This window comes from Arachis ipaensis, chromosome B7 (genome assembly GCF_059453495.1).
Source record: "Arachis ipaensis isolate K30076 ecotype BB chromosome B7, ASM5945349v1, whole genome shotgun sequence".
NCBI lineage: Eukaryota > Viridiplantae > Streptophyta > Magnoliopsida > Fabales > Fabaceae > Arachis > Arachis ipaensis.
This window is the reverse complement of record NC_142442.1, coordinates 50319707-50391795: the sequence shown is the minus strand read 5'-3', so window position 1 is coordinate 50391795 and position 72089 is coordinate 50319707. Positions and strand designations below refer to the sequence as shown.

The window sequence follows — 72089 nt, the reverse complement described above, 5'->3', positions numbered from 1 at the left end:
TTGCTATCTCTTTGTATTTTGATTATTTGTTGTAGTACTTTCTCTCACCCTTTTTATGTTAGACTTTATGGCCTTAGAGGCTTGATTTGAAAGATAAGTTGTATAAGCTGTTTTAAACTTCCAAAAATTCTTTTGTATTTTAGTTTTACTAGCCGGCCTAAACTCCACAGGTTGTAACTAGTCCTCTTTTTGGTATATCATACTTATATATATATATTGTTAATTTAATTATTACCTTGTGTATCAGGGAGATATCTACAAGGTTTTATATATATTATATTTTGTTCTGTCTGTGCCTACGCGTTTAGTTACCGTGTGTGAACGTTTCACGCTTTGTAATTCCGTTTTATGTGACCTTGAGCTTTTACTCCTTCATTGGGCTCCTATTATTATTATTCCTTTCTATATATATAAATATATTAGTGTATAAGCCTTAGAACTGTCATGACGCTTTGTTATCCTTCGCTTTACAGCTAGAAGTAAGGCTTAGAATAACGGTATGTTACAAAGTAAAACCCATTGGTTGTTGTTGGATGTACAAAATTAAACGTTGGTCGAATGGATCAATCGAGCTTTACAAGGCCCGTTTAGTTTCCAAAGGTTTCACTCAGAAAAAAAGAGTGGATTTTTTGGAAACATTCTCCCCCGCTGTCAAGCCTATGACTATCCACATCGTTCTCTGATGAATCCACATTTCATGGTATTTATTTGCTTCAATTGACTGGATTTTATTGACTTTTCTCATATTTATCCATCGAAATAGCATAGTTTCATGATTTCTTCCTAAATTGTGCTTGAAAGTAAAACATGCTTTTTAGGTCTTATAATTGCTAAATTTTATTCACTTTAATTCTATTTGATGTCTTGATGTATTTGTTGAGTTATTTGAGGTTTTCAAGGCAAGTATGGATTGAAGAAATGAGGAAAAAGCATGCAAAAGAGAAGAAATCATGAAGAAATGGAGTTTGGAAGTCTTCAGCATCCATCCATATGCATAGTGATGCGTGTGTACACACGTTTTGAAGTTGTGCAACCGTGCATTACGCGCGGTTGCATGCATGCATATGCATGGATGTAACTCTTCGCAACCATGCGTACGCATGGTAGGTCATGCGTACGTACGAGTGCAGGCACGTGACCTCATTAAATGCAATGGGGCAAATTCTAGGCTTCCAGAGCCCAATCCAACTCATTTCTGAAGCTATTTGAGGCCAAATTCAAGAAGGAACAAGGGAAGAGCAATTAGGTTTAGTTTTAGAACATATTTTAGATCATTTCTAGAGAGAGAAGCTCTCTGTTCTCTCTAGAATTTTGGATAGATTAGTTAAATTTCTCTTAAATGATGCTTTGATACTTGTGTTGATTTAGATTTCATTACTATTTCTTGTTCTAGCATCTTACTTCTTTTAGTTTTACTTGTTATTTCTTTTATTTGGATATTTTATTATTGATGAACTCTTGTTAATTTTAATTTTTATTAATGCAATTTGATAATTTTATGTTTATTGTTATTTAATTGAGTTGTTATTATTATTTTCTTACATTTGGTAGCTTTACATTTTGTTATTATTGCAATTTAATAAGCTTTTTATTTTCATGCACACCAATTATTTGATAAAATGCTTGGCTTAGTTTTAGTATAGTTTTTCACACTCTTGGCTTGGAATTTAGGACTTAGGAACCTTGAGTCATTGATGTCCATTCTTGATTGATATATTAGGGTAGTTAGTTGATTTGGTTTCCACTAACGCTAGTCTTTCACTAAGCTAATTAGTGAGTTAGTTAGGACTTGTGGATTGAGATCAACTATGCCTATTTGACATATCCTCGATGTTAGGGTTAACTAAGTAGGATTAAATCTTTATAATCATCTATGTTTATAGTCAATGGCTAGGATAGGTAACCTTTACTCTCATTCTTTGCCAAAAGGTTTCTAGCATCTGAATTTTCCTTTCTCTTGATTAATTGCCTTGAGTTTAATTACTTTTGATATTTAGTTATTATTTGTTTCTTTAATTTTTCTTGCTATTTACATTTCTTGCCTCTTGCAATCAAACCCTCCATTCCCTCAAAGCCAATAATGAGACACTTCATTGCAATTCCTAGGGAGAACGACCCAAGATTTAAAATCTTGGTTATTTTGTGTTGATTATTGTGACATCTTTGAATTAAACTTTGATTGAGAGTGAATTGTTAGTTTGGACTATACTTGCAACGAAGAAATTCTATTTTGTGAAATTCTAAACCTACCTATTGGCCTTCATCATTCTCAGTCTAGCTTCCATTCGGTGGTTGCCTATATAGCAGCTGGACGTGAACAACGTCTTTTTGCACGGCAATTTGTCTAAAGTTGTATATATGGAACTCCCTCCTGATCCCTCCTTTGGCTGATCTAATTAGTGCTTCTGGCTTCTCAAGTCTTTGTATGGTTTACGGCAATCAAGCCGTATGTGGTATGAGAAGCTTTATGTTCTACTTATTTCTTGTGGCTATCAACAAACCGTTTTTTACTATAGTTTGTTCATTAATGTTAAGGGCAGTGAAGTTTGCATCTTGTTGATTTATGTTGATGATATTGTAATTACTGGTAGTTCAGTTTCTGAAATGGCAGCAATGAAGAAAATTCTGAATGATTATTGTAAAATTAAGGATTTGGGTATTTTGAAATATTTTTTGGATATTGAAGTGGCTCACTCCAGTTCAGGAATTTTCTTGTCACAATGTAAATACTGTTTAAATATGTTATATGATTGTAGACTTTTAGGAGCCAAGCCTATTGGGATTCCTACGGACAGTACTACTAAGCTTTCACAAGATGATAGTTCCTTGTTGCAAGATCTTTTTATTTATCGACATTTGGTTGGGCGACTCATCTACTTAACCACCGGCCAGATATTACTTACACTACCCAACAATTAAGTCAGTTCATGGCTACCCCAACTCAGAATCATTATAAGTCAGCCATCTGTGCTCTTCAATATCTCAAGAACAGCTCGGGGAGGGGGCTTTTCTTTTTTAGGAGTTCAACAGTTCAGATTTCTGGTTTTAGCGATTCCGATTGGGTTGGGTGTCCAGATATGCGTCGTTCTTTAACTGGCTTCTGCTTTTTTTCTCGGAGAGTCCCTTATTTCCTAGAAAACAAAGAAACAGGCCACTGTTGTACGTTCATCAACTGAAGCATAGTAACGTGCTCATGCTAATACCACTTACGAACTCTTATGGATATTGAATTTGCTGGGTTTTCTTCATGTTTCTTGTGATAGACCTCCTATTTTGTTTTGCGATCATTAGAGTGCTCTTCATATAGATGCCAATCCAATTTTTCACGAGCACACAAAATATTTGGAGGTTGATTGTCATCTGGTGCGTCAAAAATCTCAGGCTAGGGTAATGAAGTTGTTGCCTGTCCCTTCTTCTGGTTAACTTGCAGATATCTTTGCCAAGCCACTTCCAACTAAACCTTTCTACGCCAACTTATCCAAACTAGGGATTCTCAACGTATACCATCTTCTAGCTTGTGAGGGCATATTAAACCAACCACCATCAACCCAACATAGCAATAACACACAAGAGAATCAGGCCCAAATACAAAATTCAGAATAAGCAACTTTTTTCTCTATTATTTTTCTTTTACTCATGCTTTTTCTCTTTTGTTCTAGAATATGGTGACTCGCTTTTTTTGTTAGGATAAAATTATTTTAATTTTTAGATTTGATAGTTGTTATATAGATTCGCTAAGTTGTATGTTTTTCTTCTTGTATATATGCAACTTCTGCAATTATTGATCAATAATAAAATAGTAATACACATTTTATTCATCTTTATGCTTCTCTGCCTAATTCTTGTCAATAATTATATGTCAAAAATGATAAACATTAGTCGTATAAAGTTATAGAGAAGTTCAAATAATTATATTAGAATAGCATGTGATAAAAGTGATAGCATACATATTGTAAGACCCCGAATTTTTAAAAATTAAATAAGTTATTTATGATTTATGATATTTAATTAGGATTATATTTTCAGAGATTTTTATATTAATTGGGTATTTTCTTATTTATGATTTAAAACTTTAGTAATTGAATAATAATAAAGAATTTATATGATTGAATTTGAATAATTAGATTTTGAACATTATTTTATGATTTAAAAGAAAAGGTGATTTGATTATCTCTAATTCTTGAATTAGAGTATTTATTTAAAAATAATTTGTAAGTTTATGAATAAATAGTACTTTCTTTAAAGATAATTACTGTAAAGCCCTGAATGTCTACTTTCCAACGCAATTAAGAGCGCGTCATTTAGACTTCTGTAGCTCCAGAAAATCTACTTTGAGTGCAGGGAGGTCAGAATCCAACAGCATCTGCAGTCCTTCTTCAACCTCTGAATCTGATTTTTGCTCATGTCCCTCAATTTCAGCCAGAAAATACCTGAAATCATAGAAAAACACACAAACTCATAGTAAAGTATAGAAATGTGATTTTTATTTAAAAACTAATAAAAATATACTAAAAACTAACTAAATCATACTAAAAACTATGTAAAAACAATGCCAAAAAGCGTATAAATTATCCGCTCATCACAACACCAAACTTAAATTGTTGCTTGTACCCAAGCAACTGAAAATCAAATAGGATAAAAAGAAGAGAATATACTATAAATTCCAAAATATCAATGAAACTTAGCTCCAATCAAATGAGCGGGACTAGTAGCTTTTTGCCTCTTGAATAGTTTTGGCATCTCACTTTATCCATTGAAATTCAGAATGATTGGCATCTATAGGAACTTAGAATTTAGATAGTGTTATTGACTCTCCTAGTTCAGTGTGTTGATTCTTGAACACAACTACTTTATGAGTCTTGGTCGTGGCCCTAAGCACTCTGTTTTCCAGTATTTCCACCGGATACATACATGCCACAGACACATAACTGGGTGAACCTTTTCAGATTGTGACTTAGCTTTGCTAAAGTCCCCAATTAGAGGTGCCCAGGGTTCTTAAGCACACTCTTTTTTTGCTTTGGACCTTGACTTTAACCGCTCAGTCTCAAGTTTTCACTTGACACCTTCACGCCACAAGCACATGATTAGGGACAGCTTGGTTTAGCCGCTTAGGCCAGGATTTTATTCCTTTAGGGCCCTCCTATCCACTGATGCTCAAAGTATTGGATCCTTTATTACCCTTGCCTTTTGGTTTAAAGGGCTATTGGCTTTTTGCTCTTGCCTTTTGGTTTAAAGAGCTTTTGGCTTTTTTTGCTTGCTTTTTCTTTTTCTTTCTCTCTTTTTTTTTTGCAAGCTTTGTATTCACTGCTTTTTCTTGCTTCAAGAATTAATTTTATGATTTTTCAGATTATCAATAACATTTCTCCTTTTTCATCATTCTTTCAAGAGCCAACATATTTAACATTCATAAACCACAATATCAAAAGACATATGCACTGTTCAAGCATTCATTCAGAAAACAAAAAGTTTGTCACCACATCAAAATAATTAAACTAGTTTCAAGGATGAATTCGAAACCATGTACTTCTTGTTCTTTTGTAATTAAAGAATTTTTCATTTAAGAGAGGTGATGGATTCATAGGACATTCATAGCCTTAAGACATAGACACTTAAATACTAATGATCATGTAATAAAGACACAAACATAAATAAAATATAAGGCTCAAAAACCGAAAAACAGGAAAATAAGAACAAGGAGATTAAGGAACGGGTCCACCTTAGTAAGGGTGGTGTCTTCCTCTTCTTGAAGAACCAATGGTGCTCTTGAGCTCCTCTATGTCTCTTCCTTGCCTTTGTTGCTTCATCCCTAGTGATTTTGGTGCTCCTATCCTTAGTTGTCCATGTTGGAACTTAATTCTCCTAGGGAGGTGTTAATTTGCTCCCAATAGTTTTGTGGAGAAAAGTGCATCCCTTGAGGTATCTCAGGGATTTCATGATGAGGAATTTTCTCATGCTCTTGTTGAGGTCCATAAGTGGGCTCTCTTGTTTGCTCCATCCTTTTCTTAGCGATGAGCTTTTGAGATGAATCTTTCCATCTCCCATGACTCAGAGGTGGAAGCTTTTGCCTTCCCTTTCCTCTTTCTAGAGGTTTCTCTAACCTTAAGTGTCATAAATGGTTATGGAAAAACAAAAAGCCATGCTTTTACCACACCAAACTTAGAAGGTTTGTTCGTCCTCGAGAAAAAGAAGAAAGAAGTGAGTAAAAGAAGAAGAAAATAGAGGAGATGAAGGTATGTGAATGGTTCAGCCAAGGGGGTTTTAGGTGGTTATGATGTGTGAAAAGGAAGGAGTGATGGTTTGAATTTGAGTGGGTGGGTGTAGGTGGGTTGTATGATGATTTTGGAGGAGTAATGGAGGTAATTGGTGGAGGTTATTTGGGGAAGAAAGTTATGAAAGGGTGTGAAGAGTAGAGAAGAAAAGGTGGGGATCCTGTGGAGTCCACAGATCCTGAGGTGTCAAGGATTTCCCATCCCTGCACCATTTAGGCGTGCAAAACACCCTCTGTATGCATGTCTGGTGTTAAACGCCAGCTTGCTACTTGTTTCTGGCATTTAACGCCACTTCCATGCTCTGTTCTGGCGTTAAACGCCAGTCTGGTGCTTGTTTCTGGCGTTTAACGCCACTTCCATGCTCTGTTCTGGTGTTAAACGCCAGTTTGATGCCTCTTACTGGCATTTAAACGCCAGTAAGTTCCTCCTCCAGGGTGAGCTATCTTTAATGCTGTTTTTCATTCTGTTTTTGATTTTTCAGTAGTTTTTGTGACTCCACATAATCATCAACCTAAAAAAACATAAAATAATAATAGAAAATAAATAGATATAATTAAATAACATTGGGTTGCCTCCCAACAAGCGCTTCTTTAATGTCAATAGATTGAGAGTGAGCTCTTATGGAGCCTCACAGATGTTCAGAGCATTGTTGGGACCTCCCAACACCAAACTTAGAGTTTGAATGTGGGGGTTCAATACCAAACTTAGAGTTTGGTTGTGGCCTCCCAACACCAAACTTAGAGTTTGACTGTGGGGGCTTTGGTTGACTCTGCAGTGAGAGAAGCTTTTCATGCTTCCTCTCCATGGTTACAGAAGGAGAACCTTGAGTCTTAAATACAAGGTAGTCCTCATTCAGTTGAAGGACCAACTCTCCTCTGTCTACATCAATCACAGCTCTTGCTGTGGCTAGGAAGGGTCTTCTAAGGATGATGGATTCATCCTCATCCTTCCCAGTGTCTAGGATTATGAAATCAGCAGGGATGTAAAGGCCTTCAACCTTTACTAACACGTCCTCTACTAATCCATAAGCTTGTTTTCTTGAGTTATCTGCCATCTCTAATGAGATTCTGGCAGCTTGCACCTCAAAGATCCCAAGTTTCTCCATTACAGAGAGTGGCATAAAGTTAATGCCTGACCCCAGGTCACACAGAGCCTTCTCAAGGTCATGGTGCCTATGTTACAGGGTATTAAGAATTTACCAGGATCCTGTTTCTTTTGAGGTAGAGTTTGCTGAACCAAGGCATTTAGTTCCTTGATGAGCAATTGAGGTTCATCCTCCCAAGTCTCATTACCAAATAATTTGTCATTTAGCTTCATGATTGCTTCTAAATATTGAGCAACTTGCTCTTCAGCAATGTCTTCATCTTCTTCAGAAGATGAATAGTCATCAGAGCTCATCAATGGTAAAAGGAGGTTCAATGGAATCTCTATGGTCTCTAGATGAGTCTCAGATTCCTTTGGTTTCTCAAAGGGAAACTCCTTATTGGTCACTGAGCGTTCCAGGAGGTCTTCCTCACTAGGATTCACGTCCTCCCCTTCCTCTCTGGGTTCGGCCACACCAAGTAAGGTAATGGCCTTGCACTCTCTTTTTGGATTCTCTTCTGTATTGCTTGGGAGAGTACTAGGAGGAGTTTCAGTGACTCTTTTACTCAGCTGGCCCACTTGTGCCTCCAAATTTCTAATGGAGGACCTTGTTTTATTCATGAAACTTAAAGTGGCCTTAGATAGATCAGAGACTATATTTTCTAAGCTAGATGGATTCTGCTCAGAATTCTCTGTCTGTTGCTGAGTGGATGATGGAAAAGGCTTGCTATTGCTAAACCTGTTTCTTCCACCATTATTAAAGCCTTGTTGAGGCTTTTGTTGATCCTTCCATGAGAAATTTGGATGATTTCTCCATGAGGAATTATAGGTATTTCCATAGGGTTCACCCATGTAATTCACCTCTGCTATTGCAGGGTTCTTAGGATCATAAGCTTCTTCTTCAGAAGATGCCTCTTGAGTACTATTGGAAGCAGCTTGCAATCCATTCAGACTCTGAGAAATCATATTGACTTGCTGAGTCAATATTTTATTCTGAGCCAGTATGGCATTCATAGTATCAATTTCAAGAACTCCCTTCCTCTAAGGCGTCCCATTACTCACAGGATTCCTTTCAGAAGTGTACATGAACTGGTTATTTGCAACCATGTCAATGAGTTCCTGAGCTTCTACAGGTGTTTTCTTTAGGTGAATGGATCCACCTGCAGGATGGTCCAATGACATCTTTGATAACTCAAACAGACCATCATAGAATATATCCAGGATGGTCTATTCTGAAAGCAAGTCAGAGGGACACTTTTTGGTCAGTTCCTTGTATCTCTCCCAAGCTTCATAGAGGGATTCACCTTCTTTCTGTTTGAAAGTTTGAACATCCACTCTAAGCTTGCTAAGCTTTTGAGGAGGAAAGAACTTGGCTAAGAAAGCCACTATCTTTAGGTTGAGAGTCCAATCATATTCTAGCTCTGTCTCTTACAGCAAACGGGAAAAGAATAAGCTTGTAGACCTCAGGATCAACCCCATTGGTCTTAACAGTATCGCAGATTTGTAAGAATTCAGTTAAGAACTGAAAAGGATCTTCTGATGGAAGTCCATGAAACTTGCAATTCTGTTGCATCAGAGAAACTAATTGAGGTTTTAGCTCAAAATTGTTTGCTCCAATGGCAGGGATTGAGATGCTTCTTCCATGTAAGTTGGAATTTGGTACAGTAAAGTCACCAAGCATCTTCCTTGCATTGTTATTATTTTCGGCCATGTCTCCTTCTTTTTCGAAATTTTCTGTCAGATTTTCTCCAGAGAGTTGTGCTTTAGCTTCCCTTAGCTTCCTTTTCAAAGTCCTTTCAGGTTCAGGATCAGCTTCAACAAGAATGTTCTTGTCCTTATTCCTGCTCATATGAAAAAGAAGAGAACAGAAAATAATAGGGATCCTCTTTGCTACAATAAAGAGGTTCCTTTATGTGAGTAGAAGAGAAGAAAAAGAATTTGAACACAGAAAGAGGGAGAGGGTTTGAATTTTTAAGAATAAGAGAAGTATTAGTAGATAAATAAAATAATTAGAAAGAGATGAGGGAGAGAGAATTTTGAAAATTAAAAGAAGAAAAAAAGAGAAATATTTTTGTTTTTATTTTATTTATTAATTAGTATTCAAAAAAGTTAGAAGAAGCAATTAATTAATTAAAAAGATTTTTGAAAAAGAGGGAGGTGATTTTCGAAAATTAGAGAGAGAAAATTAGTTAGGTAGTTTTTGAAAAAGATATGATTGAAATAGTAAACTTTTAAAATTAAACAAAAAGTCAAGTAGTTAATTGAAAAAGATTTGAAAATCAATTTTTGAAAAGATAAGAGGTTAGAAAAGATTTTGAAATTGATTTTGAAAAGATGTGATTGAAATTTATTTTGAAAAAGATTTGAAAAAGAAATTTAAAAAGATTTGATTTTGAAAATTAAAGTTGATTACTTGACCAACAAGAAACTAAAAAGATATGATTCTAGAGTTTAAAGATTGAACCTTTCTTAATAGGCAAGTAACAAACTTTAAAATTTTTTAATCAATCACATTAATTGTTAATAAAGTATTTGAAATTATGAAATAAAATAAGAAAAAAATTTTTGAAAGTCAATTTGAATTTTCGAAAATATGAAAGAAAAATGAAAAAGATTTGATTTTTGAAAAAGATTTGAAAAAGATAGAATTTTTTAAATTGAAAATTTGATTTGACTCATAAGAAACAACTAGATTTTAAAAATTTTTGAAAAAGTCAACTCAAATTTTCGAATTTTATGAGTGAAAAAGGGAAAAGATATTTTTTTATTTTTGAATTTTAATGATGAGAGAGAAAAACATCAAAAAGACTCAATGCATGAAAATGTTGGATCAAAATAAATGATGCATGCAAGAACACTATGAATGTCAAGATGAACACCAAGAACACTTTGAATGTCAAGATGAACACCAAGAACTTATTTTTGAAAATTTTTTAAGAAAAAAAAAACATGCAAGACACCAAACTTAGAAATTTTTAATTTGTTTGACACTATGAATGCAAGAATGCATATGAAAAACAAGATGCAACACACAACAAGAAAATATGAAGATCAAATAAGAGGATTCATCAAGAACAACTTGAAGATCATGAAGAATGCAATGCCTGAATTTTCGAAAAATGCAAGAAAGATATAAACATGCAATTGACACCAAACTTATGACTTGACACTAGACTCAAACAAGAAACATCAAATTATTTTTGGTTTTTTGGTTTTATAATTTTTTTTTTTGGTTTTTCAAAAATTAATTGGAAAAAGAAAAATAGGGATTTCAAAATTTTTAATGAGAATTCCAGGAATCATGCAATGTTAGTATAAAGCTCCGGTCCAGGAATTAGACATGGCTCACTAGCCAGCCAAGCTTTCAGTGAAAGCTCCGGTCCAAAACACTAGACATGGCCAATGGCCAACCAAGCTTCAGCAGATACAAATCAGGCATATAGCAGCTGATTAGATGAGAGTCCAAGGGCTCTTGCCATGATAAGTGGAAGCCTCAGTCCAAAAATTTAGACATGGCTTGACAGCCAGCCAGGCTTCAACAGATAATGAAGAAACCCTAGAATTCATTCTTAAAAATTCTGAAGAACATAATAAAATTTCTTTTTTTTTCGAAAATAAGAATAATAAAAACAAAAAGATTAAAATTAAAATAAAATTACCTAATCTGAGCAACAAGATGAACCGTCAGTTGTCCAAACTCGAATAATCCCCGGCAACGGTGCCAAAAACTTGGTGCGCAGAAATCGTGATCGTTCATTCCTTGGTAACGCCGTCAAAAACTTTATACGCACGTTCATAATTTTAGTTCTTTGTCACAACTTCGCACAACTAACCAGCAAGTGCACTGAGTCGTCCAAGTAATAAACCTTACGTGAGTAAGGGTCGATCCCACGGAGATTGTCGGCTTGAAGCAAGCTATGGTCACCTTGCAAATCTCAGTCAGGCGGATTCAAATGGTTATGGTGAATTGATAGTTAAAATATAATTAAAATATAAAATGGGATAGAGATACTTATGTAATTCATTAGTGAGAATTTCAGATAAGCGAATGGAGATGCTTTTGTCCCTTCTGATCCTCTGCTTTCCTATTGTCTTCATCCAACCCCTCATACTCCTTTCCATGGCAAGCTTATGTTGGGCATCACCGTTGTCAATGGCTACATCCCGTCCTCTCAGTGAAAATGGTCCAAAATGCGCTGTCACCGCATGGCTAATCATCTGTCGGTTCTCGATCATACTGGAATAGGATTCAGTAATCTTTTTGCGTCTGTCACTACGCCCAGCACTCGCGAGTTTGAAGCTCGTCACAGCCATCCCTTCCCAGATCCTACTCGGAATACCACAGACAAGGTTTAGACTTTCCGGATCTCAATAATGGCCGCCAATAATTCTAGCCTATACCACGAAGACTCTGGTCTCATGGAATGGAAGGCTCGGTTGTCAGGCGAGGCAACCATGCGTCATGAACCAGAAGGCTAAGAGATACGCACTCAAGCTATTGCAAGTAGAACGGAAGTGGTTTTCAGGCACGCATTCATAGGTGAGAATGATGATGAGTGTCACGGATCATCACATTCGTCAGGTTGAAGAACGAGTGTATATCTTAGAGAAGAAATAGGCTTGAGTTGAATAGAAAAACAATAGTACTTTGCATTAATTCATGAGGAACAGCAGAGCTCCACACCTTAATCTATGGTGTGTAGAAACTCTACCGTTGAAAATACATAAGTGATGAAAGTCCAGGCATGGCCGAATGGCCAGCCCCCATAAAGGTCTAAGATAGCATAAAACTAATCAAAGATCAGCCGTTTAACATGATAGTAAAAAGTTCTATTTATACTAAACTAGTTACTAGGGTTACAGAAATGAGTAAATGATGTAGAAATCCACTTCCAGGCCCACTTGGTGTGTGCTTAGGCTAAGCATTGAAGCTTTCATGTGTAGAGGTCTTCCTTGGAGTTAAAACACCAGTTTGTAACTTGTTTCTAGCGTTTAACTCTGCTTTGCAACCTGTTTCTGGCGTTTAACTTCAGAATAGGGCAGAGAGCTGGCGTTGAATGCCAGTTTACGTCATCTAAAATCGGGCAAAGTATGGACTATTATATATTGCTGGAAAGCCCTGGATGTCTACTTTCCAACGCAATTGAGAGCGCGTCATTTGGACTTCTGTAGCTCCAGAAAATCCACTTTGAGTGCAGGGAGGTCAGAATCCAATAGCATCTGCAGTCCTTCTTCAACCTCTGAATCTGATTTTTGCTCAAGTCCCTCAATTTCAGTCAGAAAATACCTGAAATCACAGAAAAATATACAAACTCATAGTAAAGTCCAGAAATGTGATTTTTATTTAAAAACTAATAAAAATATACTAAAAATTAACTAAATCATACTAAAAACTATGTAAAAACAATGCCAAAAAGCGTATAAATTATCCGCTCATCAGATTGATTTAAGAAAATAATTATGTTTTGGGTCCTTGGGGGAAAAGCTTTGAAAGTTTTTAGTAGTTTTCGAAAGCAATTGAATTCAAATGTTGAAACTTAAGATGGATTATTGAAGTTAATTTGAGACTTTCGATTTGGTTAATTTGAGAAATGGGTTCATGATTTACTTATTTAGTTTTGAGTAACAACAAAAAGAGATTCATTTGTTTGGTTAAAGATTCAAAAAGTTAATTAATTATTAATCAAAGGGTTTTGAGAATAGGCAAGTTGAGATTGAGGATTCTCTCTTTTGCTGCAATAGACAAGTTGAGGTTGAGGATTTCCTCTCTTATCGCATCCCGGAGTTGGATAGAAGGTTGAGAATTCCCTTTGATTCAATTCTGTATTAGTAATTCAATTTTTGGTTATGATTAAGATTATATTTGATTGAAATATGATTATAAAGAATTGTGGTCATGATTATGATCTAGGTAATGTTTGATTATGTTTGATGGAACTATGATTTGGATTGATGTGGTGAGGATGGTGGCTTTGTCCGCTCACAAATAGGCAAGTTGAGATTGAGGATTCTCTCTCTTACTGCGATAGACAAGTTGAAGTTGAGGATTTCCTATCTTGTTGCGGTGGGCAAGCGGGGTTGAGGATTTCCTCTCTTGTTACATCGAGGAATTGAATGGAGAAGGTTGAGGATTCTCTTTGATTCAATTTCTGGCTGTGGTATGAACGAGTTAGGTTGAGGATTCTCTATTGTTACGTCACAGTCTCTCTCTGATTGGAAGGTTGAGGATTCCCTTCGTGTTGAGAGATGATATTCGGGTTAGCTACCGGATGTGTCTGGTTTTGGCAATATAACCGACACGTGAGCTCACTGCTAGTAGGACAGGCATGCATCATACTGCATTTGTTTGCTATTGTTTAGGCGTGCTTAAGTGTTTTGATTTTTCTATTTGATAAATTCTGTCTAACTGTTAATAGTGGTACTTGGTGTAACTCTTCTCTGATTATGTTTGCCTTGTATTGTTTATGCCTGTGATTGATTCTGTTTTGAGACCGAGTGGTGATTTGTTTATATTTTGGGTTGGAGGTTGTGACTTGATTTTGTATTGGATCGGAGACCGTACTTGATTATGTTGAGATATTTTTTGAGTTTTCAAATTCTTATAATTAAAGAAGAGAACTTTGAATTTTGGATAATTAATTGTTGTCGTTTGAAAAGGTTCATAAAACGAATGATGATCTTTGCTTTTAAAATTCATTCTACTTTTTATTAGTATTCTCTTATGACAATTCTTAAACCCTCTACTGAAAATCTGCGAGGACGATGTTTTCAACCCCCTACAGACTTCTCTTCTCAAGACAGACGAGGAAGCTATGTGAAGTTTTGCTGATTTCATTGTGCTATTTTGTTTGGATATATTGGTCATAGTTTCTCCCCTCACTTTTATCATGATATTTTTGTAAGAGGGATAATATTTATATGAATTGTATGTATATAATATTTGTAAGTTACTTGTGTAAGAAATTTTGTATATATGTATATTCATGTTTGTCTAAAGTAAAAGAGAACTTTCGGTTTTTAAAAGAAAACAGCTATACAATTTCAAGTTAAAGGCTTCTATTTTATTGTTAACTATATAGAAATTATCATAATATCTTCGCGATCAAAATGACGCAGTCGAAAGTGTGACATTTTGATAGTAAAGATGTTACACATATGGCGCAAAATTCTAAGAGATTGGAATGAATGGAATTCTCTTCCATTCTTTGAAATTGATTTTTCTTCAACATTGCTTGGGGATAACGGTGTTCTCTCACTAAATGTACATCAATTAATAAGGTTTTGCATACAAAATACAAAATAAAGAGAATGATAAGTCAAAAATTGAAATTCAGGTTGTGTCTTTTGGGAGGAAGCAAAAAGATCACATGGCCCTACATTTCTACAATTTGAGTTTGGTAATGTCGATCTTTGGAGGAGCATATGTATATGCCTCGTAGTTGATTTGTTGGCCCAATGTACTCAATTTTGTGAAAGTGGTAATCAGATCAACCTGAAAAATTACAGGAAAAAAATTAAGTAGCAGGTAATTTTTCAAATTAAACAGCACCTTAGAAAGAATCCAAAAGATAAAAAGGAGTCAGGAATGCGTATTGAATTGTTGATCATAATTTGGTCACCATACCAATATGATTGTCACAACTCATAAAGGCTAATACTTCAATTAAGGATGGCAATATTCCTCATTGCGCCAAGTTCTCCGCGGGAAAGCTCTGAATGGGGCCTCCAAGATGGTGATTAATATCCGGGGAGGGGAGGGAAGGGGGCAAAGTTTCTTGAGGCAAGTTTGGTAATCCGAGCAGGGATTTCCACCCCGCTCTCCAAGATTTTTGAAATATATAAAATATCAGATCTATTAAACATCTAAATATTATTGCCATCCAAGTCCAACCAATCAGATTTAACATCAACAAAAATCACTCTCATTAAAAAAAGCATGATTATGCGCTCACACGTCATTCTTTCAACCAAGTCATTTACGTTCGCATGTAAGGTTTTACATTATCACCGTCTTCTTCTTTTTTGCGTTCCTCCTCCTTCGCATGTTTTTTCCTTATCGTCATTCTTTTGTTACTACTGTTGTTGTTGTTGTGTTTTTTTTTTTTTTCCTCCGCCTCTCTTTGGAGATTTTGTAGTATTATGTGTTTTTTCTTCTTTGTTTTATTTTTTTATTGGTTTTATTCCTCTCAAGAGAGTGAAATAACAAGAATTATAACAAAATGAAATAAGATGAAAAAGAAAAAAATAAAAAGGAAGAAGAAGCAATAAAAGGTGAGGAAGAAGAGTTTTGAATTGTGCAGAACAATGAGTCCAAATGCACCTTAATTCACTCAGAAATGAACCGAAATGATTGTGACACAAACTCAGTTCGAAAACATAATGCTCAGAAGTGTACCTTGTTGACATCCAGAATGAACCGACAACTAAATTTCGAATGAACCGAAATTACTTAATGATGACAATACACAAATTCGTTTCAAAACAAGTACAGACCAAGTGCACCTTATTTAAATCTAGAATGAAACGAAATTACTTAATGGTTGCGTTTGAAAACAAGCACACAAACAAAATTGAATGATCAGAAAGAGGTTTACAATAAGTTCTTTCAAAATTGACTATTTGTCCCTCTATTAGAGGTGTTCCCGAAATGTCTGCGATCGAGTAAATAGTTCTACGAATGAATGGATCGAATCGAATTGGAAAATGAAAAGATTTGTACAAGTTATTCAGAAGTGCACCTTATTTACATCCAGAATGAACCGAAAATTAAATTTTGAATGAACCGAAAATTACTTAATGATGACGATACACAAACAAACTCGTTTCAAAACAAGCACAGACCAAGTGCACCTTATTTAAATCCAGAACAAAACGAAATTACTTAATGGTTGCATTCAAAAGCAAGCACACAAACAAAATTAAATTATTAGAAGTGTACCTTATTTACATCCAAAATGAAGCGAAAATTAAATTTTGAATGAACCGAAATTATTTAATGATGATGATACCCAAACAAACTCGTTTCAAAACAAGCATAGACCAAGTCAATTTTGAACAAAAACACATCTAAATCAATTTTGGATTAAAAAAATATCATCAATATGATAAAAATTCGATGATAACGACAACAATAACGACGATAACAAAAGAGAAAAATAATAAAAAAAGAAGAAGAAGACGACAACGTAGCATTAGAGGGTGAAGAACAATGTGTGTGCGTGAATTTAAAGAAGAAGCACGAGGGGAGAAGAAAGCATGAAAAAGAAGTGCGTGAATCTAAAAGAGTTTGTTAAATCACTTGGATGTGAAGATTTATTGATAAAATATCTAATTTGTCCTTAAAGAATAATTCTTAATTTAGATATTTTGTATAGATATAAATCTAATTAAATTAATTGTATTAGTATATTGTATTTTAGGAGTAATAATATTTGAGAGACAATAAAAAATTAATCTAGATAATTTAAAATTATTTTATTTAGTATTCATTAATTGTCATTAGAATAATTATGTAATTTTAGATGTGACTAATGTTATATATATTTAAAATTATAGATGTTATGTTATATAAGATAATTTTACTGGAATTTTGTAGGGACGGTGGGGAGACGGGAAATGGTACCGCCGGGATTTTATTTGGCACCCCATCCCCCTGACATCCCTAACTTCGATAGGACAATTGAGACAATTCAGGTTATCTCTGTTGCATGTCTGCTGCTTTTATGCCACACAAATATACTTACCTCATAATCAGTCTGCGAGACTGTTTCGCGGCTCCGTTGGTATTTATCAACCCATGGAGCAACGTCTTTATCGGAGGCCAATTTGGCCTCTGTCGCAGCCTGATCAGGGCCTAAGAATGCAGAAAGAACAGCCAGCTGACCAAACAAGAAGAAATAGGTTAGTAACATCAACTTCCTTCATTGTTTTTCGTTTTTATCATAGTAAACTTTCATAATCTTCACATTCAAGTCCGATGAGTTAGGGGATATGATACAGAAGACCCCTTACTTTATAAGTATATAATAAATCTCCTATGAGTTATAAGTTATATAACACTAGATACACCTATATTTTATAATTTAAGTATGAGAAATCAAAGAGTATTGCCTGTGTATCACATAATTTCAGGGGAAGTCAACATAACCTATCCCTAAAAAAAACACACGCAGAAAAACAAAATCTATGGAGTATCTATAATTAAGTGGGAACAAGAGTATGGTGCAAGAAGTTTCAAATTGAAGGAATAACTAGCATATACCTTGACATTAGACTAGTGCAAGCAGGTACTAAAAGAAAGGTAGAAGGGAACTGTTACTTTTGTTGGCATATAAACATTTCTATGGCAGTGGAATGGTTAAAGTTTTACATGGTTTGAGTTCATAATAGACGGAAAACATGATGCAGGTTTCAAAAGCATAAGCATGAAATAGTAAGATAGCATCATAAATAAACTAGGCTTCTATCCAGAAAACTGAAAGCGCATGGAAAAAAAGAAACAAACAGTATACATAAAACTGTGCGCGAAAACATTCTTTTCATCATGATCATGCCATCCTCTAGAGGGAAAAAGTTCATGTGAGGCAAACATAAATTTTGCAACATACAAACCTATGTCACTATATCATTTCTATCCATGCATCCCATCTTTAGCATGTTTTCCTGCAATATTTCAGTAATCAAATATGTGAAATACCTGGCGAGGACCAAGGCCTACAGCAGAAAACTTGTCTTTCATTTCCTGAACACTTGCTTTCTCCCATAAGGGAACTCTCCCCTCTGGATCCGGCTCTTGAGCATCTTCCCTACCAAATTGCTTGTCGAACAGTCCCCACTGGGATCAAAAAAATAAAAAATATGCATTATTTGATCAAAGTATGAACATGTAATGGAACTCTATTAAAGTAAACAGAAGCAACAAAACAGCCAACAGAACGAGAGCACCGAGAGTGCTCACCACAGCCTAGATCCCAATCCTTTCTTGAAACTGAAAAAATGACAAGAGTGTATTCCTATAACGGTAACTCAATTCTTGTTATTTACAGCTGCAACCCCCCTATTTTCTCTTTTTTCTTTGTACATTTCGTCCTATAAACTTTTTTAAATCCCTTAATTGGCCTTCCTAGACTTGCAAAAGCATAATAGGCCAAACTGAGAGTATTTAACAGCACGGCTCACAGAGCAAGAGGATGGGATAGTTGCAAACAAGAGCCCAAAGACTAGTTCTTTCTTAGTTTCTTTACTTAATTTCATGCATATATAGGAGACAACTTGGAGTAAAATGCACTCATAGTTACACCTCAATCCCTTCAATTCCTCTAAAATCATATTCTCGAACATACTCTTAGCAATGTGTGATGAAGATATTGATGGACATCAAAAAATATTTGTAATATCTCAAAAGCCATACCTGCCCATTTGATCCATATGCAGTGTACAGTAAATTCCCTTTCTCCTCATTTCCACCACATTTTCGAATCGCAGCAGCTATAAATGTAGACTTAACAGCACTTTGTGCTACAAAAGAAAAATAGTGACATTGAGTTGGGGGAATTCAAATATATCTAAGCAAGCTCTATGCAACTTAATTTCAAATGAATTTATAGGAATGATCAATAGGTATAGGTGTAACATGTATGGTACATAACTATTAACTGTTACTGTTCAACTTTGTGGTAAAAGAAAGTATAACCTGCATAGTGGATTAGATCTGCATATGATATGGGTCCAGCTTTTGAATATGAATCTATCTCCTTTTTTGCTTCCTCTATTAAACTCAAGGCACCAGATAGTCTCCTATTTTCAGGTCTACTTATTTCTGAGCTTCAGGAAGATGAGAAAAAGGATAGAAAATTATAGTTATCAAATTGAAGTTTCAAAATGAATTCATTTCTGAAGATTGAAGAACCAACTGCATAACCAGAAAATCTAAGATATAGTAAACATAAACATAAAAATGTAGAAATTTTCGATGTAGAACTAACTCCATCTCAATGCACCTTATTTATCTGATACCTTTTTGTAGAGAATATGAAGTATCTACTTTGGTAATATTTAACATCACTGTGCTTAAAGAACTAAGCTTCATCAGTTATAGGGAACAGTTCCATGAATGCTAATTCCAAAGAAAAAGAAGTACCTGAATCGTATAGAGCCATTCGGGCCACCCGATTTTGTTGCCTACAAACTTAAGCAGACACCAATCAGCACTTATCGTAACTGATGGAAGACAACTATCTCTATGTGTGAGTGATTGTGTATACGATTTATTCTTTTGTTTTTTTCTTTCACCTTATCATAGGTCACAGCATCATTTAAAGCCAGTGTTAGCAAGGATGGAACTAGATCAGGATTTCCCTGAAAAATAACCAAATGTCGAATTAAGTTGAATCCACCACGGAATTCTATTTTCTAGTTAAACTATAAACTCGTAAGGAGTATGACATTTGTAAATTCTAAATGAAGACAGGTTTTACAGTTATAAGATGTAAGTCAGCACAACATAATATACCTTTATGGCTGTAAAAAGAGTTCCCTTAATCTTCGCTGCAAGAATAGAATGTTAGAAACTAAACAAGGAAAAAACAGTTGGCCTTTGACAGATTAACAATGGCATGAAAATGTAGACCTGGAGGACCTTACACTGGAATTCAGAACGCTGTCTGCGCTGTATCAAATCAGCGGCATTAGCAGTTCCAACAAGGGATCCAGAGCTTCCTATCAATTCCTACAACAGATACAACTCATTATCACATTAATCTAACGCAGTAAGTGTATATGTTAGTTAATATTAGAGTAAATATTTATATTCATCACTCGTAGTCTGTACACAATGTCAATATATATGCAGAGCCATTTGATTCCATGTGGGTACAAGATGCTGTTTATACAGGTATTAGGACTAATTTGATAGGGAAAAGAGAAAAAAAAAATGAAAACAAAACAAAACAAAACAAAAACGAAAGAAAAGAAAAATGCAAAAAAAAAAAAAAAAAAAAAACTAATGTTATTATTATTTTTTTAAAGGTTACTTTAAAACGCTTGGGAGAAAATGAAAAAAACTTAAAGGACAACGTTGATTATCCAAACGATACTTTACCCAAATAAAAATTAGAAATAATGGACTAATTTAACTTCTCTGAATTTTTGTATGAATAGAACTTACCAAGCCAATAGTCATCCCAAGGGATTTAAGAATGTCTCTTCTTTTCAAACTGAAATGTCCTTCGTCAATAACATGATAACTGGCTTTGATTTTATTATAACCACAAATTGTTACCTAACATGAGCACATTGAACAACGGGTATGATGATAAGTAAGAGCTAATAAAATAAATATGTTGTGTTACAAACAATGCAACAACATCACAGCATTGTTCAAATTGGCAAACAAGAATTGCAGGCACATTGTGTAGAATGTAGAAAAAAATAAAAGAATGAAGTATATTGAAGAGCAAAACTTACTAAACGAGGGTGGTGTCTGATGGTGGTGGTGGTGGTAGTAGGTGGTGAATCATGAGCAAGTGGAAGAAGAGAAGGAAGAGTTGAAAGGAAAGAGACACCCATTCTTGCAACTAAGTTTCAACTAACGACAGAGAGAGAGAGGGGGGGACTGAGAGAGAGAGTGTTATGTGGAGTGTGCCAAATGCCAAGTCATCGGATAATTGCATTATCCAGAGAAATCTTTTGCTATTTGCCTATTGGGTTCTCTTAATCTGACCCAATCCTAATCCTTCACCGTTCTATCCGACCCGCTTCTCAAATTTTTTTTTTTTTCATTTTGATCGATGCTTCTCTCATTTTTTTTATTTTGTCTTTAACGTCTTCTTTAAAACCAAAAAAAATGACCCAACCAACTACCACTTTTTCTTAGTCTTACAAACAAGAACTTTTACCTAAAAAACACAAAATAAAATAAAATAAAACTACCACTTTTTCACTTCTTCGAGCCATAACATTATGTAAAATTAGAAGTTCACATGACTCGGTTTGATCCGACGATCCGGTTCGGATCCGAATACTTTGGGGCTAATTTAGTTGGATTTTACCGTATTTAGAATTGAGTAAGGGTATCAAAAATAGACCCGGTCATTATTTAAGTAGTATGATTATTTAAGGGAATCAAAAATAGACCGAAAAGTAGTGTGATTTCACCGGTCTAAAACTGGGTAAGGGTCTCAAAAATAGCTTCTCCTCTCTTCGATCCCGATGCACCGTATGATTTTCCACTGTCATGGTTACATCCCAATTCTATTCACCATCCTTTTGATCACATGTATGGAGGTCCCGTTCCAGCACATTAGGATAGACAGGTAGTGCCTGAGCCTGACTTTGTCGTCGATGACTACATTCCTGAATCTCCTCGAGTGGGATTGGATATGTTGATAGAGTCGCATTCTGCTTGCTCCTTTGACCCTTTCATCATAGAGCCGATCGGAACTTTCGCCACGGTGTTTGGTCTGCCCTCAACAGTTGAGCATATTTCTCCTAGTAGTATAGTTTTCGCAGGCGACAGCAGTGATAGTAGTCCCCAAAGTACACCAGAGGTCATCGTTATTTCTGACGACGAGGACGTTGAGGAGATTGAGATTGTGGTTCTAACTTCTGAGGCCGATGATGATCCCGAGATGGATACAGAGATCGTGGACTTCTAACAGCGATTAGGTAGCGACATCAGCATCTTCTTTTGGCAGCACTCCCGTTTAGTGTTTCTTTTGTTTTAGATTCTCACTTTTATTTTTCGAGAGATCAGGTTAGAAAACTAGACTAGTCTGGACGTCAGATTAGGGGCTTCCTATATGGGCCAGATCCCAGAGATGTTTTGAGTTGTATATACGTACATGTTGAATTTGGAAAACTAACCTAAGTGATGAACAAACATTATTATTACCAATTGTTTGTTTAATGTATTTGGTTTAGTGTGCAAGCAAATATATAAAACACTTGGCCCAAAAATGAAAATCATCAAGACCACAATCTTTGGTCCAATTAGAACCAAGCCAAGCTCTATCACATGTCCATAAACCGAATATGAGGAAATAAGATAATGAGTCCAAAATCCTTCAAGCCTCATATGGGTTACCTACTCCCACTTTTAGATACTTGAACCCCAAATTTATTCCAATTAATTTCCTTGAAACTTCCTCCGATAGCCAAAAGTCTTCTCTTCTCTCTCCTCTCTCTTTTCACTTTGGTCACGTCACTTAGCAAGAAAGAAAGAAAGAAAAGAAAAGTGCAGAAGCTATGGAGTATTGCAGGACAAAAAGCTTGTTGCCAAAACTAAGCAAGAAGAATGGGCTACAATCGAGTAATAAGTTGCATTCGGTCAAAGCTCATCAAAAAGCATCTTCTCTCATTTGTGCTACACCAAGAAACCAAGAAGAAATCAACAAAGTCTCAAACACAAATCAAGCAACAATGGAAAAATCAAAGTCAAAACTGAAAAACAGAAGATCAACGCTCAAAAATAAAACCTGGAGCCAAAGCAAAGCTCCACGGTCAAGATTGAAAAATCTTGAAGAAAAAGGATGAGAGAGAATGGGTGTGTTGCATGCAACAGATTCGGTTTTTCTCTCACCTCTATGATGAAGCCGCTGCAAGACTCTAATGATGGAGAAGAAGACAGTGTTAGGGTTGAACTTGATTCAACCATAGAAGCTTCACTCTTCTATAATAAGGGTGAATGACCAAGTGTTGAAGGGAAAGAAAGTAAGTAAAAAGCACAGAATTCAATTCTCATAGCTACCCAAGTTGATTGAGTTCTTCTCCTTCATGTTGTTCATTTAGTATTTCCTTTTTCTCAGTTTAGTTTGTCTGAGTCTCATTGAAAAAGATTAACACAGTGAGGTTTGTAAGAAAAAGCCAATGAGAGGTAAAAGGCAGTGAGATAAACTATGAAAAAAAGCCATAAGATGTCTCAGAGGTAGGGATTCCCTGGTAAGTTGGGTTAGCACTTTGCTGTTGAAAACTAGATTGAGGTCTAGTCAAGTTCAGATTAGGTTAGAATATGGATTTGTCCCAGATAAGATTGGGTAGATCCTAGGAAAAACATTGGTGTATGTAATGTGTTGAAAAGTGATAATCCACTATTTTATGGTTTATCTTGTGCTCAATTGAGTGGTTTTTATCAAGTCTTTGCATACTTATTCATAAAAATTGCATGGTTTTACAATTCCTTCCTAGTTTTATCCTATGGTTAAAAACTTGCTTCCTAAACCTTAAATTTGTACATTTTAATTCCCCTTTATACCATTCAATGCCGTGATCTGTGTGCTCAGTGTTTTCAGGCTTTATAGGGCAGGAATGACTTAAAGGATGGAGAGGAAGCTTGCAGAAATGGAAGGAGCACAAGAAATAAAGGAGCCAACCAACGAGCATCGACGCGCACGCATGGCTCACGCGTGCGCGTGATATGGAGATTTTTACAGCGACGCGTGCGCGTACCTGACGCGTACGCGTGGATTGGAGTTCTGCAAGACGACGCGTGTGCGTGCCTGACGCGTACGCGTGATACGCGAAGATGACCAGTGACTCACGCGTGACATGCGCAATCTGCAGAAGTTGCAGAAAATGCTGGGGGCGATTTTGAGCCGAGTTTGGACCCAGTTTCCAGCCCAGAAACACAGACTAGAGCCAGGGGACAGTAGAGACTCAACATACATACACATTCTCATTAGTTTATTTTGAGATTTTTAGATTGGAATCTCAGAGAGAAATTACTCTTCCTCTAGGTTTTCTACACATTTATAGTTTTTCTAATTTTATGCTTTTGCTTTGGATATTGAGAAGAGTCATTACCTCCGTTGAAGTTACTATTCTAGTTTGTTTTCTTATTCCCTTACTCTTCCATATCCTTGATCTTTGCTCAGAGTTACAATTGGATTGTTTTTAGAATTTATTAATGCAAGGGATTACTCTTACTTTTAATTAATTTCCAGTTATTGTTTATCATGTCTTTCTTTTATTCCCTTTTTAATTCTGTGCAAGTAATTTTCATGTCAATAGAGTAGACTCCCAACTTGACTTGGGGGTTGATTAAATGGAGACCCTAGAGTTGAAATGCTCAAGTGATTAGTTAAATTAAAATTTGTTGGCTAATTCTCTATTTACTAACGCTAGTCCTTCCCAAGGGAGAGGATTAGGATTTGCGAATAAGAGTTAGCTCAATCACTTGACTTTCCTTTATTTAGTAAGGGTTAACTAAGTGAAAACAACAACCTCTTGATACTACACTTGAGAGAATTCCAACAAGGACAGAACTTCCAATTAATCATTCCCCGAGTCAAGACTTTTTATTTGATTATACAAATCTCTTTTAATTTACATTGCTTTGATTTGTGATTATTTATTTTTCCGTTCTCCAACTCTCAAAAATTCTCGAAAAACTCCTGATTAATAAGATAGCACGCTTTTCTCAACTCGTTGGGAGGCGACTTGGGATTCATACTCCCAGTATTTTTATTCTAATTTTGTGACAACCTTTCTAAATTGATAAGCGGATTTTTGCTGGTTAAGAAACTATACTCGCAACGTATTTCTTATATTAATTTCTTAATTGGCTGATTTTCGCCCGCATCAATTTTTGGCGCCGTTGCCGGGGAGTTGCAATAGTGTGCTAAATTATTAGTTAGTGTAAATATTTTTAATTGTATTTGTTTGCATATTTTATTTTATTTTTTTACCATGAGCTGTATGTTTCTTTCGTTGAATGACGCGTTCACTACCTGATCCAAGCTTAGCCGCATTTGATCCTGAAATTAAAAGAACTATTTCACATATTAGGCGAGCTCGACGTAGGTTAGCCTCTGAGGGTGGTGAAGTGGTTATTATCAATTCACTAGTCTCATCTGAGGGCGAATCTGAAGCGTCGTCTATAGAAGAAACAATCTCCTTTTCTAATAATTCGGTTGATTTAGGTGCAGGTAATATGGCGGAGCCCAGGAGGATTACTCTCCAGGAAGCTGGAGTTCCAGACTTTACTATGCAACCATATCAAGTACGTCACCCAAATCTGGCCGCAGATTTTGAACTGAAGACTGCGCTAATTAACTTAATACCTAAGTTTCATGGCTTATCGGCTCAGGAGCCTATCAAGCACCTCAAAGATTTTCAGACAGCCTATTCTACTGTTAGGCGTCACGGTACAGATGAAACTTCTATCCTGTTAACCGCCTTTCCATTTTCTCTTGAGGGAAAGGCGAGGGAGTGGTACTACTCCCAACCTGAAGCAATTGTTACCAACTGGGATACGCTCAGGAGAGAATTCTTGGAAAAATACTTTCCAGCTGAAGTTACAGATAGACTGAGAAAAGAGATCTCCTGTATTATTCAAGGCGAATCAGAGATTCTTTATGAGTATTGAGAGCGCTTCAAGAATCTTCTGGACGCATGCCCCCATCACATGATTGACAAGTTGGCATTGATCAGCTACTTCACTCAAGGCATGAAGCCTTGGGATAAGACTACATTGGATGGTGCAAGTAATAGTTCTCTGAAAAAGTACAAGACCGCAGATGAAGCGTGGCAACTGATCAGCGACCTAGCTGAGTCCACTCGGAATCACAGGCACAGGAACAACCACCCCAAGGCTGTTACAGAGGTTTCCTCTAGTAGTGAGACTACTGCCTTCACACATGCCATATGTGAGATGACCAACCTACTGAAGCAGATACAGCTAAATCAACAACAATCTTAGCCTCCCTCACCACAACAAAGTCAACAGTTGGTTCCTCAAAGAGTATGTGGAATACGTGCTGATTACACTCATTACACTGATGAGTGTCCGCAGCTCCAACAAGAAGACAACACCTTGGCAGCTACTCATAATTTCTATGACCGCCCGAATCAAGGATACAATCAACAAGGCGGCAATTACAACCAAGGTGGAAACCACAATCAAGGTTGGTAAGACAACTCCAACCAGATGTGGAGAGATAATTCCAACCAGGGATGGAGAGATAATTCCAACCAAGGATGGAGGGACAACTACAATAGAGGAGGTAGAGACAACAATGGAAATCAGAGGGAGAACAACAACAACAGATAGCATAACCAAAACCAGCCTTACAGAGCACCTCACCAAAGGCAGTCCCAAGCGCCTCAGAACAACCAACAGCAGGTCCCCCAAATCACTTACCCATCTTCCTCTCCCAATGACGAGTTGCTTCACTCTCTTGCACAAAGACAAACGACCATTGAAAACACACTTACTGGTCTGACTTCTGCTATAGAAGCTCTCGTCTCTTAGATGGGATCGCCGAATACCTCCAACACTCAACCTTCAAGCTCCAGTACAATTCCTTCTCAACCTATACGCAACCCCAAAGGTGGCATCAATGCCATCACTTTGAGGTCCGGAACCACACTGCAAGAGAGGAATCATGAGGAGCCAAGCTCAAAGGAAAACATTCAAGTTGAAAATGTTGTGGAGGTAGAGGATGATGAAGAAGAGGATGTAGTACAAGACTTGGTTGAAGAAGAAGCAGCTCAATCAAGGAATGGAGCACCAAGGGACGCAGAAGCTGCAAGTGGCGCCATTCCTATCTCATTTCCACACCTTGCTAGGAAGTCCAGAAAGCAGATGGAACTAGACCCTAAAATGGTAGAAATATTCAAAAAGGTTGAGGTAACCATTCTACTTTTGGATGCCATTCAGCAGGTACCTAAATATGCTAAGTTTCTAAAGGATTTGTGCATGCATAAAGATAAATTATAGAATTTAGAAACTATTCCTCTAGGTAGTTCCATTTCTGCTTTAGTGGGTGATATACCTGAAAAATGTAGTGACCCAAGTCCATGCATGGTTACTATTACTATAGATGGTGTGAAATTTTCTGACTGTATGTGTGATTTAGGAGCGTGTGTTAGTATAATGCCATTGTCTGTATATGATGCTTTGAGGCTTCCTCCCTTAAAAAGGTCGGCAGCTCATTTTGTTTTAGCAGATAAAAGCATTATCTCTGTGGTTGGAATTGCTGAGGACGTGCTGGTGAGCATTAAGGGTCTCACATTTCCTATTGACTTTTATATTTTGGAGATGCCCCCTAATGACTTAGGAAGACCATCATCCATCCTGCTTGGAAGGCCTTTCCTGAAGACTTCAAAGTTCAAGATGGATGCCTTCTCAGGAACTTACTCTTTTGAGATAGATGGCATAGCAGTGAGCTTCAATCTGGATGAAGCTATGAAGCATCCTCCTGAAGATCATTCCATCTTCCAGTGCGACATCATTGATGAGGCGGTAGCTGCAGTTCACCAGGAGAAAGTAGAAGAGAGGCACATGGAGCAAGATGCAAGTGTGGGGACACCCCCTGGACAAGATGAAGACACGTTACAACCATCGCTGGCTCCAGATGATTAAGTGCCTAGCCATGAGAAGAAATTGGAATTAAAGCCCTTTCCACCCCACCTCAAGTATACTTACCTTGAGGATCATCAGAAGCTCCCAGTTATCATTGCAAGGGAACTCACTTCCCAATAGGAGGAACAGCTGCTCAGTGTGCTGAGAAGACACAAGAAAGCAATTGGGTGGAGCTTGGCAGATATAGTAGGCATCAGCTCTCAAGTTTGTGAGCATAGGATATTTTTAGAAGAGGGAGCAAGACATGTCCGTCAACCTCAAAGGAGACTGAACCCCACCATCTTAGAAGTTGTTAATAAAGAAGTGACGACCAGACTACTTGAAGCAGATATCATCTACCCCATCTCAGATAGTGAATGGGTCAGTCCAGTACAAGTGGTGCCCAAGAAGTCTGGAGTCCCAACAGTAAAGAATGAGCATGGAGAGCTCCTGACAACTAGAGTGCAGAATTCATGGAGAGTTTGCATTGAATACAGGCGTCTTAACCAAGCTACTCGCAAGGATCATTACCCATTGCCATTTATTGATCAGATGCTTGACCGCCTGTCAGGTAAATCACATTACTGATTTTTAGATGGTTATACAGGCTATTTTCAGATTCATATAGCTCCTGAAGATCAGGGAAAGACTACTTTTACATATCCCTTTGGAAGGTATGCATACAAAAGGATGCTTTTGGCTTATGTAATGCACCGGCTACTTTCCAAAGATGCATGATGAGTATCTTCTCAGATCTTATTGAGAACTGTATGGAAGTTTTCATGGATGATTTTAGCGTATATGGTGATTCATTTGGCCTTTGCTTGGATAGTTTAGCTAGAGTATTAGACAGGTGTGTTAGTTCAAACTTTGTTCTAAATTTTGAAAAATGTCACTTTTTGGTAAAACAAGGTATTGTACTAGGACACATTGTTTCTAATACTGGTATTTCTGTAGATCCAACAAAGGTAGATGTCATTTCTAGTTTATCTTACCCCTCCTCCGTGGGGGAAGTCCGTTCGTTCCTTAGCCATGCAGGTTTCTACAGGAGATTTATCAAGGACTTCAGTAAGGTAGCATTGCCTTTATCCAGACTGCTGCAAAAAGATGTTGAGTTCAAGCTAAATAAGGACTAAATGAATGCATTTGATCAACTGAAGATCGCCTTAACTCAAGCTCCGATTGTGAGAGGACCAGACTAGAGCCAGCCATTTGAGATTATGTGTGATGCCTCCAACCATGCAGTAGGAGCGGCGCTGGCTCAGCGCAAAGGTAAGGATCCTTTCGTCATTGCTTATGCTTCTAAGACCCTAGACGCTGCTCAGTCTAATTACACTACCACTGAAAAAGAGCTTCTGGCTATTGTTTTCGCTCTGGATAAATTTCGAGCCTATTTACTTGGTATTAAGGTGGTAGTATACTCTGACCATACAGCTCTAAAATATTTATTAGCTAAAAAGGAGTCCAAACCAAGGTTAATATGTTGGATACTGTTGCTGCAAGAATTTGATTTAGCAATTAAGGATAGGAGTGGTTCCCAGAATTTAGTGGCAGACCACTTGAGTCACTTTGAGCACATCAAGGATGACTTCACTCCTATCAATGATGTTTTTCCATTTGATAGCTTGCATGCAGTATATAAAGTAGTTCCTTGGTATGCACCTGTAGCTAATTATCTAGTTAGCCATACTTTCCCTCCCAATTTTACTAAGCATCAAAGAGACAAGCTGAAAAGCGAGTCCAAATATTATATATGTGATGACCCATATTTATGGAGGTATGGTGCTGACCAAATAATTAGAAGGTGTGTGTCCCAATCAGAATTCCAGTCCATTTTAGAGGCCTGCCACTCTTCTGAGAGTGGAGGACATTTTGGCCATCAAAGAATAGCTAGAAAAATTTTAGACTGTGGATTCTGGTGGCCCACTCTTTTTAAGAATACTGCTACTTTTTGTAAATCTTGTCCCCCATGCCAAAGGTTTGGTAATATATCTAAGAAGGATGAGATGCCCCAACAGATTATGCTATTTTGTGAAATTTTTTATGTTTGGGGCATTGACTTCATGGGTCCATTCCCAAACTCTAGTGGTTACTTATATATACTGTTAGCTGTAGATTATGTTTCTAAATGGGTGGAAGCAATTTCTACCTGCACTGATGATGCTAACACTGTTGTCTCTTTTGTTAGAAACCATATTATCTGTCGCTTTGGATCACCACGAGCAATTGTGAGTGATCAAGGCACTCACTTTTGTAACAGGAGACTAGCAGGTTTACTAAAGAAGCATGGGATTGTTCACAAAGTGGCAACAGCTTACCATCCTCAGACTAATAGGCAAGCAGATGTATCTAACAGAGAAATAAAGCACATTCTAGAGAAGATAGTAAAGCCTCATAGGAAGGACTGGAGCACCAGACTTCTTGATGCGCTCTGGGCATATCGGACAGCGTACAAGACACCCATTGGGATGAGTCCCTTCCGCTTAGTGTACGGAAAGGCTTGCCACCTCTCAGTGGAGGTGGAACACAAGGCTTTCTGGGCTGTGAGTGAGTGCAACATGGGATTTGAGAAAGCTGGCGCTGAAAGGAAGCTGAAACTAGCAGAACTGGAGACCCTTCGACTCGAAGCTAATGACAACTCCAGATTATACAAAGAGAAGGTGAAGGCTGTGCATGACAAGCATATCAAAAGAAGAGAGTTCAGACATAGAGATCTGGTTCTCCTTTACAACTCCAGGCTGAGACTCATGCCAGGAAAGCTGAGATCCAGATGGGAAGGTCCCTACAGAGTGGAGAAAGCAGAGCCATATGGAGTCTTCCACTTGAGTCATCTTTCAAGTTCCAATTTCATCAAGGTCAATGGACATCGCTTAAAGCTTTATCAAGGTGAGAAGATGAAGGAACACAAAGAGCTAGAGGTCTTCCTCTTGGAGGACCCACCAACAGAAGCAGAATGAGCCTGAAGACCGTCTAACTTAAGGACGTAAAAGCAAAGTGCTAGGTGGGAGACAACCCACCATGGTATGATCGTTCTTTTCTCTCTTCTTGGTTTCATTTAGTGACTCTTCTCATGATTTCTGCATATAGTCTACATTTACATCTGTATATTGCATAAAGAAAAAAAAAGTGGCAGAAAGTTGCGTGAGAGCAATGCAGAAAGTGTGCCAATCGCACAAGCATCACCACGCGCACGCGTCCCTCACGCGTGCGCGTCATTTGAATATTTGGCACCTCACGCGTACGCATCAATAACACGCATGCGTGACCTAGGAAAATTGACGTAAAAAGGTGTTAGGCCGAAAGTTGTGATGGCCTAGTGCTGGAACTGTGCCCAAGGCACTAAGTCACTCACGCGTACGCGTCCCTGACGCGTGCGCGTCATTTTCAAATTATGAACACTCACGCGTACGCGTCAATGACGCGCACGCGTCGTATGCCATTTTGGCACACACCCCAAAACGAACAGAGAGTTGTGCGTGTGCAAGGCTGCCTTCGCGCAAGTAGCACAAACACGGTCACGCGTACGCGTGACCGACGGCTACGCGTCGCCTCCCCCATTTGCGCGATCCACGCGTACGCGTGGAGTTCGCATGCGCGTCACTCGCGCAACACCACCAGATTTGCCACTTTTCTTATCTTTTCTTTTCCAATCCTAATTTCTTCCTTCTTTTTTCTTTCTTTCTCTTCTTTCTTCTTTATTCTCGTTTCTTTTTCTCCTTCTTCTTTCTTTACTCTTTTCTTCTTCTTCCCCCTTCCATCATATTTTTTTCACCTCACATTCTCCATTACCTCTCTTTATCACCTTCTTCTCAAGGTTCTTTCTTTCTATTTTCTTTCTTCTCTTCTTATTATTTATTTATTTTTTTGCATTATTTTACTTGGTGTTAGAAATCTAATTGGGTGATTGTTTTCTTCTATAATTGCTTGTGGATTATTAAGGAGTTGTTTGACAATTATCACTAATTATTTTTGGGTTGCTTGCATATTCAAATTTAATACTTTCACTAACATATTTACCATGCATACTAAGTGTTTGTGAAAAAGCCCGTATGGCATTGTGCATTTATAATTATTCTATCCTTCTACTCCAATGCCTGTTTTTCACAAAATCCTTTTAATATTTTATTAATTGAATATAATTGTCAATACAAATGTGATTGTTAGTTTGTTACGAGTGATAATACATTTTAGCTATTGATGCTTGATCTATGCTACTCATGCCTTTGCCGGCATGCTAATAAACATCTTGTATCTACTTGCCATAATATGCACTTGCTATATTTTCGTTGATGAACTGATCACATGTAGTCACGCCCATGTATTAATGACATCCTTCTTTACCTTGGCATTGATTATCACTTGTACTGTCCTCCGCCTTACTTTAACCCTTGGCTTTACATGTTACCTTCCTTTTCCCTTTTCAGGATGGCCACCAAGAAGGGTAAAGAGAAAGCTGCTCCCAAACCACCGACAAGGAGAGGAACAAAAAGAGCGCTAGCTGTGGAACCATCTTCAACATCAGTCAAACCGACAACAAAGCGGGTCAAGAGGATCATCAAGGTTGATGAAACCGAGAAAGCTTTTCCAGCAAGGGACACTGCGCGGTTCACTAACCGCTACTGTGAGCAAAAGTTCCCCATCCTGGCTGAATAGAACTACAACAATGAGCACCTACTCATCCTCCCTACCCACATTGTTGATTTTGTAGAGCCCCGCATTCAGCGCAGACAATGGAGATTCTTACGGAGACAGCCACGGCAGGTCAACCTCTCATGGGTAGTTGAATTCTACTCCAATTTTCACATGCCAGCCCTGCAATCTGTCTATGTCCGTCAAAAGCAAGTCCCTATATCCGAAGGGGTCATTCAGTGAGCTTTAGATCTTCCCCCTGCTCCAGAAGGGTTGGACGCATACCAAGAAGCCTCTGTCAAGCGCCAGACATACAAATTTGACTGGGACGATGTCCTCAGAGTTATCGCACAACCTGGCAGCAGATGGATCTATGGATACCATCGATCCCGACCTAAGGGCATATTGGCTTCAGCACTTACCTTGGAGGCTCGGGTGTGGGCACAGATTATGTCCCACTACATCTTTTCGAGCACTCACGAGTCCTCCTTCACTGCAGATATGGCTGTTCTCCTTTGGTGTATCCTTACAGACCAGCCTCTCAACTTACCAAGACACCTCCGGCATGCCATGGGACACGTACAGATTGCGGGCAACCTACCCTTTTTCGCCTTGGTTTCAGATCTAGTCTCGGCAGCCGGAGTCTCCTACAAAGCTGGGGACACCAAGACCATAATCCCGCGGGATGATCAGATTGTCCCCAACGGGAAGTTAATCAGACCTGCAGCAGCCACTACCAGCCGGACCACAGACCCAGCCGAAGATATTCCTTCTCCTTCCACATCACAAGCACCTTCAATAAATCAGTTGCTCCTACAGATACTTCAGAGATTGGACCGGCTTGACCGACAAGCAAAGCAAAGAGAGCGCCATAACAAGCGCCGATTTACATACCTCAAGGAGCTGATTGTTGGCAACCACCCACCTGAAGAGGAACCAGACACTCCGGACTCTACCTCACCTACTAGCACCGGGAGCCATGACAACCCCGACTGTGGAGATGCTATTACCATCCCCCCTTTGTTCCTAACTGATGGCACCGAGGACGGTGCCAAGCTTTAAGTGTGGGAAGGTCGGTCAGTACCTGACTTCCGGAGGTAAGCTCTCTCTCTTAACACCAATATTCAAGTTTTTCTTTTGTTAGATAGAATAGATTGCATGATAATAATTGTTTGCATGTATGTTTGCTTGGTTAAAGTACTAAATTTCTTTTCAAGACTCTATTTTATAATATTTCACTAATTTAAATTAAAACTTTTTTGTTAAACTTGTTTGAAGACTGTAAATTGGAACATGAATTATAGCTAAGAACACACAACCCAGTGAGATTTTTTAGCCTAATTGTATGGTTACATTATCTAACCATGATATTTTATTCTTGTGTGTTTTCTTCTATATAATTGTAATCTTTATTTTGTTCCACTCTATATGTCCAATGTTTAGTGTATTTATATGCTTGCATATGATTGAGGCCATTATTTGATTATTAACTCACTTATCCTAAATAGCCTACCCTTGTAATTACCTTTGTTATCCACCTTGAGCCTTTTAATCCCTATTTGTTCTATATTTTAACACATCACTAGCCTTAAGTGGAAAAACAATTAATTACCCCAATTAAATCTTTGGTTAGCTTAAGATAGAGATTGTGTATCAACTAAGTATGGAGAAACTGTAGGAACATGGGTTAATAGGGAATGTGTCATGATAAAATATTAAGAATTTGGGTACCTACTCATGTGAGATCAGAAAGATTGAAAAACCATGTGCATTGATATGTTATGTTTACTTTTAAAAAAAAACCCCAAAAAAATTATCCAATTAAATAAATAAATAAACAAATAAGGGGACAAAGTTACCCCAATGTTAAGTTAATGAAAAATCAATGCATATGTGATTAAATAAAAGAAAAGTTGACGCATGAGTATGTGAAGCAAAAGTGGAAATTTTGAGTAGCTAGGCATGATTTTAGAAGTATATAGAGTGTGTGTATAGGTGAGAGCTTAGGTTAGTCAAGGATTCAATTTATAGCTCACTTAGCCATATATATACCCTCACCTTTACCTTAGCCCCATTACAACCTTGAAAAGACCTCATGATGTTTGCATTGGTACATTAATTATTTGTTGATTGGTTAGGTGAAGAACAAAGTTTAGAAAGCATGACTAGAGAAGAATAGAGTGGATTACCCTATACACTTGAGTGATTAGAGTGCACATACACTACCAGTGAGGGTTCAATGCTTGATTCTATGTTCCCTTTTTTATGAGCTATCTTCTCACAAGTTTACTTGTCTTTTATTATATGATTTGAATTAGTGGAATTTGATTTATTTTTGTCTTGGAGAACTTGTTTACTTTTAACCAAGTAGGCAGAAACATCTTAGCTTATAGTTGCATTCATATATAGGTTGCATCTAATGAGTCTTACTTTTCCCTGTTTATTCTTTTGATCTCCTTGAGCTTAGCATGAAGACATGCTAATGTTTAAGTGTGGGGAGGTTGATAACCCACTATTTTATGGTTTATCTTGTGCTCAAATGAGTGGTTTTTATCAAGTCTTTGCACACTTATTCATACAAATTGCAAGGTTTTACAATTCCTTCCTAGTTTTATCCTATGGTTAAAAGCTTGCTTCCTAAACCTTTAATTTGTGCATTTTAATTCTCCTTTATACCATTCGATACCGTGATCTATGTGCTCAGAATTTTCAGGCTTTATAGGGCAGGAATGGCTTAGAGGATGGAGAGAAAGCTTGCAGAAATGGAAAGAGCACAAGAAATAAAGGAGACAACCAGCGAGCATCGACGCACACGCATGGCTCACGCATGTGCGTGATCTGGAGATTTTCACAGCAACGCGTGCACATACCTGACGCGTACGCGTAGATTGGAGTTCTGCAAAACGACGCGTGCGCGTGCCTGACGCGTACGCGTGACACGCGAAGATGACCAGCGATGCGTACGCGTGACTGACGCGTACGCGTGACACGTGCAATCTGCAGAAGTTGTAGAAAACGCTGGGGGCAATTTTGGGCCGAGTTTGGACCCAGTTTCCAGCCTAGAAACACAGACTAGAGCCAGGGGACAGCAGAGACTCATCATACATACACATTCTCATTAGTTTAGTTTGAGATTTTTAGATTGGAATCTCAGAGAGAAATTACTCTTCCTCTAGGTTTTCCACACATTCATAGTTTTTCTAGTTTTATGCTTTTGCTTTGGATATTGAGAAGAGTCATTACCTCCGTTGAAGTTACTATTCTAGTTTGTTTTCTTATTCCCTTACTCTTCCATATCCTTGCTCTTTGCTCAGAGTTACAATTGGATTATTTTTAGAATTTATTAATGCAAGGGATTACTCTTACTTTTAATTAATTTTCAGTTATTGTTTATCATATCTTTCTTTTATTTCCTTTTTAATTCTGTGCAAGTAATTTCCATGTCAATGGAGTAGACTCCCAACTTGACTTGGGGGTTGATTAAATGGAGACCCTAGAGTTGAAATGCTCAAGTGATTAGTTAAATTGGAAGTTGTTGGCTAATTCTCTATTTACTAACGCTAGTCCTTCCCAAGGGAGAGGATTAGGATTTGCAAATAAGAGTTAGCTCAATCACTTGACTTTTCTTTATTTAGTAAGGGTTAACTAAGTGAAAACAATAACCTCTTGATACTACACTTGAGAGAATTCCAACAAGACAGAACTTCCAATTAATCATTCCCTGAGTCAAGACTTTTTATTTGATTATACAAATATCTTTTAATTTACATTGCTTTGATTTGTGATTATTTATTTTTCCGTTCTCCAACTCTCAAAAATTCTCGGAAAACTCCTGATTAATAAGATAACACCCTTTTATTAACTCGTTGGGAGATGACTTGGGATTCATACTCCCAGTATTTTTATTCTAATTTTGTGACAACCTTTCTAAATTGATAAGCAAATTTTTGCTGGTTAAGAACTATACTTGCAACGTATTTCTTATATTAATTTCTTAATTGGCTGATTTCCGCCCGCATCAAAAGGTTAGTAAAATTCCATCATAATTGTGATGGAGACTGGATGTAGGCTACATTGCACTAAGTAGCTGAGTCAGAATACATCTGGATGTTACTCCTTCTTCTTTACTCAACTTCTGTTTCTGTTACTCAGGAGACAAAATGAAAATGTCTCTCAACGCATTACAAGACAAAAATAAAAATATCTCCTAAGTTTGTTTGTTAAAGTGAAAAGTAATATTCAGCAGAAAAAGAAGCTAAGATTCAACCCCCTCTTCTTTTAGCCACTGATAACCATCAATTGGTATCAGAGCTTGGTCTCAAAGAGATCAAGCTTTGCAGCTTGGAGGAAAGGTCTTGATGGCGAACAACAATTGTTCCAATGTGGTTGTCTACACTCTGACAGAAGGGCAATCCAGCAATAGACCTCCGTTCTTCAATGGATAGAATTACAACTATTGGAAGGAGAGAATGAAGATCTTTGTTCAATCAGTAGATTACAATATCTGGAAGATCATCTTGAATGGTGTCCAAGTCCCAACTAAAACAGGAGCAGATGGTGTAGTCACTCCTAAGACTGAGGCTAAATGGAATAAAGAAGATAAAAGAAAATAGAGCTCAACACCAAAGCTTTCTACTTGCTTAACTGTGCTATTAGCTTCGAGAAACTCCGAAGAATATTTACATGCAAAACAGCAAAGGAAATATGGGACAAGCTTCAAGTTACCCATGAAGGTACTACCTAAGTCAAGCGGACCAGAATAGTCATGATGAGAAAATAGTACGGAATGTTCTCTATGAAGGAAGGAGAAATGATTGATGAAATGTTTGAAAGATTCAACATTATCATCAATGGCTTGGATGCTATGGGGGTTACTAACCCTGAACTTGTGCTAGTGAGAAAAGTTCGGAGAAGTCTCACTAAAAAGTGAGAAACTAAGGCTATAGTTATAGCTGAAAGTAGTGGCATTGATCAAATGACATATGATGATCTGAGAGGAAATTTATTTGCTTTTGAAACCACTTATTTGAAAAATGACACAAAAATAAAAGGAATTGCTCTAAAATCATTCACTGAGTCCTTGGATGATGAATCCGGTGATAATTTATCTAACGATGAGTTTATTCTATTTGCTAAGAAATTCAAAAAAATAATGAAGTTGAAAGAACGAAGCAAAGGAGGCAATTCAAGAAAACCTAAAAGGGACTTAAGCAAGATCATCTGCCACATCTGCAAAGAGGTTGGACACTACAAGTTTGACTGTCTGAAGTTGAAGAAAGAAGAAAAGACCAAGAAAGAAAAGAAGAAGGAGTTGATGGCCTCTTGGAAAGATCTGGAAATGATTCAGACGAAGAGAAAGAATCAGAGAGCAAATCCCAAACCTGTCTCATAGCCAATCAAACTGATGAGGTAATTTTCATTGAACCCTCTACTGAAGACCTTCACCTTATGATTGATCATCTCATTGAGAAACTAAGATGCTTCTTAAATGAAAACTATGAACTTGAATCTCAAAATGACATTCTAAAGGCAAAAAATGCTTTTCTCAAAGATAAATTAAGGGAAGTCGAAACCGCTGTTGATCTTGTTGAAGAAAACAAGTGGCTTAAGGCTGAACTTAAGGGCTATGAGAAACAGCATTTTGTGATTGCATATCTGAACTGTTTTGAAGAAAATAAAAGGTTGCACAAAGAGGTAAAAAACCTAAAAGAGGACCTGGCCAACTTTGCTCAAAGTTCTGAAAATATGAATAAACTTTTGGCTAGTCAAAAACGTCTCTATGATAAGGATGGTTTGGGTTTTCATAAGAAATCTGAAACCTTTTTTGAAAGATTTCCTTTTTCAAACGTGGCTTTCACTTCGGATGATATAAAATTTCAAAACCCAACCAATCTAAAAAAACTGCAACCAAAAAGGTTTTGTCATTTTTGCAATCGGAATGGACATTTTCGTACTCAATGTTTCATAAGTGAGAAAATGAATGGAGATAGAGCGTACAAAATAATTGGCAACTACAATAGTCTTGGACAAAAGAGATGGTTTGACATTAAAGGATCCAAAAAGATTTGATACCTAAGGTCACTTGAGAATTTTTGTAGGTTTGCCTAGCATCCAAAAGAAAGGACAACATGTGGTACTTGGACATCGGATGCTCTAGGCGTATGATCGGAAAATCTACATTTTTCATCAAGTTAGACGGGTATGATGGAGGGTTTGTAACTTTCGATGATAATGGAAAAGGAAAGATAGTGGCCATAGGTAAAGTAGGTAAAAATTTCTCATCTTTCATAAATGATGTTTTTCTTGTTGATGGCTTGAAACATTGGTGTATGTAATGTGTTGAAAAGTTAGTGAAATCCCATCATAATTGTAATGGAGACTAGATGTAGGCTACATTGCTCTAATTAGCTGAACCAGAATATATCTGGGTGTTACTCCTTCTTCTTTACTCAACTTCTGTTTCTGTTAATCAGGAGATAAAATAACAATGTCTCTCAACGCGTTACGAGACAAAAGTAAAATTATCTCCTAAGTTTCTTTGGTAAAGCGAAAAGTAATATTCAGCAGAAAAAGAAGTTAAGATTCAACCCCCCTTCTCTTAGCCACTGATAACCATCAGTACATAACCGTGAGGGAGTAACTAACTTTTCATCTTCTGGAGATATATATATATATATATATATATATATATATATATATATATATATATAGTGTATTATCCTGTTTGTGTATGTATCTGTTTATCTTTTTAATTTGCATAATCTCACGTTTCTTCTTATTCGCGATTTTTGTTTAAGGAAGGTTTTTCATAAAAATCGAATTCTGTTAACATGATTACAGGCTTGATATTATTAATAACAGTATCAGTGTAGTTTCAAGTTGGTAACACTCGATGTTTCAGTATGAGCATGCCATACCGGAAATTGGGTCGTAACACAGACCATCGACAGAGGAGGAAAAGTTCGGCAAAGAAGTAGCAACTCAAATTCAGTGAGAAGTTAGGTCATTAGAGAGAAGTGCTGGAGAGATATAAGAAGCGAAGAGAACAATAACGACTAGCACAACGAACGACAGCGACTGCGGCTAGCACAGCAAGCGACGATGACAAGAAAGGAATTTGAGAAAAATAGTTGGGATCTTAGAGATTGAGAAGGCAGCCACCAAGCATGGAAAAATTAGGGATTGCATAATCACTGGATACTCATCCACCACTTTCGGACTGGGTCGGGGTGACCCAAATACTGACTCAGTCTCGGTCGAGTTATTTAACTAAGTCAATTTTTTTGGTCTATGACTTTGATTGACCACTTTTAAACTGGATCAAAAATTAAAAAATATTGTTCGACTCTAAATCGGATGGGTCATATGCATCCCTAATAATGATGATAATAAAAAAAATTAAAAAAAAAGAAAAAAAAAGAAAAAAAAAATATCAGACAAATAAAAAAAATTATTTAATCGCTTAATATTTCTAAAGATAAAATTATACCACTTTCTACTAGTGTCAATATTCAGACGGCTTCATTTAAATTGTCCAACTGTATAATAGACCGTCAAAAAACAAATAGAATCCACACAAATAAATATTATTTTGGATTTACCTTTTAGACTTTTCCTAAATTATTGGATTCTCTCCACGTCTATTTAGATCGTAAGTCTTATCCATATTCAGAATATATTTTGTTGTATATTTTATTATTTTTAAGGCACTTGTACTTTGATAAATGATTATAGGGGGATTATTAACGTCATACACTAGTACACAACTGTTGGTGTAATGCCAAAGCTATACTTGTACCCGACTATCTATGTTTCATATTTAATCAAAGTTTGTTATTGTTAGAGACAATTTTATACTTAAAAAAGGTGGAACTCCCAGTTAATACACCTAGCATCTCTTGTTATCTTCTTATTTTTTGATTAAAATATGATTTAATTATTCCATCAATCTCTATAATTTTATTAAATTTTAATTAAATTTTTATATTTTTTTTCTTTAATTATATCCTTATACCATAATTTTATTGAATTTCAATTAAATTCTTATATTTTTTTCTTTTCAATTGTGTCCCTATATCATATTAGATTTTATAACTAAATCCCTATCGTGACAAAAACAGTAAAATTAATAAAATATTCTATTAAACTATACGTAATATTCAACCAAGTGTTATGTAAATTCATTTTGTTTAACGAAATATTTCATTAATTCCAACATTTTTGTCACGACAGAAATTTAATTACAAAATCTAATATGATATAAAAACTTAATCGAAAAAAAAAATATAAAGACCTAATTAAAAATGTAGTAAAATTATAAAAACTCAGAATAATTAAACCTTAAAACATTCCCCAAGTCATCAATTACTTGTTTTTTAATTCCACTACACTTTCTACCCTATAAAAATTAGTATGGAGCACCACCACCCATTGCTGGTAAGGATGGAAGTAGAACAATAGCCACATGCCAGGATTGAGTTAAAACAAATAGATATTATACATTTTCTTGTCTCCAAAGAAACGATAAATGAAAGGAAAAAAAAAAAGAAACTCTAGCACTAAGCCCTTCTCAAAAAAGAACTACAACTCTAAAGAACAAAAGAAACAACTTGTTCTTTCGTTTAACAATTTCTGATCTCTAGTGTGATGAAAGAATCAGAGCCATCTCTGAAAACTCTACCACAAAATAAATAACAAATCTATTCATCCCAAAGCCACATCCCAGTGTCATCTCATCCCAATCCATAGTTTTGCACGTTAAAAACAAAATATGGATTATTCTATTTTTGGCCTTCCGGTTTTGTTCCTCTCCTTTATTTTCTTTTCAAATTAAGAATGTGACAGGGATACGTATATATACACTCTGCCGCTGCTCCTTCAACACCTTCCAGCTATACACAAGATGTTGTTGTGGTCACACTTTGGCGAAAGGATTATTTCCTGGAAAAAAGATTCAGCCGTATCTCATCTATCTAACAACGTGAGAGGCAGTGTTTGGATGCAGCGGCCCGGTTCGGCATAAACAATCAGGTAATGAATTAGAGTAAAATGCTTCTTCTGACCGAAACCTATCCATGCCCTTTGTACCAGATATTGGCCCTTTCCTCTTCCTTGGGGATCCAAGCCTGTGCAAAACACACAAAATAACAAATGAAAACCTCAAATAAATAGTAAGCCTTGTGATCAGAACATCACCAAACTTGGTAGATAAGAAAACATTATTCTTGTCAAAAGTTGAAAGGAGGAAGATAATGCTAAAACCTTCCTGTTATGGAAGACAACTTTTGTTAGACTAGTAAGGGTAAAGGTAATTTACACCGATATCCCTTGAGATTCAGCAATATTACACACAACACCACTTCTTTTCATATAACATTGACCTCCCGTCTTCACCAAAATACAAGGGTCAAGGGGAAACAAAATAATCAACTATCAGAGTAAAAGACCCGTTAAAAATAAATTTCTGCATATTTAACACAAGATTACTTAATATGTGCAATAAACGCTTTCCAGTCACATACCGCCTTCTGTGGAGATCAATTATCTTGTTTGACAAACTTTTCCCCTCGGTCATTGTTCCCTGAGCCAGTTTATCAAAAAGACGAACAAGGGCTTTCCTAATTGAACAAATAGAGAACATTAAGAACAGCATTGGAGAATTCATTGGAAAAATTTATAAATATAAATAAATATAAGTTGACCTGCTGCATAAGAAAGCAACAGCCGTACCTGTCTGGTAATATTGATCTTCCACGTCCAAGAAATCGACGATGACCTTCAACAGCCTTTGCCATGTTTCCATAATAAGATGGTATAAATACATCACTTTCGATAGATACAATATAGTCAAGAGCAGCCATTTGAGATGCATGATTAGAAAAGGGTTCCAGCTCCTCAATGGATGCCAACTTTTCCTGAAAATAGTCAAAGCTTTGTTAATCAGAATGATCCAATGTTTCTGACTGGGTTGCCACTACCACAGAACGTTCAGGAGCATAGGCAAACCAATGTGTTTCGGGAGCATAGGCAAACCAATCTTTTTCTTTCCTTTTTCTTTTGGCTAGTTGAGTAGTTGAACATTAATATAATATGCACTGTCTTTTAACTGATTGTTTTTGTGTGCATATAAGGAAGATCAGCCACCCAAGAAGATGAAGAAAATAACATTTATTATAGTCTTTAATAATGGAGGTTTCAGTTAACAGCAATTTCTGCCATAACAGAAAAGGCATGACAATTTAGCCTTTATAATTCATTTTGATCCACTGCTCCTTACAGTAGCATTATCGACTGTGTTGTAGACTACCGTAGAAATTGTTTCCTTAACAATTTAGACTTTTCATTCCTGGTATCGTGTAGTGACAGATCTTACCCCAGATCAAAGAGAGAACTTCTATTGAATCAACACGACATTTATGTTATTTAATTGAAATATGAACTTAACAAAGCACAAAATGTCAAACAAAAATTCTCCCTATTGTTTAGGGAAGGTTTTTTATAGACACATTTCAACCTTTAGACACTGATAATAACATTGGGAGAACCACCTCACAAAAGCTAGTTATTGTGAATGGAGAGCCCAAGGCATTATCAACCACTCATCAAAATCCCATACCTTCAAGGTAAGCCTCAAGTCTGCAATTGGATCCCAAGACATTGTTTCCTTTATTTTAAAGAAGAAAAACCGTAATGGGTTACAATGAACAAGGCATTACAAAAGCATAAAGCCTCAATTTATTACTCTATCTTTTGTTTTTATTTTTATGGACTCGATTTATTACTCTATCAAATTCACTATCAATTTACATGTTAAAAGTTTCCAGTCAGTCTTGATAAGGTGCCAAAAATAGTTATTTCTTCAGCAGACTTAGTTCACTAATTTCCTTTCTTGTAACATATCAAACTTAGAGAGAGAGAGAGAGAGAGAGATAGAGAGATAGAGATAGAGAGAGAGAGAGTAAGTACTGAACACCACCAACTATCGTAACACATGATTGCAACACTTTACCTTGCTCATTAGCAATGGATAGCGGGAACGCAGTTCAGCCATATGGGACTCACCGCCGTATATCCCTCCAGATGCAATATATATCGGTGTCTTTGATGGGTATCCGAGAGCAGTAAGAAAAATTCCAACTTCCTTTGGAGTTAAGGGGCAAAATCCTTTCAACCTTTGTTCTACGGGATCAATTTCCTTTATTTTCCAATATGAAGTGTTCTCTCTACAAGTTTTACAAGCAATAATTATTGTCCAATGTGTACATGAAGAGAGCATAGATTCAATCGATCATTTGGTAGCAACCATGTTCATATACCTGATTATCCGTAGCTCTTCAGCCTCATCTTGAGATAAATCATGTGTGCATCCACTAAATGCAAGCATATCCTTCTCATAACGTAAATGCAGTGCAACATAAGGACCAAATAACCTCATCCTTTCCACCAACAACTACAAGAAGCCAAGAATTACAGCAAAAACAAATAAATCAATAAAATGCACCAGTCATGTACTTAGTATAAGATACACAAGAAAAAGGCCAATAATGGGTAAATCTTATATACTTTTCCCATTTGTTCAATGCAAGGTGAAAATCGGAGAGCTTCATAACAAGCACGGCAGCGAAGCTTCTGAATGTCTGCAGGTAGGTTGTTGTTTGCTAAACGTGAATCAGATTTTGCTGCTCTAATAACCTTGAGATGTTATCAACAATCAATAATATAAGATGATTGCACAATATATAAATTAAATAAAAATAATGAAAGAGTGACACCATAGATTAACAGTTTATGATAACAGATTTTCAACATACATACTTGGTATTCTTCCCACAAGGTAGCAATCTCATTCTCATAATAATCCATACCAGACCAGCTTATGAAGTACTTCACAATTCTGGTTTCATTAACCAGTTCTTGGGGAAGCTTCTTAATTATCTTCACATCATTAGCTAGAGAACGTATAAAATGCTCTTCATCAAAAACATCAGAGAAATTGCTGAAAAAACAAAAAGAACAAAGAAAAATAAGTTCCTAAAATTGAATTCACATAACATCCGACACAGAAAAGAAGCTATGACAGAAAAGATGATACAAACCAAAGACAGGATACAAAATTACCTAGTGTCTTGCCAAAATGATCTTTTATCAAGTTCAGGAACTACAAGAGTGGCATTTATTATACGAGCTACAGCTACCATATCACATATCTGAAAGCAAAAAGTACAAATTTGCAGCTTCTAATAATACATAGGAATAAGAAATCCTCAAATCCATCAGCATAGCAACTTGACATTAATACTGGTAAAATGAGTATTAACATAATTCGGAGTGTGTGTACACAAGAGAGAGAGAGAGAGAGAGAGAGAGAGAGAGAGAGAGAGAGATCAGACCCCAGCACGCATTTGATTGAGACCACCATTTGTATGAACTAGAAGGTATCCTCTTGACTCAGCAGGAGCTGGATAAATAGTTCTAACTTTAAGCAAGTATCAAATAATCCAAACTCAGAAACTTGAAACAAAAGTTTTAGTTTCTTACCTGTATAATTAGGTGTAGGCTTTGTACAGGGCAGATACCCACGATTGGATGGAGGCTTCCACAACTTCTCATAATCCGAAACCCCTCTTGAAACGTTCGACTGTTAAATCTAAAATGAGTGAAAATATGAAAGATGCTGGGTGCATAACTGCTGCTAAATTTTAATAAAATTTTAACACATACAACTGCCAACAGACATGACACATCTATATCTCAAAAAATGAACCAAAACTAAACCCAAAAAACTAGCTCAAAATGAGAATACTACACATCTAGATGAGATTCACAACCATTAGAAAATCAATATAGACAATAAAGAAAAAATAATATCAGCAAAGACGAAAGAATTACCCAGCCTGGTTGATGGGGGACATAGAGGAACATATTAATTAATGAAAGAAACCTACATGTTTAAAATAAGGCTGATCTTAAAACATTAATAATAAGCTAATAAATTAATGAATAAAACTGCATACATGCCATTTGGTTGTTACAAAGATATAATTTTTATTAGATGCATTAGATTCTGTTCCTCTATCAAATTCTCAGTCAGCAAATTCAAACAGATCAGATCACAAAATCAGTTACTACTACTATCCAGTGTTCACAATGAAAAACCAAACCTTTGGAGGAGGAAACAGAACTTTTGATAAATGAGGCGGAGCCAGCTCTCTTGTCCACCTTTGCAGATCTCGAGTCTGTCAAAATTTGAACCAAATAGTTAACAAAAAAAAATGTTTCAATCAAGAATATCAAATTCAAAACACATAAGTCAACACTTTCCCAAAATAAATTCCATAGTATTTATTATTTCTTTTCAGAAATGCATAATCCAAAGTGAATACAAACCCCTCTTCCCCAATATATTTCCGGTGATAGCAATCTTCTTCAAGTCAACAAAACCCTAAGAAAACCACATATTCTTGAGGGTTTATTGTGCAAAACTAGAACCTGTTAGATTAAATCGTGGAATTTTCCAGAAAAGCGAAGAACCTGAGATAACAATCTTAAAAATAGGCACAAAATCCAAACTTCCCTTGAAGAGAATGAATAATAAGCAGAGAATGAGTAAAAATATATACCGTTGTGATCTTGTCATTGAACTTCTGATCATTGGAAGAAGGAACGACGTGCTGGACATGAACAGAGACAAGAGCCATGAACGCTATTGAGCATATTGCTGCAGTAAGAAGCTTCCTCAGTTGCACCACCGAAACACACTTTCGCTTCTGCATTCCCCAAACTACTCTCTCTCTCTCTCACACACACACACCTCCTTCTATTTCTCTGCCCCAAAGTTATGGACTTTCCCTTTTTTTTTTTTTTTACTTGTTCCCTTTTTTGGTTTCCCTTATCTACACTCAATTGAGAAGAACAAAAGAAAAAAGTGACGCAAAAACAACCGAAGGGATGGATGAAAATAACTTAAAATAATTGTGCTGCTTTGCTTATTCCTCGGAGTAATAATAATGTTAATTCTAGTGCGCGAATGAAACGCTTTGTTATGTCACATGATCAGGTTGCAAAAGGAACAGGGGGACAAGAAAGAAAAAGGCGGTGTTTTGGGGTTCTTGGTGTTTGCTCAGTACTTTCTGATGCGGAATGTAGTGCAGCTAAGTCCACTCAGTGTTATTGTTGGGCTTTCGAGATGCTATCATATCACCCATTCCATCACATTCGATTTATAACACTGCATCTGCTGCTGCTACTACTACTACTACTGTTGTTATTGGTTCGGTTTGGTCTAATTTTGGACCAAAAACCAACAGAACTGATCAATTCGATTCTCACACAACATCAACTAATTGATTTGCTATTTTTGTAACAAGCAAACAAAACTGAACCGGATCAAACTGAAAACAATTTGATTCAACCATTTTTTTAGATTTTTAAATTCTAATTAATAAAATATTAATCACAATAAAATAAGATTAAAATAGTCAATAAACTGAAATAACAAGAGTACATCACATGCAAATTTCATACTATTGAGTTTGAGAAAACAAAACAATTTGATGATGAATAAATATTATAATTATGGATCAAAAGTTCAATTATGTGTGTAATTTGTTTGGTCATTGTGCAGAAATTTATATTGCTAAAAAACAAGCCAAATAGAGTAACTAGGCCCAATAGTGGAATAGGCCCAAGACCAAAAGCATTCAGTTCATCCTTTGGTAGCTCAAGAAAATTGTTGCTGATCAAGAAAGAAAGCAACACTCTCCTCAGACCCAAAGCCAAAGCAACCAAACTCACCTTCTCTCTCTCTTCCTAACCCATGTGATTAGTTCCAAAAATAAGAAAGAAAATGAAGCTCAAATTAAAGTTCAAATCAAAAGGAAAAAGGTGATTTCCAAACTAAGCAACAAAGAGGAAAGAAAAAGGAACGTGAAAGATTAGGGCACAAAAGCAAAAATCAAATCAAAGGTGAATCAGAAAATTATTTTCATCTTTGTGCTTCCAATTGTAGCTTGTTGAGGATGCCTTCCTTCTATATGCACTATTCGAAAAAAGTTGAAGAAAATGGAGGTTGTGAAATTCTGCTACAAATAAAAGGTCAAGAACAAAACATGGAGCCAAAGAATTGATGAATGACTTAGATCCTTGAATCAAAATGAAAAAGGAAGACAGAGAAGCAATTACGTAAGAATGCAAGTAAACTTTAATTACTGTTGCTGTCTGATGATCGGATATTTTATACACTTTTTAGTACTATTTTATTAGTGTTTTGGTTATGTTTTGTTAGGTTTTATTGAGTTTTAGTAGGTTTTAGTGCAAAAATCACTTTTTGGATGCTACTTTGAGTTTTCGTGTTTTTCCTATGATTTTAGGTGATTTTTGGGTGATTCTGGCAAGTTTTGGAAAAGTCTGATTCAGAGACAGAGAAAGGACTGTAGATGCTGTCAAATCCTGACCTCCGTGCATTCAAACAAGCATATCTTGAGCTACAGAGGTCCAAATGACGCGCTCTCAATGGCATTAGAAATCTAACTTCCAGGGCTTTCCAGCAATGTATAATAGTTCATAACTATCTTTGGAAATGATGGCCCAAAACAGGTGTTGAATGCCCAACTTGGCCCCTGCCTGGCGTTCAATGCCCAAGAAGGAGCAAGCTTGGTGTTGAACGCCCAAAAAGCATCAAACTCGGCGTCCAATGCCCCAAGAGGAGCACAAGGACGTGGATTCACCCCAAGCTCAGCCCAAACACTCACCAAGTGGGCCCAAGAAGTGGATTTTCGCACCATTAGCCTAGTTTACCTTATTTTTGTAATTTTCAACTATTAGATTAGTATATATAGAACAAAGATCACCCTTGTTATAGATCTTTGATCTTTTGCACCTTTTTACTATTATTTTTCTATAAGCTATGAGCAACTAAACCTCCTAAGTTAGGGTTTGGAGCTCTGCTGATTCTCATGGATTAATAATATTACTGTTTCTATTTCAATATATGTCTGATTCTATTCTATGATGCATTCTCGTTCTTCAATCTTATGAATCTGGGGTGAAACGTGACATTCATCCTTGTTCTACATGGGTTTACATGAGTCCTGACTGGGATAGTGGAAGCCAGAGCTTGAGGACGCATCACAGGTTCCAAGAGAGTTATCTGGGCTAATTGGGGGCATGTGACATATAATCCCGTTATTTCTGGGTAGATGAGGTCTCTGTGGCGCTAAGGCTAGAGTTAGAAAAGCAGCATTCTTTGATCCGGAATATCCGACCTTGTCTGTGGTGTTTTGAGTAGGATCACCTAAAGGGAAATGGATTTCTTAGAGCTTCACCTTCGGCTATAGTGAGAAACCATGAGTTAACTTGATGAGAGGACATGAATTACTCGAATATGGTGGATTGTTATGGTTTAGAAGAGATTAACTTGATGAGAGAACATGAGTTAATCACTTACGACTTCCATTGAATGAATCATTCGTTATTGAGATAAACAGTAAGAAAAGTTAATCTGGAAAGATAAAGCATCTCCGAAGCCTTAACTGAACCCTTATCATTGTTTTCAAATCAATCTGGTATTTCTTTCTTTATTATTTCGTTTATGCTTTCAAACAAACAACCATCTTTTCTAATCGCCTGACTAAGATTTGCAAGATAGCCATTGCTTGCTCAATCTGACAATCCTCGTGGGATTCGACCCTCACTCACCTGAGGTATTACTTGGACGACCCGGTGCACTTGCTGGTTCAGTTGTGCGGAGTTCAATTTCACGCACCAAGTTTTTGGCACCGTTGCTGTGGATTGTTCGAGATTGACAAACTACCAGACTATCTTGTTGCTTAGATTAGGTACTTGTTACGGTTTATTTGCTCTTTTAATTGTGTTTCTTGTTTCCTTTTCAAAAACTTTTCAAAAAACTTTTCATCTTTAACCATCTTTTTCTTTTTTTTTGAGTCTTGTGTCAATTTTTAAGTTTGATATTCCTTTGGTTTTCATTTCTTTTGCTCTTGTTTTTCTTTCTTTAGGTTCGAAACTTTCTTGGTGTTCTTCTTTGTTTGATTTCAAAATTTTTAAATTTGGTGTCTCTTAGTTGTTTTTCTTTTTAAATAATTCAAAAAAAAAATATAATAAATAAAAATACAAAAATAATTATTTTATTTTTATCTAGTATAAAATTTTCGAAATCTTTGATATTTTTTCTTGTCTTGGTTTAAAGATTTTAAGTTTGGTGTTTTCTTGTTAGTGAAGTTTAAATTTTAAATTTTAAATCTTATCTTTCCGAATCTTTTCAAATCTTTACCTTATCTTTCTTTTAAAATTAAAAAAAAAAGTTAAAATTTTATCTTATATCTTTAAAATTTAATTTTCAAAATCTTTAATTTTTAAATCTTATCTTTCTTTTTGAATTTTTTTTAAAACTTACTTATCTTCTTTTTTATTTTAAAATTTTAAATTTTAAATCTTCACTTTCTTTTAAAATTGAATTTCAAAACCTTTGTTTGACTTTTTCTTTCTCTTTCTCGAAAATTACTCTTAAAAATTTTAAGCCTGTTAGTTAATTAGTTGTCATAGCTTTTAATTTTCTTTTCTTTATTTATTATTCAAAATTTAGGCTAGTATTAGCCACTTTATTTTGGCATTTTCGTTTTCATTATTCTTTTTACTTTAATTTATTTCATATACTTTTGAGACATCTCACTGAGAGTTCTCTATACTCTGACATAGAGACACCCTTCTTTCCATTTCCTTGCTTTTTGCTTGTGTATGCTGGAACAGGAAGAGCTCACTGGTGCGCGGAATTACACTTTGGACAACTGAACCAGCAAGTGCACTGGGTCGTCCAAGTAATACCTGAGTGAGTCAGGGTCGATCCCATGAGGATTGTGATTTGAAGCAAGCTATAGTTATCTTGTAGATCTTAGTCAGGCGGATAGAAGAGTTGTTTCTTTGTTTAATTCGCATAAAAGGAAAATAAAGAAAATGTTACTAGGTTGATGTGTTTGCAATGATAAGAAGATGGTTAAGGCTTGGAGATGCTTTGTTCTTCTGGATTAATTCCAGTCTTACTGTCTTCTGGAACTGTGAGTGATTTCTTCTGTGGCAGGCTATATGTGATCAACGCCGGTTGAGAGGTCGCCAATGCTCTTCCAGATCTGAACCCCAGGGTTAGTGCGGATCCAGTCTGATTGAGGGTGAAGCTCATGCAGTTCATTCTCTTTAGTGATCCTACTCAAAACGCCACAGATAAGGTCGAATCTTCCGGATCAGAGAATGCTGCGCCTTTGATTCTAGCCTTTACCATAGAGACTCTAATCTCCCCATACCTCGGCTGAACTGGTGTCTCGAGAAGTCTCCAACGAAGTCGTGGATTAGCCGTCTAAGAGATGTATAATCAAGCTAGTGGTTCATCATTGTCCAATGAAAGACTCACTCTGAACCCATGTAGAATGAGATAACCTTGTGCCGGTTCAACGCATTCATAAGGATGAAGAACGAAGATACATCTTAGAATAGAGAATCAGACACGGATTGAAGATAAAACAGTAACACTTTATTGATCCATAAAACAGCAGAGCTCCTCCCCTCAACCTAGGAGGTTTAGAAACTCATACTGATAGAAAATACAATGATAAACGTGTAAAGTGGTCAAAGTCTCTGAAAAACGTAAAAGTTCTAAAATAAATACTAGACTAATGAATAAGGAATATATAAGAAGGGTAAAACCATCTTTTAGTACTAAAAGCTACTTCTGGGGCCCACTTGGTGAGTGTTTGGGTTGAGCTTGATTAAGATCCACATGCTAGGATGCCTCTAGGGTGTTGAACGCTGGCTAGGGGGTCCTTTTTGGGCGTTGGACGCTGGTCTCTTCTCCCTTGGGCGTTGGACACTAGAATAGGGCTAGAAGCTGGCGCTGAATGCCAGTTTTGGGCCTTCAATTCTGAGGCAAAGTATGGATTATTATACATTTCTGGAAAGCCCTGGATGTTAGCTTTCCATAGCCGTTAAGAACGCTCCAGTTGGATGTTTGTAGCTCTAGAAAAGCTCTTTCGAGTGAAAGGAGGTCAGATCCTGACAGCATCTGCAACACTTTCTCTGTCTCTGAATTAGACTTTTGCTCTAGCTCCTCAATTTCAGCCAGAAAATACCTAAAATTGCATAAAAACATACAAACTCAAAGTAAAATCCAGAAATGTGAATTTTTCACTAAAACCTATGAAATCTAAATAAAACTTAAACAAAACATACTAAAAACTATATGAAAATGATGGGAAAAAGCGTATAAAATATCCGCTCATCAGAACACCAAACTTAAACTGTTGCTTGTTCCCAAGCAACTAAAACAAGTAGGATAAAATGAAGAGTAAGATACAATAAATCTCAAATTTCTCAATGAAGCTTAGTTTCAATTAGATGAGCGGGACTTAGTAGCTTTTTTCTTCTAAATAGTTTTGGCATTGATAAACCACTATTTCATGGTTTATCTTGTGCTCGATTGAGTGGATTTTATCAACTCTTTACCCACTTATTCATACTATTTGCATGGTTTTACATTTGCCTTCCTAATTATGTGCTTTGATTGAAAACATGCTTCTTTGGCCTTAAGTTCCCTATGTTTAATCCTCTCTTATTACCATTAGATGCCTTGATATGTGTGTTAAGTGATTTCAGAGATTACAGGGCAGGAATGGCTCAGAGGATGGAAAGGAAGCATGCAAAAGTGGAAGGAATACAAGAAGTTGGAGAAACTGCTAAGCTGTCCAGCCTGACCTCTTCGCACTCAAACGGCTATAACCTTAGCTACAGAGGTCCAAATGATGCGGTTCTAGTTGCGTTGGAAAGCTAACGTCCGGGGCTTCGATTTGATATATAATATGCCATAGTTTCCCTGACGCTAGGTGACGCGAATGCGTGCTCCACGCGGCCGCGTCGCAGTGACGAAAAATCAGCGTGTTTGAATTCGCAACCAGCGAATTCTGGGCTGTTTTCGACCCAGTTTGCGGCCCAGAAAACACAGATTAGAGGCTATAAAGTGGGGGATGCATCCATTCATAAGGAAGCTTTCACATTCACAATTTTAGGAGTAGATGTTGTTTTTAGAGAGAGAGGTTCTCTCCTCTCTCTTAGGATTAGGATTTAGGATTTCTCTTAGTTTTAGGAGTGCCTCTCAATCCCAGGTTCAATGTTCTTTTACTTTATATTTATCTCTTACTTTCAGATACTTTAATGCTTATATTAGTTATGTTGCCTATTTGGCTTATGCTACATTCATGTTATGATTTTCTTAATTAATATTATTTGAGGTATTTCAGATTTAAGATTGCTTTGTTTTATTTATATTGATGCTTTTAATTTAATTTAGAATTTTCCCTCTTGGCTTTGGTTGAGTCATTGGAGACACTTGAGTTATCAAACTCATTGTTGATTGGAAATTGGAATTCTTCAAGAATTAATTCGAGTTCCAATAACTCTAACTTTTCTCAAGGAAAGACCAGGATCTGAGGAATAAAAATTAATTCATCCACTTAACTTACCTTCATAGTTAGAGGTTAACAAAGTGGGAGAAAAATTCAATTCTCATCACAATTGATAAGGATAACCAGGATAGGACTTCCAGTTCTTATACCTTGCCAAGAGCTTTGTTATTTATTATTTTAACGACTTGTTATCTTACATTACTTGCTCATTCTTTCCAAAACCCCCAATTTACAAGACTCAACCAATAATAAGAACACCTCCCTGCAATTCCTTGAGAAGACGACCCGAGGTTTGAATACTTCGGTTATCAATTTATTTAGGGGTTTGTTACTTGTAACAACCAAAACGTTTGTATGAAAGGACTTTTGTTGGTTTAGAACCTATACTTGCAACGGGGATTTATCCGCAAATTTCTAGACCACGCAAAAGTTCTCTCATCAGGCATCTCACTATCCATTGAAACTAAGAAGTGTTGGCATCCTTAGGAACTTAGAATCCAGATGATATTATTGACTCTCCTAGTTTAGTTCTTTTTTATTCTTGAACACAACTTTTTACAATCTTGACCGTGGCCCTAAGCACTTTGTTTTCCAGTATTACCACCGGATGCATCAATGCCACAGACACTTAACTGGGTGAACCCTTTCGGATTGTGATTCAGCTTTGCTAGAATCCCCAGATAGAGGTGTCCAAAGTTCTTAAGCACACTCTTTTTGCTTTGAATCACGACTTTAACTGCTCAGTCTCAAGCTTTTTACTTGACACCTTCACACCACAAGCATATAGTTAGGGATAGCTTGGTTGAGCCGCTTAGGCCAGGATTTTGTTCCCTTTAGGCCCTCCTAACCATTGATGCTTAAAGCCTTGGATCCTTTTACCCTTCCCTTTTGGTTTAAAGGGTTATTGGCTTTTTACTCTTACCTTTTGGTTTAAAGAGCTTTTGGCTTTTTCTGCTTTTCATTTTTTTTTCGCATGCATGTATACATATATATATATATATATATATATTTTTTTTTTTTTTCTTTTATTGCAACATGCTTTTTCCTTTTCCTTTTTGCTGCTTTTTCTTACTTTAAGAATCAATTTTTGGATTTTTCAGATCACCAATAATACTTCACTTTTATCATCATTCTTTCAAGAGCCAATATTTTTAATTCCAATTTCAAATATGCATTGTTCATTTATACATTCAGAAAACAAAAATAATGCCACCACATCAAGATAATTTAACTATTCTTATTATATAACTCAAAATTTATGTATCTCTCAATTCTTTTTCCAGTAAATTTTTTTAAAGTAAGGTGAGAGATATATGGAATACTTTATAGCTTTAAGACATAAATATGTTCATGTACTTGAAACAGACAATAAAAAAATACATGGAAAACAGAAAATAAAATAAACAACAGGGGAGTAAAGGGAACGAATCCACCTTAGTGATGGCGGCTACTACTCCTTCTGGAGGATCCAATAGAGTGCTTGATCTCCTCTATGTCACGCCCCTGCCTCTGTTGTTCTTCCCTCATGGTTCTTTGATCTTCTCTTATGTCATGGAGGATGGTGGAATGCTCTTGATGTCCCATCCTTAGTTGATCCATGTTGGAGCTTAATTCTCCTAGAGAAGTGTGCAATTGGTCCCAAAAAGAAAAATTTTGATAGAGAAAATACATCCCTTGAGGTATCTCAGGGATTTCTTGTTAAGGTGGCTCCACATGCTCTTGCTGTGGTTCATGTGCCAGCTCTCTAACATGCTCTGATGAAGAGAATTTCTTTGTACGGTATAGAATTTCTTCAAATGAATGAATTCTCAATGCAAGTATAGTTTTACACTAACAAACAATCCTCCCAATTAAAAATTTGGTTTGTCACAAGTACAACCCCAATAAGAATTAACCGAAGTATTTAGACTCCGGGTCGTTTCACAAGGAATTGCAATGAAATGGTCAATTATTGGCTATGAAGGAACAAAGGGGTTTGGTTGATAAAAGGGGCAATAAAATAAATGACAAGAAAAGTAAAGAGAGCAATTAAAGAAAGCAAGTAATAAAGAGAGACATTCATGGTAAGGTTTGAGATCATAGGCTTTCTATCCTAGTCATTAATCATAACAATACTTAACAAGAATTTATCTTATTTCGTCATCCCCAATGTTGGAAGAAGGTATAAGTTATCTTCCATTAGAGAAAGTCAAACAAGACTAGTTAATCTCAAATCAAAAGTCCTAATCAACTCACTAATTGAATTAGCAAGAGATTAGAGTCATTGGAAATGATATTAACTAACAACTCTAGATCACCAATGTAAATTAGGTATTCATGACTCAAGATTGCCCAATTACTCTTCCCAAGCCAAGAATGCTCAAAATCTACTCTAAAGCCCAACCAAGCATTTTGTTAAACACTTGGTGGGTGTATAAGGAAAGTATAGTAAAAGTGCAAGAATTGTAAATCTACTAACTACCAATGGCAAGAAAAGTAAATCAACAACTCAAATCATCAATAAAGAAACATCAACTATCAAATCTCATTCAAAGAAAATCCAAATCCAACATGAGTTTATCATCACAAAAGAGAGCAAAAAAGGGAAATTAAAACTACAAATCATGAGAATAAAAGAGTAGAAGCATGAAATTGTAAAAGAGAACAAGATGAGAATAATAATCAAAACCTAGATCTAAGATGGAAATATCCTAAGAGCCCTAATTCTAGAGAGAAGAGGGAGCTTCTCTCTCTAGAAACTAAGCTACATGATACCAAAACTCTAAAACAATTGCTCCCCCCTTACCCAAGCTTGAATTCTGCATGAAATAGCATCAGAAATGAGTTGGATTGGTTCCAAAATGAGCTAGAAATCGCCCCCAACGAGTTGCTTAAAGTGGACCCACGCTGCTCCATCAATGTGCACGTGTACAGTGCACGTGCGTGTCTCTAGACGTCAGGAAACTATAGCAAATTATATATCATTTTGAAGCCCCGAATGTTAGCTTTCCAACGCAACTAGAACCGCCTCATTTGGACCTCTGTAGCTCAAGTTATGGTCGATTGAGTGCGAAGAGGTCAGGCTTGACAGCTTTGCGGTTCCTTCATTTCTTCATGAGTTCTCCCACTTTGCATGCTTTTTCTTCATTCCTTCAACCTAATATTTGCCTTCTAAACCTGAAACCACTTAACAAACATATCAAGGCATCAAATGAAATTAAAGTGAATTAAATTTAGCTATTTTAAGGCCTAAAAAGCATGTTTTCACATTTAACCACAAATCAAGGGAGAATTGCAAAACTATGCTATTTCATTGAATAAATATGAGAAAAGTTGATAAAATCCCCCAAATTAAGCTCAAGATAAACCACAAAATCGGGGTTTATCAAATCTCCCCACACTTAAACCAAGCATGTCCTCATGCTAAGAATAAAGAAGGACAAGAAAAGGGATATGAACATTTATTCAATCCCAAGAAACTATATGCAACCTATCTAAATGAATGCACTAAATGCAAGATGATTCTACCTACTTGGTTAAAAGTAAATCAATCCCCAATAACATATTTAAGCAAGTAGGGCAAAGTATTATGATGATTCATGAATCCTACCAATTTGAATATCAAAATAAAGCACAAATAGACTTGCAAGAAGAAAAGCTCATGAAAGCCGGGAATAAGGAATTGAGCATCGAACCCTCACCGGAAGTGTATCCGCTCTATTCGCTCGAGTGTATAGGGTTCGTCACTCAATCCTCTCCTAATCATACTTTCCAAGATTTGTTTTTCATCTAACAATCAACAATTATTCAATGCATGTATACATTCATCATGAGGACTTATTCGTAGGTTGTAATGGGGCTAGAGTCAAGGTAGGATGCATATGGTCAAGTGAGCTTGAAATTTGAATCTTTGATTAGCCTAAGCTCTCACCTAACACATATAACAACCTATACAATTCTAATACACAACCTAGCTACCCATGATTCCCACTTTTTCACGTACTCATGCATTCTCTTTAATTCACATTCCATATGCATTGATTTTCATTGAACTTTACCTTGGGGCATTTTTGTCCCCTTTTTATTTATTTTTCTCTTTTTTTTATATCTCTTTTTTTCTTATATATATATATATATATATATATATATATATATATATATATATATATATATATATATGTTCTTTTTCTTTTTCTTTATCAATTTTTTTTCTAAAGTATATACAAACATATCAATGCATATGATTTTACATATAGTGCATGAATATGTACCCAATTTCTAATATTTTTTAACCAATGTCCCAAGTTTCCCATACCCAAATGATACACACCCTCACTAGCCTAAGCTAATCAAAGATCCAAATCAAGGACATTTATTGTTTTTCACTTAGGGGTAGTGACGTGCTAACATTAAGAAAAAAAAGGATTAAATAGGCTCAAAATTGGCTAACAATAGTTGATGAAAGGTAGGCTATTTGGGTAAGTGAGCTATATGAAATGATGGCCTCAATCATATAAATACATGTATACATGGAATAATGGACATAAAGAATCAAACAAATCAAAGATTACAATCATAGAAAGAGAATAATGCACACAAGAATGGAAATAAGTGGTTATAAGATGTAACCACACAATTTGGCTCAAAACTCACATGCTTGTGTTCTTAACTCAAAAACCATGTTCCAAAATAAATTCTTCAAGCAAGTTCAACAAGAAAAAAATTTTCAAATTGGTAGGGTGCCCTAAAAACAGTTTCTTGGAAAAGAAATCATCACCTTAACCAAGAGTCCTAACATAAAAAAAAGTGGTAAAATATGTACAAATTCTAACTAGCATGCAACCTATTATGCAATGCAACAACTAACTAACAAAGAAAATCAAGAATTGGTGTTGAAAACGAAATTTGTTACCCATGAAGATCGGTCTGACAACCTCCCCACACTTAGAAATTTGCACCGTCCTCGGTGCATGCAAAGAAGAGCAATGTGGATGGGTTGCTACAACTGATGAGCTCATTCAAAAGATTGTGCGGATGGACTTGTTTATTGCCCCATTTAGAAGCTTTTCCTTTTCCTCTTTCGGTGGCCAACCTAAAAGGAAAGAAAAAGAAAGAAAATTAAGCCTACAACAAAGATATCAAAGCAAATAGAACATAGGCGAGGGCTAATGCCAAATAAGAGTAAGGTTCTCACTACATGTTAGCTACGCATGTAAGTGAGAAAGCAATATAGGCAAAGGCATATTAACTAACACTTGATGCAAGAGTAAAGTCAAGGCATGAAGAGCACTCAAAAGCATCAAGTTCAAATAGAAAGAGTGGGTCATGAAAGGCATGCAAGTTCATATCAATGCACAAAGAATATAAGAGTCATACAAGATTAAGCATTGATTTAAAAGTTTCATCACCCAACAATATTAAACAAGTCAAGAAGCACCACGATTAACCAAGAAATTCTCAATAATTGAGTAAGAAAATTCAATGCCATTATTCAAATAAGAAGCTAAAAGAAAAAAAGAAGGTAAAAACAAGCTATAAAAACAAAATGAAAATGCCAAGAATAGAAGTATGCGAATGCAATGGACAAAAGAAAATGGAAGATGAGAAAAAAAAACTCTTTTTTTTTGCGACGCGAACGCATCATGCACGCTTACGCGCTGATGCGCAGTTTGGTCCAAGGACGCGTACGCGCCAGGTGTGCGTACGCGTGGGTGAGATTATACGCGGGGCACAGTGTCAGCCCAATGTTGACCCAACTCTCTGGAACATGTACCAGGAGGGCAGGTGGCGCTATCGGCGTGCGTGCGCACAGCATGCATACGCGTGCATTGCGCAATTAGAGTCAACGACGCGTACGCGCCAGGTGCGCATACGCGTGGGTTGGTTTGTGCCTTAGGCCTAATGTTCGCACAGTGCAGGCCTAACTCTCGGGTTTTTTGGCTGGGGGTTGAATTTTTGCATCCACGCGTACGCGTACATGGCGCGTCCGTATGGATGGTCGAAAATGCTTGAGGCGCGCGTACGCGCTAGATGCGCGCACGCGCGGGTTGCTGCTCTGTTTTTCAAAATTTTTCCAAGTTCTTACACCAAACCAAGCCTTCCAAACCTCCAAACAGCTACCAAAACACCATAAAACCTTATTTAACCTACTAAACTACCAATTACACTCAACAAACTCAACAAAACATGAAATTAAACTAATTACCAATATGTACAAAAGGGAAAAATGAAAATAATTTACCATGGTGGGGTGTCTCCCACCTAGCACTTTTGTTTATTGTCCTTAAGTTGGACTTAAGGGGAGCTCCTCTTAAGGTGGCTTGTGCTTGAAGCTATCCTTGAACATCCACCAATGCTTGAATCTCCAATAAGCTTTAGTCTTCAAAGATGATAACTCTAATCCTTGATGGAGTTCCACACAAGCCATGGGCTCCCAAATTTGATTCTCCCTGTGCGATCTGGGATCCCACACTTTGTTTTGACACCTATCTTCAAATTGATCATCATGATTCCAATTGGGTGGCATGACCTTAGAATTCTCAATTAAGCATCCAAACATTATCCTAGGCCCATGCAATTTGGTTCTACACCAACCATTGCTATTCAACTTCGAGCATGCAATCATCATGAACTTAGAGTGATGTGTCCAACCACTACACAACTCTCTCATACTCTTAACTCCACAAAGAGCTCTAAGTTGACCATCATTTTCAATCAAACCATATTCAAGTGAGAAAGTGAAGTTTAAGGATAAGAATTTTACCCACTTGAATGTTGTGTTGGATGATGGTGACTTAGGAAGGGGGGCCTCCCCACACTTAGACAATGCGAGGTCTACTCCCTTGTGCTCTTTCGTGACTACCTCTACCTCTTGGCAAGCTTCTTCAACTTCAATCCCATTCCCACTAACTTCTTCTACATATTCTTCATTGGTGGAGCTTACTTCTTGTTCAACCTCTTCCTCTTGGTAGTTTCCTTCCAATTCAATCTCTTCTTCATTGCTTACTAAGGGCATAGGAGATGAGGTATCTTTTTCCTTACCCTCTATGTCAAGCCCAATGGGGAAGGATTCAATTGTACATAAGAATTCTTCAATGATTGAATCCATCTCTTGGTCAACCTCTTCAAAATCTTCAACCATGACATGTCTTGGAGGTTGTACACCCTCCTCAACATCAATGTCAAGCTTCTTGGAAGAGGGCTCTATAATGCTACATTCCCATTGACTTCCGACATCTCCTATATTTTCAACCACTTCTTCCGGCTCAATTATCTCAACTTTTTCCCCTTGTGACAATTCTTGCTTTAACTCCTCCTCTCCACCTTGAAGCTCTAAACTCACTCCCTCACTATGCTCCTTGATTGCTTCTCCACATTTAACAATGGGAGTTCCTTGATCGCATAGGCTTAGGCGGGAAGAGACCATATTGCGAACGGCTTCCGCTATGGTAGCTATCTTGGCTTCTAACTCCTTGAACTCCTTTTGGTTCTCTTCTTGCCTTCGAATGTAAGAGCTAGCATATTCTTGGAGAGAATAATCCATTGGAGGTGGTATGGAAAAAGAGGGTTCATTGTTTGGGAGGAAAGTTTCATAATTAGAAGTTGGTTCATCTTGCTAACGGTATGGATGTGGTGTATATTGAGGTGGTTCTTGAGAGTAATTGTGTTAGAATGGTAGTGGTTCCATGTGTGGTTCATATGGTTCATAAGGTGGTTGGTATGGTGGATAAGAATTAGGGCCATATGGAGGTGTTTGGTGGTATGGGGCTTGTGAGTAAGGTGGTTCAAAGTCATGTTGATGAGGGGGTGGTTCATAGGCATGTGGTGGTGGTTGTTGACAATCACAATAAAGGTCACCACATCCATTAGATTGATATGCATTAGGATTAGAATTATACCCATAAGAAACCGGAGGAGGTTGTTGCTAAGAAGGGTGATCACTCCTTTGAGGCTCCCTCCACCTTTGATTGTTCCATCCTTGATGCATGTTGTCATTGTAGCTCCCATTTCCTACAACATAATTTGAACCAAACTCATAGCCAAAGCGGTGAGAATTTATAGAAGCAAATCAAAATAAAAACTAACAGAAATGAGAACAAAGTCCTAAACCTAACAAACAAACAAAAGGCAAACATATTCACATATTCACAATAGCCAATAACATAGCACCATTGCAACTCCCCGGTAACGGCGCCATTTTGATGAAGAGAATTTCTTTGTACGGTATAGAATTTCCTCAAATGAATGAATTCTCGTTGCAAGTATAGTTCTACACCAACAAACAATCCTCCTAATAAAAAATTTGGTTTGTCACAAGTACAACCCCAATAAGAATTAACCGAAGTATTTAGATTCCGGTTCGTCTCACAAGGAATTGCAATGAAATGGTCAATTATTGGCTATGAAGGAACAAAGGGGTTTGGTTGATAAAAGGGGCAATAAAATAAATGACAAGAAAAGTAAAGAGAGCAATTAAAGAAAGCAAGTAATAAAGAGAGACATTCATGGCAAGGTTTGAGATAATAGGCTTTCTATCCTAGTCATTAATAATAACAATACTTAACAAGAATTTATCTTATTTTGTCATCCCCAATGTTGGAAGAAGGTATAAGTTATCTTCCATTAGAGAAAGTCAAACAAGACTAGTTAATCTCAAATCAAAAGTCCTAATCAACTCACTAATTGAATTAGCAAGAGATTAGAGTCATTGGAAATGATATTAACTAACAACTCTAGATCACCAATGTAAATTGGGTATTTATGACTCAAGATTGTCCAATTACTCTTCCCAAGCCAAGAATGCTCAAAATCTACTCTAAAGCCCAACCAAGCATTTTGTCAAACACTTGGTGGGTGTATAAGGAAAGCATAGTAAAAGTGCAAGAATTGTAAATCTACCAACTACCAATGGCAAGAAAAGTAAATCAATAACTCAAATCATCAATAAAGAAACATCAACTATCAAATCTCATCGAAAGAAAATCCAAATCCAACATGAGTTCATCATCACAAAAGAGAGCAAAAAAGGAAAATTAACACTACCAATCATGAGAATGAAAGAGTAGAAGCATGAAATTGTAAAGAGAATAAGATGAGAATAATAATCAAAACCTAGATCTAAGATGGAAATATCCTAAGAGCCCTAATTCTAGATAGAAGAGGGAGCTTCTCTCTCTAGAAACTAAGCTACATGATGCCAAAACTCTAAAAAAATTGCTCCCCCCTTGCCCAAGCTTGAATTCTGCATGAAATAGCATCATAAATGAGTTGGATTGGGCCCAAAATGAGCTAGAAATCGCCCCCAATGAGTTGCTTAAAGTGGACCCACGCTGGTCCATCGGTGCGCACGCATACAGTACGCGTGCGCGTCTCTAGAAATCAGGCAACTATAGCAAATTTTATATCATTTTGAAGCCCCGGATGTTAGATTTCCAACGCAACTGGAACTGCCTTATTTGGACTTCTGTAGCTCAAGTTATGGTCGATTGAGTGCGAAGAGGTCAGGTTTGACAGCTTTGCGGTTCCTTCATTTCTTCTTGAGTTCTCCCACTTTGCATGCTTTTTCTTCGTTCCTTCAACCCAATCTTTACCTTCTAAACCTGAAACCACTTAACAAACATATCAAGGAATCGAATGGAATTAAAGTGAATTAAATTTAGCTATTTTAAGGCCTAAAAAGTATGTTTTCACATTTAAACACAAATCAAGGGAGAATTGCAAAACCATGCTATTTCATTGAATAAATGTGAGAAAAGTTGATAAAATCTCCCAAATTAAGCACAAGATAAACCACAAAATCGGGGTTTATCATGCTCTATCCTTCTTTTAGTGATGGGCTTGTCCCCTTCAATAGGGATGTCTCATTCTATGAATATTCTATCTGAATTGCATAAGTGACATATGAGGTAAGGGAAGCAGAGGCAAGTGCCTTTCCTTTCCTCTTCCTTGAGGTTTCACCAGTCTTTGGTGCCATACTTAGGAGTGGTAGAAGTCAAAAAGTAAAGCTTTTGCAATACCAAACTTAAGAGTTTTACTCGTCCTGAACCAAATATGAACAATTGAGAGTGAGAGAGTAGAAGGAGAAGAAGAAAGAGGGAGAGATAAAGGGTGAGGTAGGTGAGGTAAGTGGAGTTTCTGTAGGACCCACTGGTCCTGGGAGGCTAGGGAATTTGAATTCCCTGCACCTTTCTGGGCGTTGAATGCCCAGCTCTTGCTCTTGGCTGGCATTCAATGGCAGCTATGCACCTCTCTTTGGGAGTTGAACGCCCAGGGTCTGCCCAGGCTAGCGTTCAACGCTAGCAAGGTCTCTGCTCTAGGGTGTTTTATTTCCAGCTCTGACTGTTTCTGTTTCTGTTCTAACTACTGCACATGATCATAAACATTAAAAAGCAAGGGAAAACTCTAAAAATAAACTAAAATAAACTCAAATAAAAATAAACAAAAGAAATAAGAACAGAAATACTCTACTCATGGTTGGGTTGCCTCCCAGCAAGCGCTTCTTTAATGTCATTAGCTTGACGGACAACTCCTTTCAAGGAGGAAGATAGTCATAGAGGAATAAATTCTTACTCTTTACTGGGAGCGAGTGTCCTTCCTGTACTCTAATGGAATAGCGTAATACTCTCAAAAGACAGGATCTTGTTCACTGCCTGAGGCAGGGTTGGGCTTGCAGCAATATGCTGGTGTCTCGTTTTGCCATTTTCCTCTTCCATGGTGAATACTATGATGAGATAAGTGAATACTACCATCTTCCATGGTGAAAAGTCTTCAGTAGGGATATTTTTGTTTTTCCAGCCCCTAGGCATCTTCCTTTTGGGGCCTTCCTCCTTTGTAGATAGTGTACATCCAACAGCAAACTTACGTTTGGTGTTAGGAGGGATTGAATTGGTTTCATCCAAGGGAGAAGGCTTAAATGCTAAATCTTTTATGCAAGTGCCCCCTTGTCAGGGGGTAATAGAGGGTTAAGAGTTATTCGTTTGTTTGATTCGCATAAAAGGAAAATAAAGAAAACGTTACTAGGTTGATGTGTTTGCAATGATAAGAAGATAGTTAAGGCTTGGAGATGCTTTGTTCTTCTGGATTAATTCCAGCCTTACTGTATTCTTCAACTGTGAGTGATTTCTTCTATGGCAGGCTATATGTGATCAATGCTGGTTGAGAGGTTGCCAATGCTCCTCCAGATACGAACCCCAGGGTGAGTGCGGATCCAGTCTGATTGAGGGTGAAGCTCCTGCAGTTCATTCTTCTTAGTGATCCTACTCAAAACACCACAGACAAGGTCAAATCTTCCGGATAAGAGAATGTTGTGCCTTTGGTTCTAGCCTTTACCATAAAGACTCTAATGTCCCAATACCTCGGCTGAACTGGTGTCTCGAGAAGTCACCAACGAAGTCGTGGATTAGTGACGGAAGGCGGAAGTCAGCCAATTAAGAATTCAATATAAAAATAGCGTTGTGAGTACAGTTCCTAACCATCTAAAATCCGCTCATCAATTTAAAAAGGTTGTCACAATTTTAGAATAAAAATACTGGGAGTATGAATCCCAGGTCGTCTCCCAACGAGTTGACAAAAAGGGTGTTATCTTATTAATTAGGAGTTTTCCGAGAAATTTGAGAGTTGAATAACAGAAAATAAATAATTGTAAATTAAAAGGGAATTATAACTTTAGAATAAAAAGCCTTGACTGGAGGAATGATTAATTAGAAGTTCCATTCTTGTTGGACTTCTCTCAAGTGTAGTATAAAGAGATTGTTATTTTCACTTAGTTAACCCTTACTAAATAAAGGAAAGTCAAGTGATTAAGCTAACACTTATTCGCAAATCCTAGTCCTCTCCCTTGGGAAGGTCTAGCGTTAGTAAATAGAGAATTAGCCAACAACTTCCAATTTAAGTAATCACTTGAGCATTCCAACTCAAGTGTCTCCTTTTAATAAACCCCCATGTCAAGTTGGGAATCTACTTCATTGACATGAAAATTAATTGCATAGAATTAAATAGGGAATAAAAGGAAGACATGATAGACAATAACTACAATTTAATTGAAAGTGGAAGTAATCCTTTGCATTAATAAATTCTAAAAATAATCCAATTGTAACTCTAAACAAGAATTAAGAATATGGAAGAGTAAGGGAATAAGAAAACAAACTAGAACAATATCTTCAACGGAGGTAATGACTCTTCAATATCCAAAGCAAAAGCATAAAACTAAGAATATGTGAATGTGAAAGAAAACCTAGAGGAAGTCACGCCTTTCTCTCTAGATTCAGAGCTAAAAACTAAAACTACTCTAATGAGAATCTCTGTTGAGTTTTTGCTCCTTCCCTGGCTCTAGTTTGTGTTTCTGGGCCAGAAACTGGGTCAAAACTCGGCCCAAAATCACCCCCAGCATTTTCTGTTATTTCTGTAGATCGCGCATGTCACGCGTACGCGTCAGTCACGCGTACGCATCGCTGGTCATCTTCGCATGTCACGCGTACGCGTCAAGCACGCGCACGCGTCGTCTAGCAAAACTTCAATCCACGCGTGCGCGTCAGGTATGCGCACGCGTCACTGTAAAAATCTCCAAATCACGGGCACGCGTGAGCTATGCGTGCACGTCGATGCTCGTTGGTTGTCTCCTTTATTTCTTCTGCTCATTCCATTCCTGCAAGCTTCCTCTCCATCCTCTAAGCCATTCCTACCTTACAAAGCCTGAAACACTGAACACACAGATCATGGCATCGAATGGTATAAAGGGGAATTAAAATATACAAATTAAAGGCATAGGAAACAAGTTTTCAATTATAGAACAGAACTAGGAAGGAATTATAAAATCATGCAAATCATATGAATAAGTGGACAAAGACTTGATAAAAACCACTCAATTGAGCACAAGATAAATCATAAAATAGTGGTTTATCAACCTCCCCACACTTAAACATTAGCATGTCCTCATGCTTAGCTCAAGGAGATCAAAAGAATAGATAGGAAAAAGTAAGACTCATGAAATGCAACCTATGTATAAATGCAACTATATGCTTGGATGATTCTGTATACTTGGTTAAAAGTAAATCAGTTCTTCAAGACAGACATAAATCAGATATCACTAATTTAAATCATACAGTAAATACAAGTAGACTCGTAAGTAGACAGTTCATGAAAGCAGGGAACATAGAATTAAGCATTGAACCCTCACTGGTAGTGTATGTGCACTCTAATCACTCAAGTGTATAGGGTAATCACTCTAGTCTTCTCTAGTCATGCTTTCTAAACTTTGTTCTTCACCTAACCAATCAACAAATATTTAATGTACAAATGTAAACATCATGAGGTCTTTTCAAGATTGTAATGGGGCTAAGGTAAATGTGAGGGTATATATATGGCTAAGTGAGCTATAAATTGAATCTTTGACTAACCTAAGCTTTCACCCATACATACTCTATATAACTTCTAAAATTGTGCCTAGCTACCCAAAATTCCCACTTTTGCATTACATACTCATGCATCAACTTTTCTTTTAATTTTATCATATATGCATTGATTTTTCATTAGCTTTAACATTGGGGTAATTTTGTCCCCTTATTTATTTATTTATTGAATATTTTTGGGTTTTTTTAAATAAAAGTAAACATAATTTATCAATGCACATGGATTTAATATTTTTCTGGTTTCACATGAGTAGTTACCCGAATTTCCAATATTTTATTATTTAAACATTGTACACTTTCATTAACCCAAGTTTCCACAGTTTCCCCACACTTAGTTAACATACTATCTTAAGCTGACCAAAGATTCAATTGGGGTATTTAATTTGTTTTTCTGCTTAAGGCTAGTAATGTGGTAAAATATAGAACAAATAGAGATTAAGAGGCTCAAGGTAGCTAACAAAGGTAATTGAAAGGGGTAGGCTATTTGGGATAAGTGAGCTAATAAAATAATGGCCTCAATCATATGCAAGCATGTGAATACACTAAATATTGGACATATAGAGTGGAACAAAGTAAACATTACAATTATAGAGAAGAAAACACACAAGAATAAAATATCATGGTTAAATAGTGTAACCATACAATTAGGTTCAAAAATCTCACTGGGTTGTGTGTTTTTAGCTATAATTCATGTTCCAATTTACAGTCTTCAAACAAGTTTAACAAAAATTTTTTAATTTAAATTAGTGAAATATTATAAAATAAAGTCTTGAAAAGAAATTTATTACTTTAACCAAGCAAACATACATGCAAACAATTATGCAATCTATTCTATTTAACAAAAGAAAAACTAAAATATTGGTGTTAAGAAAAAGCAATTACCTTCGAAAGTCAGGTACTGACCGACCTCCCCACACTTAAAGCTTGGCACCGTCCCCGGTGACATCAGTTAGGAACAAAGGGGGCTGGTAACAGCATCTCCACCGTCGGGATTGTCTTGGCTCCCGGTGCTAGTAGGTGAGGTGGAGTCCGGAGTGTCTGGTTCTTCTTCAGGTGGGTGGTTGCCAACAATCAGCTCCTTGAAGTATATAAATTGGTGCTTGTTGCGGCGCTCCATTCACTTTTCCTGCCAGTTAAGCTGGTCTAACCTCTGAATTATCTGTAGGAGCAACTGATTTGTTGAAGGTGCTTGTGATACGGAAGGAGAAGAAATATCTCCGGCCGGGTCTGCGGTTCGGCTGATAGTGGCTGGTGGTGGTCTGATGTACTTCCCATTGGGGACAATCTGATCATCTCGCGGAAGTATGGTCTTGGTGTCCCCAGCTCTGTAGGAGACTCTGGCTGCCGAGACTAGATTTGAAACCAAGGCAGAAAAGGGTAGGTTGAGAGGCTGGTCTGTAAGGACACACCAGAGGAGAACAGCCATATCTGCAGTGAAGGAGGACTCGTGAGTGCTCAGAAAGACGTAATAGGACATAATCTGCGCCCACACTCGAGCCTCCAAGGTTAATGCTGAAGCCAATATTCCCTTAGGTCGGGATCGATGGTATCCACAGATCATCTGCTGCCAGGTTGTGCTATAACTCTGAGGACGGCGTCCCAGTCAAATTGGTATATCTGGCGTTTGAAAGAGGCTTCTTGGTATGCGTCCAATCCTTCTGCAGTAGGGGGAGATCCAAGGCTTGCTGAATTGCCTCTTCGGAAATAGGGACTTGCTTCTGACGGACATAGACAGACTGTAGGGTTGGCATGTGGAAATTGGAGTAGAATTCAACTACCCATGAAAGGTTAACCTGCCGTGGCTGTCTCCGTAAGAATCCCCATTGTCTGCGCTCAATGCGGGGCTCAACAAATTCAACAATGTGGGTCGAGAGGATGACTATGTGCTCATTGTTATAGTTTCGCTCAGCCAGGATGGGGAACATTTGCTCACAGTAGCGGTTAGTGAATCGCGCAGTGTCCTTTGTTGAAAAGGCTTTCTCTTTTTCATCGACCTTGATGATCCTCTTGACTCGCTTTGTTGAGGGCTTTACTGATGTTGAAGATGGTTCCGCAGCTAGTACTCTTTTTGTTCCTCTCCTTGCCGGTGGTTTGGGAGCAGCTTTCTCTTTACCCTTCTTGGTGGCCATCCTGAAAAGGGAAAAGGAAAGTAACATGTAAAGTCAAGGGTTAAAGCAAGGAGGAGGACAGTACAAGTGATAAGCACTGCATGGTAAAGAAGGATGTCATTAACACATGGTTGTGACTACATGTGATAAGTTCATCAATGGAAGTATAGCAAGTGCATGTTATGGCAAGTAGATGCAAGATGTTTATTAGCATGTTGGCAAAGGAATGAGTAGCATAGATCAAGCATCAAAAGTTAAATTGTATTATCACTCGTAACAAACTAACCATCACGTTTGTATTGACAATTATTTTCAAATAATAAAATATTTAAGGGGTTTTGTGAAAAATAGGCATTATAGTAGAAGGATAGAATAATTATAAATGCACAATGCCATACGGGCGTTTTCACAAACACTTAGTATGCATGGTAAATATATTATTGAAAGTATTAAAGTTGAACATGAAAACAACCCAAAAATAATTATTGATAATTGTCAAACAACTCCTTAATAATCCACAAGCAATTATAGAAAAAAATAATCACCCAATTAGATTTCTAACACCAAGTAAAAAGATGTAAAAAGAAAAAGAAAGACAAAGAAAACATAGATTATGAAATTAAAACGAAAAAGAAGAAGGGAATGTAAATTAAAGTAATAATGAAAGAGTAAAAGGGGAAAGAAGAAAAGAACCTTGATGAAAGGGGATGAAGAAGGAGGGAGAAAGTAGTAGAAAGTAAGAAAGAATAAAGAAGAAAGAAGGAAGAAGAAAGAATTAAGATTGGGGAAGAAAAGATAAGAATTCTGGCGCAGATCTAGTTAAATTGTGCGTCGCATGCGATGCGTGCGCGTGGAGTACGCGGACGCGTGGATCGCGCTAATTTCAACAGACGCGTGCGCGTCAGGGACGCGTTCGCGTGACATGGGTTGTGCGTTTGGCACGGAGGCAGCCTTGCGCACGCACAGCTCTCTGTCCCATATGCACTATTGCCAAAAATTCAACCGACGCGGGCGTGTGAGGGACGCGCATGCGTGGATGGTCTGGAGGGGAAAATGACGCGTACGCGTCAGGGACGCGCACGTGTGACATTCCTTGTGCTCCTAGCACCATTTCAGCATCAAACCATCAGAACTCTCTGCCCAAACCTTGTTTATGCCGATTTGCAGGGTCACGCGTACGCATAAGCGACGCGTATGCGTGGGCGTATTTGTGCCTAAGGCACGCCTCCAGCCATGTTCCCGCGTAACTCTCTGTTTCATTCTTCTTTGTTTCGCATGCACACATGACGCGTATGCGTCAGCGACGCTCGCGCGTCGTGTGCTTTTTTTTATATGCAGAATGCAGATGCAAATGCAGACTATATGCATGAACACTAAGAAAAATAGAATAACATAAAACTAAGAGTAATAAAATAAAATAAAATAAAACCAAGACTGAAAAAGAACGATCATACCATGGTGGGTTGTCTCCCACCTAGCACTTTGCTTTAACGTCCTTAAGTTGGACGGTCTTCAGGCTCATTCTGCTTCTGTTGGTGGATCTTCCAATAGGAAGACCTCTAGCTCTTTGTGTTCCTTCATCTTCTCACCATGATAAAGCTTTAAGCGATGTCCATTGACCTTGATGCAATTGGAACTTGAAGGATGACGTAAGTGAAAGACTCCATATGGCTCTGCCTTCTCCACTCTGTAGGGACCTTCCCATCTGGATCTCAGCTTGCCTGGCATGAGTCTCAGCCTGGAGTTGTAAAGGAGAACCAGATCTCCCGGTCTGAACTCTCTTCTTTTGATATGCTTGTCATGCATGGCCTTCACTTTTTCTTTGTATAATCTGGAGTTATCATAAGCTTCAAGTCGAAGGGTCTCCAGTTCTGCCAGTTGCAGCTTCCTTTCAGCGCCAGCTTGCTCGAATCCCATGTTGCACTCTCGCACAGCCCAGAAAGCCTTGTGTTCCACCTCTACTGGAAGGTGGCAAGCCTTTCCGTACACTAAGCGGAAGGGACTCATCCCAATGGGTATCTTATACGCTGTCCGATACGCCCAGAGCGGATCAACAAGTCCGGTGCTCCAGTCCTTCCTATGAGGCTTTACTATCTTCTCCAGAATGCGCTTTATTTCTCTGTTAGATACCTCTGCTTGCCCATTGGTCTGGGGATGGTATGCTATTGCCACTTTGTGAACTATCCCATGTTTCTTCAATAATCCTGCTAACCTCCTATTACAGAAGTGAGTGTCTTGATCACTCACGATTGCTCGTGGTGATCAAAAGCGACAGATAATATGGTTTCTAACAAAGGAGATAACGGTGTTAGCATCATCAATACGGCTTTTCAGCTTTTCCCTTTGATGCTTAGTAAAATTAGGAGAAAAAGTATGGCTAACTAGATAATTAGCTACAGGTGCATACCAAGGAACTACTTCAGATACTGTGTGCAAGCTATCAAATGGAAAAGCATCATTGATAGGAGTGGAGTCAGTCTTAATGTGCTCAAGGCGACTCAAGTGGTCTGCCACTAAATTCTGGTTACCACTCCTATCCTTAATTTCTAAATCAAATTCTTGCAGCAACAGTATCCAACGTATCAACCTTGGTTTGGACTCTTTTTTAGCTAATAAATATTTTAGAGCAGCATGGTCCGAGTACACTACCACCATAGTACCAAGTAAATAGGCTCGAAATTTATCCAGAGCAAAAACAATAGCTAGAAGTTCTTTTTCAGTGGTCGTGTAATTAGACTGAGCAGCGTCTAAGGTCTTAGAAGCATAAGCAATTACGAAAGGATCCTTACCTTCGCGTTGAGCCAACGCCGCTCCTACTACATGGCTGGAGGCATCACACATAATCTCAAAAGGGTGGCTCCAGTCTGGTCCTCTCACAATTGGAGCTTGAGTCAGGGCAATTTTCAGCTTATCAAATGCTTGCATGCAATCCTCACTAAACTCGAACTCAACATCTTTCTGCAGCAGTCTGGATAAAGGCAATGCTACTGGTGCACGAAATTTTGATGTCCAGGCTCGAACAATCCCTAGTAATGGCTCCAAAGCTTGGTGCTCTGATCTTAATTCATAATTGTCACAACTTCGATACAACTAACCAGCAAGTGCACTGGGTCGTCCAAGTAATACCTTACGTGAGTAAGGGTCGAATCCCACGGAGATTGTTGGTATGAAGCAAGCTATGGTCACCTTGTAAATCTCAGTCAGGCGGATATAAAGTGATAATGTTGTTTTCGAATATTATATAATAAAATAGGGATAGAGATACTTATGTAAATTATTAGTAGGAATTTCAGATAAGCGAATGGAGATGCTTTTCGTTCCTCTGAACTTCTGCTTTCCTGCTATCTTCATCCAGTCAGTCTTACTCCTTTCCATGGCTGGCTTTATGCAAGGGCATCACCGTTGTCAGTGGCTACATCCCCTCCTCTCAGTGAATAATATGCTCACGCACCCTGTCACGGCACGGCTATTCATCTGTCGGTTCCCGATCATGCTGGAATAGGATTCACCCTCCTTTTGCGTCTGTCACTAACGCCCAGCACTCGCGAGTTTGAAGCTCGTCACAGTCATTCAATCATTGAATCCTACTCAGAATACCACAGACAAGGTTTAGACCTTCCGGATTCTCTTGAATGCCGCCATCATTCTAGCTTACGCCACGAAGATTCTGGTTAGGAGATCTAAGAGATACTCATTCTAGCTTAATTCATGTAGAACAGAAGTGTTTGTCAGGCACGCGTTCATAAGAGGGAAGGATGATGAGCGTCACACATAATCATCACCTTCATCACTTTCTTGGGTGCGAATGGATATCT

General features: G+C 37.2%; 2 protein-coding genes and 2 non-coding genes across 6 annotated transcripts; 1 reads left to right on the top strand and 3 right to left on the bottom strand.

Moving 5' to 3' along the window:
• Window positions 1-8592: 8592 nt before the first annotated feature.
• LOC148551124 (small nucleolar RNA R71) lies at window positions 8593-8696 on the top strand. Its single transcript, XR_015892529.1, has one exon. It is a non-coding gene; the product is annotated as a small nucleolar RNA R71 (small nucleolar RNA).
• Window positions 8697-14518: 5822 nt separating this feature from the next.
• TL29 (ascorbate peroxidase 4) lies at window positions 14519-21022 on the bottom strand. 2 transcript variants are annotated; one of them, XR_015892115.1, is made up of 11 exons: window positions 20817-21022; window positions 20518-20631; window positions 19995-20079; window positions 19864-19898; window positions 19644-19709; window positions 19492-19532; window positions 19045-19175; window positions 18763-18869; window positions 18049-18186; window positions 14977-17230; window positions 14519-14844 (listed from the first exon to the last, which is right to left on the bottom strand). XR_015892115.1 is itself a non-coding variant. In XM_016310871.3 (11 exons), exons 1-11 carry the CDS (start codon window positions 20916-20918, stop codon window positions 14734-14736), a joined length of 1065 nt encoding a protein of 354 aa, XP_016166357.1. In that variant the 5' UTR covers window positions 20919-21022; the 3' UTR covers window positions 14519-14733. The 2 variants fall into 2 exon arrangements, 1 of the variants encoding a protein (XP_016166357.1); XM_016310871.3 differs by having other exon boundaries at window positions 17096-17230.
• Window positions 21023-25650: 4628 nt separating this feature from the next.
• On the bottom strand, window positions 25651-25758 carry LOC148551123 (small nucleolar RNA R71). The gene has a single exon (XR_015893881.1). It is a non-coding gene; the product is annotated as a small nucleolar RNA R71 (small nucleolar RNA).
• Window positions 25759-40792: 15034 nt separating this feature from the next.
• Window positions 40793-46522, bottom strand: LOC107609097 (O-fucosyltransferase 7). 2 transcript variants are annotated; one of them, XM_088493206.1, is made up of 13 exons: window positions 45939-46455; window positions 45480-45554; window positions 45208-45259; window positions 44857-44956; window positions 44709-44776; window positions 44437-44525; window positions 44134-44314; window positions 43882-44010; window positions 43635-43768; window positions 43328-43541; window positions 42049-42233; window positions 41841-41936; window positions 40793-41444 (listed from the first exon to the last, which is right to left on the bottom strand). In XM_088493206.1, the coding sequence occupies exons 1-13, from the start codon at window positions 45995-45997 to the stop codon at window positions 41288-41290; spliced, it is 1539 nt and encodes a 512-aa protein (XP_088349332.1). In that variant the 5' UTR covers window positions 45998-46455; the 3' UTR covers window positions 40793-41287. The 2 variants fall into 2 exon arrangements, with proteins under 2 accessions (XP_088349332.1, XP_016166418.1); XM_016310932.3 differs by lacking the exon at window positions 45208-45259 and having other exon boundaries at window positions 45939-46522.
• Between the last annotated feature and the right edge of the window lie 25567 nt (window positions 46523-72089).

Bases quoted from the DNA above. Each gene is read 5' to 3' on its own strand.
- TL29 (XM_016310871.3), bottom strand. From the start codon at position 20,918: ATGGGTGTCTCTTTCCTTTCAACTCTTCCTTCTCTTCTTCCACTTGCT. The intron at 20,632-20,816 runs GTAAGTTTTGCT...TGCTCATGTTAG, and splicing joins TCAGACACCACCCTCGTTTA to GTAACAATTTGTGGTTATAA. The intron at 19,533-19,643 runs GTGAAAGAAAAA...TTAAGTTTGTAG, and splicing joins ATGCTGTGACCTATGATAAG to GCAACAAAATCGGGTGGCCC.
- LOC107609097 (XM_016310932.3), bottom strand. From the start codon at position 46,091: ATGCAGAAGCGAAAGTGTGTTTCGGTGGTGCAACTGAGGAAGCTTCTT. The intron at 45,555-45,938 runs GTATATATTTTT...AAATTTTGACAG, and splicing joins TCAATGACAAGATCACAACG to ACTCGAGATCTGCAAAGGTG. The intron at 44,315-44,436 runs GTAATTTTGTAT...TTGTTTTTTCAG, and splicing joins TCATTTTGGCAAGACACTAG to CAATTTCTCTGATGTTTTTG.